This window comes from Silene latifolia, chromosome Y, assembly GCF_048544455.1.
Source record: "Silene latifolia isolate original U9 population chromosome Y, ASM4854445v1, whole genome shotgun sequence".
Classification (NCBI taxonomy): Eukaryota; Viridiplantae; Streptophyta; class Magnoliopsida; order Caryophyllales; family Caryophyllaceae; genus Silene; species Silene latifolia.
This window is the reverse complement of record NC_133538.1, coordinates 86154547-86226635: the sequence shown is the minus strand read 5'-3', so window position 1 is coordinate 86226635 and position 72089 is coordinate 86154547. Positions and strand designations below refer to the sequence as shown.

Below are 72089 nucleotides of genomic sequence, written 5' to 3'. Positions count from 1 at the left end.
ATTTTTGGTGACAACGTAATGGAGTCCTAAATGTTTAAAACATTCGGTGCCAGGTCGTGGATAGGACATCCAGTGTGTTCCTAGAGTCGATTCTTTTGATTAGCGAATGTCTCTTGAGATTAAGGCAGTTTTTGGGTGACTTTGGTTTCTTTCTCATAGTCTGCAGTAACTGGAGACTAAGTAGATTTTTTCTGGGTCATTTCAGGCTGTACTTACATCTGCAGGATTCGAGTTGAGGAAAATATCCAACCCTTATCAGGTTTAGTTATTTCTCAGGGCCACTCGAGGAGTTGTAACTGAAATGCATGGCCATGCTCGAATGATGATTCGTTTATCAGTTAAGTTACTCTCTAGTCGGGGAAACCACTCTTGATATTGATCACTTCTAAAATGCGACCTTTGTGAATACGGATTTTGCAAATTGTTTTACATTGAGTGGGAGGAATTTTAGGCTATGAGAATCGGTTATCGTACATACACTTGTGAGGACAAGTGGGAGTTTGTTGGAGCTTGTGTCCTCCACAAATTAGTGTGATAACATTAATAAATCTCTTATAGGTTCACAAGGGTATACTACGTATTTTATCATACAGATGGTGGTGATCAACTGGTCCCTAAAAGTCACACCTAAAGGATGTGTTTGAGAGATGTGATTATGGAAATGTAATCACATTGATGCCTTATATGACTAAACGGTTAGTTCATATAATTGACTAAACAGTTAGTCAACGTGTTGATCAGACGATTATTTAATGTCGATTAAATAATATTAGCTGAGACAAATTAACTGTCAATTCGTAAATTGAATATAATAAGTTATATTTAATTAATGTATATAATGTTAGCTTGGATGAATTAATATGTTAATTCGTAATTAAATGTAATCGGTTATATTTAATTAGCAAGTTAAAGTATATATTATACGATATTGTCACAGACCGGCATTAATAAATCCACTGCAAGCTGTTGTGTATAGACTTATTAATACAGAATGATATAAATGACAATTTATAAATAATACATTTTATACATTTTGTATACTACCAAAATAAGAAGATTTAATCTCCTTATTTTTAATAAGTAGAAAAACGAAAAAAAAGAGAAAATGATCTCTCTTATTTTCGGTTATATGGGCCGAAATTAGGGAGAAAATATCTCTCCTTGACCTCTCTCTTTTTCGGTTTCAATAAGAGTAGAAGGGAGATCATTTTTCTCTACCCTAATTCTCTTTTGACCTAGCCTCCTCTCATCAAAGAAAAACACAAAAATCTAAAAATTAATTAGTTAATTAGGGATCGATTCTAGCAAGAAGCAAAGGGCATATCTCATATCATCTTGGGTACAACTGATAGGCGAATATCATTGCGATATTGTTCTTAGGCCGATTTTGCTAGGACCGAAGGTTGATTTCATATTCTCTCTATTTTGTTTATGTAATTTATTTTATGACTAGTTATCATCACAATAAATTCGTTATAATCCTTATAATCAAAGGGAAGCATACAGATAATTCCCACAATCCAACATATATTACAGAACATTCAGATAACAACTTTACGACTATCACACCATACAACTTGTCGTGAGGTTAGAACCTCACACAAACGTTTATACACATCATAGACCCATAATCACATCCAACTAGTCAAGCCTGATCACGTAAGTTACCACCTGGTAAAGGTTACCTCTCGTCCGAGCTTAACTCGTATGCCCTTCATAACACATTTTCCCATTCGCATACCATCACCTCCTGCCAAGTATAACCATACCATTAATATTCAGATACTAGCACCCACCTCATATAACCACATCTTATACTCCCTCCTAAACGTACATATCAATCCGGCCTCTATAAATCAACCTCTTTTGAGTTGTCATCTTTCTTATCTATCATCACTCTTAATCACTAGCAACAACACCTCAACACTACCACCGTTCAGACATCAAACCTCCTACACCCATCTCTACACATTATGATTTCTTTCCTATCTTTGGCTAACATCCTAAATCACGACATCAAATCCACCATCAAAATTACCTCAACATTGTTCCCAATACTATCTTACTTGTATTGTTATCCAACTCTCCACCAATTATCTCTTTATCGCGCAAATACTCCACCAACTTCTTACTCCCTTAATTCCTCGAAACTCATGATTATCATGTTGTCCTGAAACTCCTATATAATCATTAACTAGCATCCTCATGATAGTGTCACACATCTCGACGATTCCTTACTTTTATATCACATAACCTCGGTGAACATTTTCCTAGTTTTACTCCCCTCATTCTTTTCTTTTACACTCGACAAAATCAATTAACCATCCAACTCCTTATTACTTCTACCTAACTCTTTAGTACTCCGGTTACCTTCTCATTGCTCCAAACTCAAATCCCATTATTTCTTATCGATATCATCTCACTATTTCCGATCCTGGATCCTCTCTTATCATGCTATCACTCACAGTTATCACCAATCAGTCCAGACCATCTCATGTTATCACTCACACTGATCACCCATCACCATTTTTTTTTGAATTCCTAAAACTCTTTTCATACCGTTAATCGCACAATAATTTCACCTCTTGATAATACAAATTCCCAAACTCACTCACTATTTGCAAATCCACGTCGCGACAAGTCTCCATAAAGTTCACTATATACCACTCTTCTCAACCCCTTTAAAACGAACTTTCACTACAAATATTCTTAACCCACACGACTCCTAACCATCTCCCTCCATAATTCTTTACAAATCTCAAGTTGCCACTATCCACACCCTTACTTTCAATCTTTTCATTCTCACGTTCCTTAGACTCACATCATCCCTTGCCCATATCCACTTACCTTTACATTACTCAACACACAACCATATCGCTCACCTTATCCCACAACGCATGCTCCATGCCTCAATAAGCCATACCGATCTTCCCTTTTCTTTTTCCACTATCTATCGCAACCACATATAACTCATGTCCTCCCACCGAACTCACACTCACCACAGGTGCTACTTTTTACATCATAAGATTGGGTAACTTACGTATCAGGACCAATACATACGTAAAACAATGCATAAAGAAACAATATAACACCTTTGAATTAAACATAATATGCAACGAAGTCAAAAGGTAAGCATATGACTCAAAATAGGGGTCACTAGATCGAGTACAAGCCACTCGATCGAGTGAATAGCCTACTCGATCGAGTAGGTGAAAATCAGAGACACTTATAACAAATTACCGGGGCTACTAGATCGAGTAAGGGTTACTCGATCGAGTAACAAGAGGTGCACTCGATCGAGTAAGGGTCACTCGATCGAGTACCCTACGCATTTCTCAGCACTGTCCAATTTTCGTAAAACGGTCATAACTCACTCGTTTCTTGGTCGTTTTGGGCGTGTGACCTATCGTTAGAATCGTAAAATAACAAGCTATCACCTCCAATTGGAATCACATCAAAATAATTTATGCATATCAAGTTATAACAGTTTAAAAACAACTTTTCTATAATTAGACGACATAACTATTTGATTTTCTCTTTCAAACAACTTAAACATCAATGAGGTGAACAAAAGCGACTCGATGCTTGTAAACCCACTATACCTAACCACATGTTACTGCTTACCAAAAGCCAAACAATAACATCTATCATGCTCATATAACATTCAGCTTATCAATCATGTATTACCCACATGCTTTTATTCTATAACTTTTCGTACAACAATGACATAATATATAACATCAAACTCCCATTCATGTGTTACTAACATATCAACATTACAACAACAAAAAATCCACTTCAGTCATATAAACATAACAACAACAAAAAATCCACTTCAGTTTCCTCGACCATGATGACACCTACGAGGTGCAAGATTCGGGTCAATAGATCGCACCAATGCCAGTTCGCTGGCGGTTCTAATTTCTTCACCAGTGAATTGGCCTTCAACCTCTTCCTTCTCTCTCTCCACCTATCTCAGATTAGCTTAAAGGTCACTAATAATGGCGACAAAACAGGAAGAGAACCACCACATACCACCAAAGTTGGAGAAATGTGGTCGATATTCACTTTCGAAAATTGCGATTATGTAACACCCGCGAATTTTCCATTTTGACATTTATAATTTAATTAACCATTCTATTGTCTTATTTATATTTTAAATTATTTAATTTAATTAATTTCATTATTAAACATAATTTTTATAAATATTATATTTTTAAAGCTTAGCTTATACAAAAATAAATATTTTGGTCGGATAATAATAATAATAATAATAATAATAATAGTAATAATAATAGTAATAATAATTATAATAATAATAATAATAATAATAATAATAATAATAATAATAATAATAATAATAATAATAATAATAATAATAATAATATTTTCCGTCTTGAGTTGTAGTGGGCTTGAGACGTAAATTTTAGTGTATATCGACTCAATCTCACATGTTGGGCCTAGTATGACTATTGGGCTCACATACCACTCTTTCCTCCTCATCAAACTCATGAAGTAAACCCTAACTACATCTTCCTCCTCAAAATTTCAGCACACCATATTCAACAAACACCATTTTTACACCTCTCTCTTACAAATCTTCAAAACACCATAACTTGCTCAATTCTTATCCGAATCAAGTGATTTTCGCGTCTATCTCTTTCTCTCATCGTCCTCCATCTTTCTAGGTAATAAAGATAACGACTTTCCACCATTAATGGGGCTGTCGACCCATTTTACACTTGGTAACCTTTTTCTAGTTTCGATTCTTAGTCTTAATTTGTGTTTTCTTATGTTTAGGGGAAAGATTAGTTGACCCGGAAGTGGATTCTTTAAAGGTAGACGATTCTATAGTGGATTAAAGAGCTAGAAAGGTAACAGTGATGGGTTACTCGACATTATGTCAAATTTGTGTGTTTATATGTTGTAGTTTGTTCATATGTATGTTAAAGTTTGAATCTTTTCTTGTTTCACATGTTTGTTGTTGAATGAGTTTGTATGAGAAACCATCTCATGGTTGGTTGAAGAAATTTCCAATCTTTTGGCTTACTTGAATGTTTACATAGATGAATTAGTAAAGAAACCGTCTTATTTATGCTTAATAATTGTGTATAATTATGTCATGAAGTTGTTAGTTTGGAATTGTTTGAATTTGAATCGAATCTTGTGTTTTAATCCCTCTTTTATGCTTTGATTTCACCCTTAATACTTGCATGAAGTTACTTGGGTAATATATGGTGTAATTGGGATGGTAATGTCATGATAAAAAAATTGATTTGGGGATAAAGATGAATTTGTTGTGTCGTGCAAAACAGTGATTTGCGCAGGCTGCGCACCTCGGCGCAGGCTGCGCCACAGCCTGGACCAGTTTTCGTAAAATGGCCATAACTTTTTCGTTACTTGTTGGTTTGAGGCTTATGACCAACCGTTAGAACCGTAAGAGGATAAGATATCACCTCAAGCTAGTTTCACCTCATTATCACGTCCAGAACTCAAGTTATGACCATTTAAAGTTGACCTTTGTTGTAGTCGAGTACTAAACTTGTTGTTATGGATTGGGTTTTATGTTTCTTATTGGGTATGCATCTTAAACTTGTTTCTAATGCTTGTGTATGGTGTATTGACACTCTTTTATCATGGGAGCATCTGATATTTGTTATACTCTCGTACTTATACATGCTCCAAATGAATTGTTTACGTTATGTTTATATAATCAAATTTACTCGTATTTGTGACCCAAGTGTGACGATTTACATTGTGTGACTACTTGACATTCCTTATTTACCCCTTTTGAACCTTTGGTCATGAGTGTGAGCCATGTTTGTTGATTGGGTTATGTTTTCCCTTTCGGACCTTTGGTCACGAGTGTGAGCCATGTTTTCGGATTGGGTTATCCTTCCGCCTTTCTTTGGACCTTTGGACACGAGTGTGAGCCATGTTTCCGGATTGGGTTATGTTTTCCCTTTCGGACCTTTGGTCACGAGTGTGAGTCATGTTTCCGATTAGAGGTTACTCGACCTTTGGATACGAGTGCGTGCCATGTTTCGAGTCTTGGATACGATTGGTATATCGTTTGTCGAATCGGGTGTCTTCCATCCCGAGAGTCTGGATCCAGGTTTAGACTAAGATCGTATTATGATTGTCGTCCTACCAAGAGGTTGGAGTCTGGGTTGGTTGTCTTGTTTGAGTCTATACTTTGTATATGTCTTTCAAGGTAAGATTTGTGCCTTGTATTCTTTGGTTGTGAGAGTCTTGGTCCTATCGGATACTAGAGGTGAGATGCAAGCTTCTAGTAGCGATATGATCGCCGGGATCGATGTTCCCATCCGTTCTTATGGTGAGATGCAAGCCATAAGTATGAATGGGACATTAGTAGCCACATGCCGTGCAATGTTTGTTATGAGATTTTTAAAGTAATGGCTATGGTTCCATCCATGTATTTTCTATTTAATTGATCCGTTATTTACCTTCTTCATATGATTCGATAACTAATTCATATCTATGTTATATTTCCTTGAAATGCGTGTTTTTGTCTAAACGACCGTATTCGTGTCTTCCATATTATTTTAATTATCTCACATGAATAGTTGAGTCGAGTTAATATGAAATTGGTTGACTTAGTTATTCTACTCCCTTGAATGCATATTTAATATAATGTAATATGCCTATCTCATTATGAATGTAATATGCCTATCTCATTATGATTATCGTTTATATCCCCTTATTCATTATTATTCAAGTATGATGTATGATCAATATGTTTAATTAAGTTCTTGCTTACTTGTATTTTGACATATTGTGGCTGAGAGAACCCTGAGTTATTGTATTGTGTTGTTGTAGTTATTTCAATGTATTAGTTGGATTATTGTATTTCATTTTGCTTAGTAACTTCATCCTGACAAAATATGCTTCTATTTATCTAATATTTCCAATTATTTTATAGTGTTTTTATGATTATTTCAATACTTATGGGTGATTAGTGTATTTGAGTTGCATAGTTATTTTCAACTTACGTCTTCTTTGTTTTTATTTCTTTCAGTGAGCATCGCTTTATCCTGGTTCAACCCTCATCAATAGGCTAGACATGGTTCTCATTGGGAAGAAAGGTGAAAACACGAGCAAGACAACTTCTTCTTAATGATTAACTCCAAGGATAAAGTCTGAGACAAAGTACACAGTAGTTCAATCACGGTTATTGTAAATTTCAATCACGGTTATTGTAAAGTTCAATCACGGTTATTGTAAAGTTCAATCATGATTATTGTAATAATCATTGTAGTATTTCAATAGTTCAATCATGGTTATTGTAAAGTTCAATCACGGTTATTATAATAATTTAAGGCAATTATTATATGACTCTAATGTATTTTGACATATTATGGCTGGGAGAACCCTGAGTTACTCCCCACTGACTGTGGCGTTCATGTTTACATGAATTACAGGTTTGTGATGCATATTATATGGGGGAGACGTGTGAGCTAGCGAGAACGGTGACCCTTGAACTTTAGTTATCGTTTTCTTAGACTCATCTATCTTTAGACTTGTGTTTATTCGTGGGATATCTTTTCCCCAACGCACTCTGTTTTTAATTGTAAAACTTAGTTATCTTACTTTTCTTTTTCGTTTGATCACTTATGGTGGTTTCCGCACTTTAAACTTTTAAAGGTTTTAAAAATATCGTATTTTCCGCTTAAATTTAATAGTTCTTTTGATGCCTCATCGAGGGGTGTCTCAGATTAGATTCCACACATCTACTTGTCGGTTTTCTAGTATTCATATGAATTTCTCCTCTCTTTGATAGAAGCCCACTTTTTACTTAATTTCCTACTAGTGCCACGTTTCTAGCCCATTACATTTATTTTGTATTGGTCATTCCTTATTTTTTAGATTCATCTACTTTAGACTTAATAGCATGTACGTATTAATCGCTGCTTCTGCTCCAATTTCTGCCTAGTGCCTAGTTTCTTAATGAATTTGCTATTGCGCGCATATCCAAAGTTGTTCATCTTGCTTTAGCAACGCATATCAAAGTGTGCTCAATTTCGGCATCGTACGAGTGAAATATGGTCATTTTACATCTACGCAAAACATATAGAGTATAATTTGGGGTTGTCTTTTGTGTATATGAGTCATGTTATATACGGGTATCTAAATCACATATTTGTGTATTTAGTATAATATTTTGTGCGTTTAGGTAGTTCGTATTTTTTGTATCCTATGTTAGGAAAAAATGTACCAGGATGGAAAAAAAACGTATCTGCGTTGTCATAAAATGTATCAAAACACTTTAGAATGATAGGTACGGTTTTTACCTAAATTCTATATACATTATTTAAGTATGTAGATACATTTTTTTCTATCCTAGGTACATTTTTTACCGAAATTTTATACACACTTTTTAAGTACGTATATACCCTTTTTTCTATAGGGGATACACTTTTAGTCTCTTACACTGTTCTGACTAGAAAATTACGCATGAAATCCCATAAATTCTAGTGGTATGTACAACACTCCCACACATACATTCATTATGAAGTTGAGTAGCCGCGAAAAATTTTGTTATTTTCTTATTAGAAACTTTCAAAAATCTACCTCAAAATCAAATCAATATAAAAACACCCATTTAATTTGCAAGTAACTCATACCAATTTCTCACGCAATTGAGCCCCAATTCGGTTGAATTTCGAACCTCCATTAGCTATGTCAAATATTGTAAATGACGGCCGGAGCTCCGGCGCTACACAAGGTGAGCCACAAAGAGAAAGAAAGAAGAAGGGACGAGAAGAGAAGAAACATGGTTTCTGGTGAGGTGTGTGGTCGATTTATTTACCGGTGGTGTGTGGTGATCTTTGTCGATGAATGGGTTTGTTTTCATTGGAAGCCAAATCAGATCCGTCGCCGCGGGAAGCATCACGTCGGCGAGCGTCGACAATGGTAGTTGAGGGACCACTGTCATTGTCGGAAAATTCAGAGTTGAACGTTGGTTTGAGTTGACGTCGCCGGAGAACATTTGATTTCAGCGCCAGCGAAGGGGAGAACGAACGAGGAATAGTTGGTCGGTGGGTGGCGTCGGCGCAGTGTGAGTCTTTGGTGGCGACGGTGGGGATGACGGTGATGGTGTTTGGTGCCGGTAGGGACTGTCGGAGTTGCACTAATGGTTAAGGTCATGTGGAGCATTGATGAGAGAGACTTCACTCTTGAGTGTATTACAGTAGTATAAGTGTTAGTGTGGTTTTTTTTTTGTAAATGTTTATAACATGCCGTTCTCACTAAATGCTCGTTCTCAGGATCTTGACTATATATATATATATATATATATATATATATATATATATATATATATATATATATATATATATATATATATAGTTACCCCTCGAAACTGGACCATTGATATAATTTAAGATGGATGACTGAGATTAAATCTTACATCTTGTATATAAAGATGAAATATAGGTGTTTCACTTCTTTTTTTCCTTTTTTTTCAACCACTCTTTCTCTCTCTCTCTCTCTCTCTCTCTCTCTCTCTCTCTCTCTCTCTCTCTCTCTTCACGATCTCCTTCTATTATTCATCTTTTACTGCATATGTTCGTGCGTGCTCTACTTCGTGCTCCTTCTTCATTCTCAGTAACTCTACTTCATCTTGAATTTCGCTTAATCCTTCTTCATCTTCTTGTTTTTTTTTTCAGATTCGTTCTCAGTAATCCTCCTTCATCTTCTTTTTTTTCTTTTTTTTCGTTGAATGTCTTTAATTTCGCTTTCATCTTCTTGTTCTTTGTTTGAATTTAATGATTTTTATGGGTGTAATCTTCAATTTATTCCGTTATGTTCATTATGTTGTTCAATTTCTTGTGTTGTGTTGTTAATTGACATTTTCTATCGTTTTCGCATAATTTTAGGGTTTTGTAATTGTATTTTGTTTTTTTGTGGATTTTTGATTTTGATGTTGTTCTTTTCTTGTTTCTCGGGTGATGTCGTTGTGCTTCACTAGTGAAGATGATTTGTTTTTTTTTTTGTTTGTGGTATCTACGTTGCTAACAAAGCCGCGTCTTAATGTAGTTGCATTTTTTTTGTATATTATTATTTCTCTGAAATATTCAGTTATTGTATTGTGTTGTTGCAGTTATTTCAATGTATTAGTTGGTTTATTGTATTTCATTTTGCTTAGTAACTTCATCCTGACAAAATATGCTTCTATTTATCTAATATATCCAATATTTTATAGTGTTTTTATGATTATTTCAATACTTATGGGTGATTAGTGTATTTGAGTTGCATAGTTATTTTCAACTTACGTATTCTTTGTTTTTATTTCTTTCAGCGAGCATCGCTTTATCCTGGTTCAACCCTCATCAATAGGCTAGACATGGTTCTCATTGGGAAGAAAGGTGAAAACACGAGCAAGACAAATTCTTCTTAATGATTAACTCCAAGGATAAAGTCTGAGACAAAGTACACAGTAGTTCAATCACGGTTATTGTAAATTTCAATCACGGTTATTGTAAAGTTCAATCACGGTTATTGTAAAGTTCAATCATGATTATTGTAATAATCATTGTAGTATTTCAATAGTTCAATCATGGTTATTGTAAAGTTCAATCACGGTTATTGTAATAATTTAAGGCAATTATTATATGACTCTAATGTAATTACTCTATTTTTATGTTGTAACAAGTGTTGCTTCTGTCAAATTAAGATTTGAATTCATCTTCATCCTCTTTTTAACTTCCAACTCCTTAGCTTATTCATCTTTCTCGCCTTTTTCTTCTAAAGCACGCTCAACAAATCGGAAAAGAGTTATCTTAGCTTGGTTATTATATGAACCAATCTCAATCATTTCACTGAAGAAAAGCAATTATTCTATTGAAATGGCCTGTTATTCAATTAAATAAGATGGAAACTAACAAAAGATAGGAAGTACACAATAGTTCACTCATGACTATTATAAAGTTGAATCACGGCTATTGTAATAATTTAAAACAATTATTATACAACTCTAATGCAATTACTTTATTTTTATGTTGTAAATCTGTATTGCTTCTGTCAAATTCAGATTCTACTTCATCTTCATCCTCTTTTTATCATCCATATTCTTATTCATCTTCCTCGCCTTCTTCTAAAGCACGCTCAATAAATCGAGAAGGGGGTTTATTAGCTTGGTTATTGTATTAACCAATCTTAATCTTTTCATTGAAGAAAATCAATTATTCTATTGAAAATGGCCAGTTACTCAATTAAACAAGATGAAAACAAACAAAAGATAGAAAGTTGGCTATATTTGAGTTTCAGCTCAATACAATAACATGAGTTCTTCATTACCATAATTGGCTTTCTACATTACAATAACTATCAATACCAGAGAACATTGTTCTCAGTAAACAACTGACTTAACTATAAAATAACTATGCTTCTATATTACAATAACTAAGTTTCTACATTAAAATAATTATATGTACCAGAGAACATCATTTACACTAAACATGTTATTTTATTACAATAACGTAATTATTCTATCCTACAACACCAGTTATTCTATTACACGTCTTCAATTATTCCATTAAGCATCAACTATCCCTGTTCAACGTCATTCCACCTGCAAATCACCAAAAAATATACAATTAATCGAAATACTAATGTTATTAATCACGGAAAAACACACATAAATCATAAGAATTTTTTATTTGATTCAAATACTGCAGTTATTCGAGTATTAAATATGAAATCGTAAGAAATATTCATTCCTTCGTTTTGATTTGAAGAGTTAGGGTTTTCAGAAATTTGAGTATTAAGAAAAAATTGATAGTTTCAATTGAATTAATCGAAATTGTGAATGAATTTTATGTAAACTTCTGGAATTTTCAAAAAAAAAAAGTGAAGAATCGATGAATTCATCGATCAATTTTGAAGAAATTTTGTGCAATTTTTTTGACGTAATAGAGTAGCAGCAGTGAGAGGAGAGAGAGAGAGATGGGGAGAGCAGTTTAGTTTGTTTGTCGTATGATTGTGAGCAATTGGTTTTATTAGGTCAATTGTATATATATGTAGGGGTTGTTTTATAAGAAGGATCCGGTGAGTTTGTCACTTTTCGTGAGTTACCCCTACATATATATACAATTGACCTACATATAAGAAGGATTAGCAATTCTCCTTATATAATTTTGTGCTCACAATCATATGACCTATATAATGTCATACTTGATGTCATACTTGATACAGAGTAATACGCAAGTGATATTTCGAGCAATTCTATTTATTTTAGATTTGTGAGTAATGTACAGTTAGTACATTCGCCTACCACCATCTTTTATATTATTGTCAACTTTGTATTTCATATTTTTACTTTCAAGGATTTGTTTTCCATATAAATTAACGTCATAATATGGTTTGTAAATATAAATAGTTTTCATTTTTGTATGCAGGAACTTCCGAACAATATTTATTCAAGGTTATTACACTATGATGTGAAGATATTTCTTTTGATTTATCTGCCTTTTAATTTATAAATACATAGGCAATTGGTTGTAATCAATATCAATATCTATCGCGAAAGTGACGATTAAAACCCTTAAGTTTAATTAAGGGTGGAACTAAATCCCTTAACTTTCATCCGTAACAATTCACCCCCATAAGTCTTATTAAATGTGAAATTCAATCCCATACCAATTTCTCCTCAAAATCTCATGAGATATTCATATACTACTCCATACATTTCTAATTTTATACGTATAATCTACGTATAAAAATAATTCATACATATAACATACTGATATACATACTAATAAAATAAGAAACCTAAATTTCATACTTATAAGATATTGGGATACTATTTCACTGTAGGTCTAAACATTTTTCTTCATCTCCTTCTCAAACCAATTCCTCGAGCAACTCTTTTTGCGATTCAAATGTCGACTTCTTCTTGTCAAGGTAATTCAATTCATTACTCGCTAACTATGAATTCTGATGTCCAATCACTTGCTTTTGTCTAGTTTATGCCTGTGAATATAATTAGGGTTAAGACATGCTAGACAAAATTCATAAGAAGTATAATTATTACTCATAGATAATTTACATGTGAATTATGTGTAGCAAAATTAATCACCACATAGACGAAACAAGAGAAAGACAATTCAGAAAAGTTGCTAAAATATGCACACACCCATAAGAAAAAACTAATTTACACGTTCACTGTAAACTAATCTTTGAGATAGTGTTAATTTTTGAGATAATGTTTTCTGATTGCTTATAGATGTTAGCTGTACAAATACCATTACTTGCAAGTGTTTTTATGGGGGGAAATTTGCGCCAAAAGACGACACCGTTGAGTATGTTGGTGGATCATCTGTTCAGTACACTTTGAATATATTTGAGCTAACTTTGAAAAGAGTAGAAGACATGGCTGAGATGTTATATGGTCACCGAGATTCGATATCTTTTTATCTCATTAAAGGAGTGGGTATGCAATTATTATGCGATTTAGAAACAATAGAGGAGTTGTAAGTGGAAGGGGCTACACACGGGGCTATTGAGTTTTATTTTGATGGGGAGCCTCTCGAAGACATGAATGTGAGGGCTGATTTCTCGAAGGAGACTAATCCACAAAGTAATTCTCAAGTGCAAGTAAGGGTCTCTAATATAGAAAAAATTGGAAATACAAATGCAGATTCTGATGAAGAACTATGTTGGAGTGAGCCCGAAGAAATTATTCAGTACCAAGAAGTGGGCAGTAGCGATGAAGAATTTATCGATGCACAAGAGAAGAAAAAACAGTGGATTTATATGAGAAATAACTCAGGGAAGAATCACACCATGCAACAGAATGAAGTATGTCAGAGGATGAAAGGGGTCAAGGATGATTATTGGGGTAAAGATGAAGATGATTACAAGATGATTTGCCAGCAACAATTATACGAAAGAGATTCGGATGACGAAGGCCCTCTTAGCATAAGTGATGACGATGAGAATATTTAAATTCATGAGAAAGCTAAGTGGTCGATGTATGATCATCATAATACACCATTTGGTTCCGTAAACTTTGAACTGGGTCAATTATTTGACAAAGTTTAGGTGCTTAAAAAAGCACTAATTTACTATAGTTGTCAGACAAATAAAGTATGGAACTATTGTCATAATGAACCAGCAAGGGTGCTCATGAAGTGTAAATTTTATCCCAAGTGCAAATGGAAAGTAAGCGCAAGATATACAAAGGAGTATGAGTGCTTGCATATACAGTTTATGAAGGATGTTCATACTTGTGCGCCGACTAAGATTAATAAAAGGGCCAATGCTAATTTTTTTGCTGAAGAGTACCAAGAAAAACTACTCAAACATCTTACATGGAAACTGTATATGTTCAGGAAAGATGTTGAAGACACATATGGTATAAGGATTAGTAGATGGCAAGCTTCTCGTGCTAAGAAAAATGCATTGTCAGCATGTGCAAAGGTAGTAGAAAAATAATATTGTTCCCTTAGAAATTATATGTATGAATTAACGAGATCCAATAAGGGTACTAGTGTTTTCTTAGCTCTGAAACCTCATATATCACGATCAATTCCACAGTTTCATATGTTCTATATTAGCTTTCTCGTTGTAAGGAAAGAATTCATGGATGGTTGTAGAAGAGTACTTGATTTGGATGGTGCTTTTCTCAAAGGTTATTGTAAAGGGGAGTTGTTATGTGCCACTGCTAGGGATGCTAACAAGCAAATGTTCCTGGTCGCTTGGGCCGTAGTAGAATCAAAATCGAAAGAGAGTTGGTCTTGATTTCTTGGACATCTTATTGAAGATCTACAAATTCAAACCGGTGAAAATTGGACTTTATTATCTGATCAACAAAAGGTACGCTATTTGTTGTAATTTTTTTTTCATTTTAACTGATATTTTTGATTGTTAATATCTAAAAATTTTATGCACAAATGTAATCAGGGTTTGTTGCCTACCATCGCTAACTTGTTACCTTACGCCGAGCATAGATTATGCGCGCGACGCATCTTTACTAATTGGATTAAAGTTGTTAAAGGTGCGCCTTTACATAAATTCTTTTGGAAAGCAGTGAAATCATAAACATAGGAAGGGTTTAATTACAACAAAGTCCAAAAGCTCATCTAGAAATGTGTTCAAGAGATGTGAAAAGATTTTGTAAAAGCTTTTATAAAAAATGGGCATGTAGAGGTGTTACTTGCAATAATATGGCAGAGACATTTAACTCATGGATCCTTGAAGCCAGAGAAAAACCTATTTTAACCATGATAGAAGAAATAAGAAGAAAGGTTATGTGTAGGATGGTTGAGAAAAAAACACAAGCTGCTAAATGTAAGAGCATTATCACTCCGAGAGTTCAAGCAACAATAAATGACCATATGCAAGCTACAAGGAACTGGAAGGCTATAGAAGCGAGTGAAAATGTGTATGAAGTAGAACATGTTCACAATAGTAAGCTCACATTTGCAGTTAAGCTACACGAAAACTCTTGTACTTGTAGATACTGTGATATAAATGGGATTCCTTGTGAACATGCAACTACAGCAATATGCTCAACGAATGAAAATCCTGAGATTTATGTTGCATCTTGGTACAGTAAGGAAGCTTATGAGACATCATATGCATTATCCTTGGAGCCATTAAATGGCCAAAGCATGTGGCAACAAGTTGATGGAGGAGAAATTTTACCAAGTGATCCTAGAGTTAAGTACGGAAGACCTCCAAATAAAAGGAAAAGAACATACGGGGAATGCAAAAGCAACACAAATACATACAGAATTCCGAAAGGTGGAAAACAATTTTGCTCTAACCGCAAGGAACTGGGCCATAAAATTCGTACATGCAAGTATAAGGTACCTGTGACACAGTCAGGGAGCAATCAAAGCTGAATTCCGATTTGACTTGGATGCTGCTTTTGACACCTTTTTTTTCTGAGATTGTTGAAAATTTGATGGACCATTTATGTATTCAGACAAATTATAAGACGTGTATGAGAAATGGAACAATATGCATTTGGGATTTCGTCAATTATCTTATCAATTTCTATATTGTTTTCTTCAATAAACTCCATCTTTTCTTTAATAAAAATTTGATGAGATGAAAATTTGATGGACCATTTCAGTAAAATTTGATGTGAAATGAAAATTTGATGGACTATTTCAGTAAAATATGATGAGAAATGAAAATTTGATGGACCACAACAACAACAACGACAACAACATCAGAGCCTTAATCCCAAAATGATTTGGGGTCGGTTGACATGAATCATCCTTTCGAACCGTCCATGGGTGAATGCACGCCTCAAAATGCGAATAAAAAGGGAAAATGAAAAACAAAAAGGAAGAACAAAAAAGTAATGGAAAGCCAAGGTAAACTTAGGGGTTTTAAAATCGAATTCCGGATTTCTTTTATAAAAAACTTAAAATTTAAATTGAGAGAAAAGATTAAAACGATTTTAAAAACTGAAATAGAATTAAGGATCCGGAATGCCTTAAAAGTAAACCAAGTAAAATCTATAAGAAAGTGGTTGGTAAAAAAGTGTAATAAAGGGGAGAAAAATAAATAATTTAATTTCTTTAAATTAAATAAAAACACTAAATATGTCAAAAAAAATACTCCCTCTTATTCGCTATAATGTTCCCTCTTTCCCGAAACGGATTATTCAAGTAATGTTCCCCTTTCCTTTTTTGGTAAATTTTACTCTTATTTTATTCATCCCTCTCTCCTATCATCAAACCCCACACAACTCTTTTACTCCTATTTTATTAATTTTCTTAATGTTTTGGCCCCACAACTCCTTATTTAACTCCTAATAATTTATCTCTCTCTCCTATCACTAACCCCATCAATGTCCTTTATTCATTTTTAATAGTATTCCTTAAGTATCGTGCCAAAGACAAAGGGGAACATTATAACGAATTGGAGGGAATATCAAATACTAAAAATCCACATTTATCCTTTCCCTCCATTGTGCTCTCTCCGTCACTATACTCTCCTCAAGCCCTAGAAATCTCATATCGTGCTCTATCACTCTCAACCATATTTGTCTCGGTCTTCCTCTACCTCTAGGGACCTTTTCTGTTCTCCAAGTCTCTAGCCTCCTAACTGGTGCGTCCATAGGTCTCCTTCTCACATGGCCAAACCATCTTAGTCGGTTTTCCATCATCTTGTCCTCTACTGGCGCCACTTTTACCTTTTCCCTAATCACCTCATTCCTTAAGCGATCTTTCCTTGTATGTCCGCACATCCACCTCAACATGCGCATCTCCGCCACACTCATCTTTTGAATGTGACAATGCTTCACGGCCCAACACTCGGAACCGTAAAGTAAGGCATGCCTAATTGTCGTACGATAAAATTTTCCCTTTAATCTTTGGGGCATATCTTTATCGCAAAGAAACCCTGAAGCACTCTTCCATTTCAACCATCCCGCTTTAATTCTGTGAGCCACATCTCCGTCTAACTCCCCATCTTTTTGAATAATAGATCCTAGATATCTAAAGAAATCCGACCCCTCAACAACATTCCCATTGAAAATAATACTCCCTGCCTCTGTCGATCTCAACCTCGCCACTTTAGTGAACTCACATCTCAAATACTCAGTCTTACTCCTGCTCAGCCTAAACCCGCGAGTCTCTAAAGTCTGCCTCCACAATTCCAACTTTCTCTCCACCCCCTCTTTCGTCTCATCAATCAACACAATATCATCAGCAAACATCATACACCAAGGGATGTCGTCCTGAATATCCCTTGTCAACTCATCCATAACTATAGCAAAGAGAAAATGACTAAGTGCGGAACCTTGATGCACCCCGATAGTAATGGGAAATTCTTCCGTTCTCCCAATATTAGTGCGAACACTTGCAGTAGCCCCCTCATACATGTCCTTTATGAGGTCAATATAGTTTTGAGACACACCCTTTCTCGCCAAAGCCCACCAAAGTACTTCTCTTGGTACCTTATTATATGCCTTTTCCAAGTCAATAAAAACCATATACAAGTCCTTCTTGCCCCGATGGTGTTTCATCAACTGTCTCATGATAAAAATCGCATCCATAGTCGATCTCCCGGGTATAAATCCAAATTGGTTATCTGAGATATCTACACATCTCCTAAGCCTTTGCTCGATTATCCGCTCCCATAACTTCATCGTATGACTCATAAGTTTAATTCCCCGATAATTGGAACACTCTTGAACATCACCTTTGTTCTTGTACAAAAGGACAAGAGTGCTTCTCCTCCAAGCTGATGGCATCTTGTTGCTCCTCCAAATCTTGTTGAAGAGCGTGGTTGCCCATATGATCCCTTTCTCCCCAAAGCACCTCCAAACTTCTATGGGTATACCATCTGGTCCCTCAGCTTTCTTTGACCCCATCTTCCTTAACGCCTTTCTAACATCACTCTTTTGTATTCTACGTACAAATTCCCGATTAACCATATTTGGTGTTACCTCTACATCCCCAAAACCTTGTTCCTGATGTCCATTGAATAAAGTATCAAAGTAAGAACTCCATCTAGCCTTTATTTCGTTATCCTGAACCAGAACCTTGTCGTCCATATCTTTCACACACCTAACTTTCCCAATATCTCTCGTCTTTCGGTCTCTTATGCGAGCCAGTTTATAGATATCCTTCTCTCGTGTCCAACCTGGCATACACTTCTTGTTTAACTTTTGCCCTCGCATCCCATACGGTCTTTTTAGCGGCTCGTCTAGCCTCCTTGTACTTTTCAAAGTTCTCATCACTCATGCATTTCCCCAAAACCTTATAGCATTTACGTTTAGTCTATCGCTGGTCTCACCTCATCGTTCCACCAAGATGTGTCCTTACTTAATGGTCTATTCCCTTTAGATTCCCCTAACACTTCCCTCGCCAAATCCTTTACAACATGCTCCAATTTATCCCACGTTGCATCAATATCTTTCTCCTCGCAATCTGACCAAATATCGCTACTTCCAACCTTATCCAAAAACGCTTGTTGATTTCCCCCTTGTAGCTTCCACCACTTGATACGTGCCTCACCAATTATATTTCTCTTCCTCAAGTCTCTCTTACCCCGAAAATCAAGCACCACTAGTCTATGTTGTGTTGCGGCACTTTCCCCGGGTACGACCTTGTAATCAGTGTACTCTTTCCTCCACACATTCCTTACCAAAAGGAAGTCAATTTGACTAGCATTTCCTCCTCTTCTATAAGTCACCAGATGAGAATGTCTTTTCTCGAACCAAGTGTTCATTACACCCAAGTCATATGCCAAAGCAAAATCTAATATGTCACTTCCTGCTTCATTTCTCTCCCTGAACCCAAAACCCCCATGAATGTTCTCGAAGCCAACTCGACTAGTACCCACATACCCATTGAGGTCACCACCAATGATCAATTTCTCTCCAATAGGGACTCGTTCTACAACCTCTTCCAAATCTTCCCAGAAGGCTCGTCGAAAAGAAGCATCCAAACCTACTTGAGGTGCGTAAGCACTTATAATAGTCACCACCTCATCCCCAACTACAAGCTTAATGCTCATAATCCTATCACTCCTTCTTGATACTTCTACCACATCATCGATGTAATCTTTATCAATGACAATACCCACTCCATTACGACTTTTGTCTTTACCCGTATACCAAAGCTTATAACCCCAAGGCACTATCACCCTTACCTTATCTCCGACCCACTTTGTCTCTTGTAGACACATTATATGCACTCTCCTCCTTTTCATAACCTCCCCTACCTCAGCTAATCTCCCTGTCAAAGAGCCAACATTCCAACTACCAAAACGTAACCACCCTTCCTAAAGTCATGTCCTGATTTCTTTACCTGCTCTTGACCATGCTTCCTAGATCCAAACCTATTTGACACCACACCCATACTTCGAGGTGGCACGCCGCTTTTGGGCGACGACCTAACAACCCTTGCATATTTTTTACTACACCCGGGTCTAGAAGATGTAGCGCACCCTTGCCTATTTGACACCACCCCCATATGTAAAGATAGCGCGTCGCTTCCGGGCGACGACCTAGCAACCCTCACATACTTATCACTACACCCGGGTCTAAGAAGTGCAGCGCGTCGCTTCTGAGGAGACGCCCAACGATGTTCAAATTCCGATTCATGTCCATAAAATGTGACTAAGTTTTTATGATGACTGCCACAGACCTACCGCAACCCTCCTCCTTTATCCGGGCTTGGGACCGACAGTGAATGCCCGAAAACACTCACAGGCGGAGTTGAAAATTTGATGGAGCATTTCAGTAAAAAATTGATGAGAAATTTCTATGAGAAATGAAAATTTGATGGACCATTGCAGTAAAATATTATGCATAAATAAAACCCACTCCTTCTTCAATAAAGTCCAGAAATTAGCAAATTGGAAATCATCATCGCTAAAACTAAACTACTAAAGTGATAATGTAATTATCTGGTATAAAGCAAAAGCCTTTCATCTTCATCTTAATCATCTCATTAAACGACATCTACAAACTCGATTACAGAGAATTTGGGTAGGGGACAACAATCATTGTTGCATATGTGAATCTGATGAAGAAAAGAGTGCTAATAAGAGCAACTATTAATGCAAGCATTTATCAAATTTAGAACCAAAGTAACAAGAGCAGGCTGGAATTTACGACTGAACATTCACATAGTGTTTTCGAACGGATCAAGAGTACTATTTCAATCAGATGCAAGCAACTTGTTCATAAGCCATTACGAGAAAGGGATGGTGAATGGTTTATCTCTTTGGAGATGAGCTAATTTGATTGAGAATCTTGATTTGCCTCTCGAATATGACTAGCTGAAATTAAGAATTATCTTTTCTCCATTTCTTCTTGTTTTAAGCTCTTTACTCCCATAACAATTACTTCATACCAAGCTAGCCCACAAGTGATAACAACTGGAACAATGTACTTGTAAGGAAACTGAATAACATAGGTTTATCACTGTAGTCATAAGCCATGTTCCGATTTTGTTAGTGCTGGATTTTGAGCAAAGGTCGTCATATGGGATATAGTGATACGTTAGATACAACAAGAAGGGCAAAAAATTCTTTTAAGTTATACAAGCTTTCGATAAAATATCGCCTCGACAAACGCTTATCAGTTCTGCGACTATTAGAAATATGCGTACCTTAATAGCGGAATAGGTAAGATGATCGACGTGCCGCTTTCTGCCCACGAACTGAAACCGAGACCGATACCGGTGGCTACTAGAGTCACCGTATGTGTTCACACCTCAAGTTCCAAAGCTCCAATTTGATGGAGAGCTTAACTGTAGCGATAGTATATCTTTATATTTGTTGTGTATTGTCATTGTATATCGATTCACATAGAATCAATCCAATTTATAATGCTCTAAAAGAGCAGTTACAAGAGGATGAATTAAGAGAAATAATGACCATTAATATCTGATTTAATGGCTCATTACTCACCTCTTAATCTCACCTTATTATCACAAAGATAATGTAGTAACAACCACAACTAATGTGGCCGTTTATTACTTGAATTTCAATACTCCCACTCGGCCACACATCCAAGTAAGAACCTCCCACTTGGCCACCCAACCAAGCACATAAAAAAAAAACACAACTCAATAAGAACTATCAACCACGTCTCATACAGGAAAATGGGGCGTGCGACCAATATGTAACAAGTAGTGTTATATTAAGCCCCCATCAAACTAACATAACACTTTCACAATAACGATTCCCCAGATCATTCAAACAACACCGCAACATACACTGTCCCTTTATGCTATGACATGTCACGTAGTTATATACACAATATAACCTCCGGCCGGGCTTAACATGGTGTAGTTGAATTGATCATTCCTTAGACACTAATGAATATCCATCTCAACTAGACTGCTTTCCTAACATGACCCGTTGAACCAACAACTTTATAATTCTCCGAAATCATGCTAAAGTAGCAACATCAAATCTCAATTTCATCTCACAGCTCTAAGTCAAAGGGATTCGTACCAAAATAGGACACACAAGTCCAAAAGGGCTCACACAGCAACGGATTAGGGAATCATCTGTCACTCCTTACGGTTGACAAAACACACATAGTATGATATATGTGTCACAACATAGCTCCCACTATGATGGGCATATCACGCTTCTATGTCGTGCGAATCATAAGTCTAGATACTACTCAAGTATCTAACCCAAGCCACTAGATTGATATACTCAATATTCAATCTGAAACTTGTGATTCGGTTCAAAACTTTAGTATGAAAATAGGGTGTCTTCTCATACTTCGACTACAAAAGTCTCATCTTAGACTTACTAAGGCGACTCTATAACGAGTCAATATCTTTTCCATAAAACTTATGTACAAAGATAATCTCAACACTTACTAAGTGTTAAGTGACCCAGTCTCATCTTGCCCACTACATAAGTGTCAAGGCGATTACCTGTGTGACTAGGCAATCTAAAAGCTTGGTGATATCTTATATGTGCCTTATCATGCAACGAATGCATATGAACATTTTTCAAAAGATACAAAATCTTAATCCAAAAATGTCCATTATCAAACACGTCCACAACTCAACAAGATTAAAACTTAAGTTGACTATTTCACATAATTAGCTCAACAAATGAACTAATTAAGAACACATCTTATAAAATAATGCGCCAACCATCTTGTTAGTTAATCTTACTTGATGACAACACTTAGTCCTACACAAGAACTAATTTACTCTTACCACAAAGGTAAAAGTTAAAATCACTTGATTACATATCATTGTAGTGTATAGGATCGATTTCGTAACAAAATACTTATCAATCATAAAAGTTTACGTTCAACCATGTACTAAACAAGGTACACATCAAAATAACAATTGCACTAGAACAAGAAATAATACTCTAATTATTTCTTGCGCTTAATCGTAGGTTTAGACATAACCAAAATATTATTTTCTTCTAAATATATACCAATATGTCACCAATTTACAAAGAGAACTTATTCTCCTTTATAATTTTGACATAACCATATTAATTCCACTACCATCCAATTAAATCATCACACAAATGATTTATGAAATTTGAAATATATATGGATGATCATTCAACTTTGACAAACACAAAGATTTGTAGTCTTAACCATTTGAGACAAACTCAATTGATTGATCCACGCATATAAGTTTCTCGAGTACCTTGATTCGAGAAAAATAACCTTTACATCTATTATTTGAAAACAAAATCCAAATAGATGACTTAAACTTACAAGAAAATCGGAACACATCCGAACATTTGAGAACATATCTCATAATAGTCTTAAACCTTACTGTCATAAAGACACATTGTCACAATGTCCATATACTCTCATAATAACGATCCATTTTTATTACTTGGTGAAAACTTGCACTTACTAAAAGTGATAACTCCCACTTACTGAATAGTTAGGACAACTCCCACTATCATAATGAGCAAAACATCTTAAGGATCGACCTTATGTTAATCCTTATAACTTGACATACAAGTTAATGTTTACTCTTTAGTAGACAAACTCTCATCTTTACCTTGGATCATGGGACTACTCCCACTATCCAAAGCTGAAGAGAAGTTAAACTATCCTTGGTGTCTCAGTTAGATCACAAATTCTCCCACTCACCAAAAGATAGTTTTTGCATTGTAACGAACACAAGATAAAAGTCTACTAATCTTCACCGAACACTTAGGAACACATCCAAGTGAATATATATTGTGAGTCACTTAAACACAAAGTTTAACAAATGTTAAGACATGAATGACCAACCTCTATATCATCCAAAACTTATTTTGGAGCGAATAAAATTTCCTCAAAACACATTTAAGGAATCCTCCTATAAACCAAAAGAAGGAAAACCTGATCAATGTCATACTTCACTTAATTAACCATGTCAAGTGATGTACAATTCCTCAATTAAAACAACCTCTTGTCATAGCGATTAGGAATTGTAAGATCAAAGCACATATTTTTTCCTCAGTTACACTTTGAACATATCAAAGAGTTATTCACAACCAACATATTTACTAAGAGTTCTAACTCTAAATTCAAAGTCGGTTTTTCACTATTATTATAAAATGTTTGAACATATCAAACACGTTATAAAATGATAGAACAATGAAAACACGCCCATATGGCATGAATCATCTCAAATGAAGAGGTAAAAAAAAAACGGTCTCATGATGCTCCTTAACATTTAATTACCCACAAATAAAATAAAAATAGATTGAAATATAAAGTTAAAGACAATAAACGTATATTAACATATAATCAAAACAGATAAACAAAGTAAAGCGGTGAACATATACATTATGACCAAACACATAGCCATAATGAACTATTAACAAGAGGTTAAATAAAAAACCGGTGATTTCCAATAAACTAATTATTGAAAAATAATCATGCACTCCAAGTGCATAGAGAATTAACATATCAAAGTAGCACAAAGCCTCTTTGAAACACAGTTTAGCATAACTAAAACTGAATAATCCATCGACAAATAATAGATTAAATAACTACGAGTTATAAATATTCCCGCTGTGTTTCTAAATCCACAAAGGACAAGAATTAGCAGTAGATGCAAGAAATAAACATATAACTCGAATTGATGGAAATGATGTCATTTAGCTAAAATCTATCATGAACCAAATTAATATTATATCCACATTATTCTCTTGTCGACACTAAGTCAAACATATTTAACAATACCGCATATTTGTCCTCAATAGTAAGAAAAAAATATAGACCATTAATAATAATTTTGGGAGTCATTAACGCCAAGACAAATTCTTCTCCCATTTTAATAAGTTTGAGACTTTATTAAGAATTGAGTATACTGACAACGAAACATCAAGAGTTTTCCATTTTTCCTTATCCCATAATCAAATGGCAAACGAATCGCCATGAGAAAATAACTCCTTATGTCAGTCAATCCCGTGTTTAAAAGGTTCATCGTCATCTCACGTAAGAAAAAAAAAACGACGACAATCCTTAAAACACTTTTGGGTCAAGACACACAGTCTTGTTATACCCCACGTCAAAACGAAATTGACTTAGACCTAATCTTATGCTACATAAGCTGTAAGACACATCTCAAAACTAATTTAATTGGTCTACATGCAAAATACACAATTTTGCATGGATCAAGCTTACTATATTTGAATAAATACGAAAAAAAAAACCCGGATTTTCATAATCCTACTTATTAGTAAGATACTTAACCTCGATCATATAATAGCGATCACAATTTCTCCAAATCGTGATTATTAATAAGATACAAAATCTTATCACTCTATTTATCAAAGTTCAAACCACATCACTATGGTGAACAAATCACCAAAAACACTTGTTGTCAAACACAAGTATACGGATTAAGGCACAAATCCAAATTAAATTATTAAAACCCCATCATTTATATTGTTCGTTCGAAAATTTCGCTAAGCTCATAATCATCACAAACGCCATAAACGAGAAATTTCAATAATTTAATTAACAGCTTAAGATTATATGAAACTAAATCACTTAATCCTTAAAAAAAAACAGCTAAATAAAATTAGCTATTCACCCTTATAATATCGGCTAAACACATTAGCACGAATAATAATATCGCTTAGATATTGGACAAACGCTGTGCAAAGCAAATTTGCGTGTTGTTAAAAAAACTTGATCATAACAAATACGATAGTTTTAATGAATTATTGATACACAACTAATATGTTTCAATTCCTTCTATCTCACATGTAAAACCTAATTTTACACGTTACTATATATCACTAAGATATATTGGGTTCTCTTATGTAAAACGAATTTACATGTACAGGTACATCACAAAGATATACATCATTTATGTAAAACAAAATTACATAAACTAATAATCTAATATATCACAAAGATATAAGTTATTTCGTAAAATAAATTTACAAGAACCCTATATCACAAAGATATAAGTCATTTTGTAAAACAAATATACAATAATTATCATATCACTAAGATATGAGCCTTGTATGTAAGTTATAAAATATCACCAACAACAAATGTCAATAAGATATTTATTTTTCTATATAATAAAAAATTACACAATTTCACTAGATAAATAAACGAAACGGATTCGCAAGTTCTAACTTTATCTTGCAAAACACAATATAGAGATAGTAATGAGTAGCATATACTAAATTGAACACGAAGTCGAATAATCGTATTTCTCATACCCATAAATCTGATAGCCAAAATGCTTAAAATAAAAAAATGTCACTAGGACAACTAAAATTTACAAACAAGGACAAATTTACGTGACTTGTAAAATATCACTTACATATTTACCATTTACACGTAAAATAAGTTTTATGAAACATATTCATAAAATATAATTAATATCACGAAAGATATCATTATCCACGTAAAACAAATTTACATGGTCCTAACATAGATATACACGTGGAGTATGAAACACATTCATAAAATGTCGGGTATAACTAAAATCACTAAGATATTTTTTTTTATACATATCAAACAAATTTATATGACTCACATTAATCTTTATATGAAACACATTCATACATGTATAAATTTAGCTAAACAAATTAGCAATATATGTGTAAAACAAATTTACTCCATAAAATAAATAAAGTATATAAAAATAAGCCAACATATTAGCATTATATACTCCGTATTTAATAGAGAGTGTCACTAAGACACAATATCAATGGTTTTAACATAAAAGCAATTGAACGAAAATACTGGAACATCAGTACTAACTTGGTAAAAAGAAGTGGTATACAGCACATAACCACTACAATGATCATTGTGTAAAATGAAAACCAAGATAGAGAAAAATATTCAGGGGGCGTTTGGTACGGGAAAGGGAAAGAGAATGGAAAAAAGAAAGAGAAATGAGGGGAAAGGTATGGGTTACCCTTAGATTATATTAGTTGTTTGGAAACAAGAAAGGGAAATTCAGTTCCACCGTATCCACCACCAACACCACAAACCACCTTATCCTACGCCACCACCACCATTAGGCAATTCACCGTCGCCGCCTAGTAGCCACCTCACCATCGTATTGCCGGCCCCAACCTACCACACCGCCATACACCCCTTAACCCAAACCCGAAACCAACCTAAAAACAACCTCCACCACCCACGAAACTCCCTCCCTCACCGTAGTAAACACCAGATCTGGTGTTTTATTGTGGTTGGCGGAGGCTTCAACAGTGTTGGGGCTGTCGGAAAGAGAGGTTACCGGTGGGGGAGGGAGTTTCGGTAGGGTGGGAGAGTTATTGAAGGTGTTGGTGTGGTGTTTAGTGGTTGGGGATGTGGGGTCCGAATGAGTACGCCGGTGAGTGGGCCGGAATGATCAAGGACCGCCGACGTCGCTGGTGGTGGTTGTGTCGGTGTGGGAGGGTGTGGTGGGTGTTGGTGATAGTGGTTGACGGTGGGTGTACGGATGTAGGTGGAAATAAAGAGTACGAGGGAAAGGGTATGGGCTTACCCTAGGGGTGGTGGGGGTATGGATGTGGATGGTTTTGGGGGTAAGAGAGGGTATGGGTTACCCTTTGTTTGTGTCAAACAAACAACAACAATAAAAGGAATCACCCATTTTAATTCCCTTTTCCTTTCCTAAAGCCCCTGAACCAAACGCCCCCTCAATCTAAAGCATCAATCTTTCCTCTGTACAAAACAAAAGAAAAAAGAAACACACCCCTCTTCTTCCCTGTAGACTCCCAAAACCATTCCATGGCTTCATATTAAAAATGACGGATAAAGAACTCATCTTTGTCTATTCATTATGCGCCCAATTTTTCGATTAAATTAGACCTGTTGCCGCCGTCACACAGTCGGCGTCAGCATCATTCCTAGACATCCGTTGCCACCCCTTTGATAGACGCCGGATGAGACATTTGAGGCGACTTACGCACTCAGTGCGTCAGGCGTCGGCGCGTAACACACACGCGTCGTCGAAACAAAAAAGGTTTGACACACGCGCTTAAATACGGAAATTTCCGACGCTATCTTCAACGAAATTATCACCACGGTCACACGGATCAGAGATGGATATTTGGATTAATCCGAACCTCACTCTCGGACGCGGGGAACGGTGACGGTGACTGCAACACACACAGCCGCGATTTGTTTAAATCAGATCGGCGACTAACGCCGGAACTGACGCGAGACTCACATGCATCGGGGGAAAAAAAAAGGCCCAAAAAAAAGGGAGTACAAACACGACGACGACAAACGCCAGAAAGGGGTCAGACAACAGATATTATCATTTTAATATTGAGTAACAATATTCTCTATTTGTCTGAGACCAAATTTTGTTTTACACAAAAACAAACATTCTCAGATTATCATTATCATTATCAAAACAACATATGCTATGATATACACAAAATACAATCAGTCCGGGACAGAAGCCGGAGCACGCTCGGCTATGATACCACTGTTAGCAATATGCGTACCTTAATAGCGGAATAGGTACGATGATCGAAGTGCCGCTTTCTGCCCACGAACTGAAACCGAGACCGATACCGGTGGCTACTAGAGTCACCGTATGTGTTCACACCCCAAGTTCCAAAGGTCCAATTTGATGGAGAGCTTAACTGTAGCGATAGTATATCTTTCTATTTGTTGTGTATTGTCATTGTATATCGATTCACATAGAATCAATCCAATTTATAATGCTCTAAAAGAGCAGTTACAAGAGGATGAATTAAGAGAAATAATGACCATTAATATCTGATTTAATGGCTCATTACTCACCTCTTAATCTCACCTTATTATCACATAGATAATGTAGTAACAACCACAACTAATGTGGCCGTTTATTACTTGAATTTCAATAGCGACAACCATATATAGTATGACTCAGTTACTCAACGGCATAGTTACCAAGACGTGATCGTTACCACTAGCGCTATTTCAAACCGTAAGTTTACTAGTAAACTAAAGATTACAAATCACTTCCCTTCATATTAAACTTGCCTAAGGCTCGTAGATGAGTCTCCGATGCCTTTTTTCACTATATACCACACTAGCCAAAATGCCAAATGCCCTTTTTCAACCCATATTCCACAGTGTCAACATATTCAACCTACCATATCACACAAAGGTCGGATATGATAAAGATTAGTTTGTACAGTCATTTAAAATTTATAGTGGAGAAGGATCATGGAGTAATTTGTGAGGCAAAACAGGTGTTTGGCTAAATGTACTCATTGTCCACCCTAGCATCTTTGTACATTAACATGAAAGTGATCTTGCCATTTTGCCAATTATATACTTGACAAAAAGTGCCGTGACGCCCCTGTGTCTCTCTCAAGTCAATTAATATTAAGCTGTTCTGAAAGGCGGCTACTCATGAGTAAACTTAAATACTCTGCAGGGTCTACACTTGATGGTGTCAGAAAACTCTCAGCATTTATCTCATATATTGGGCAGCAGAGGCAGAATAGCCAATCATCTTTCCTTTCTTAAGAGAGTATGGAGGTTTTTCTCGGGGTACATGCTTTAGAAGAAACTTGGGTGTTCAGTCAAGGTTCTATGGTTCTGAAGCGAAATCTGTTGAGAGGAGACCTTCCTTCTCTGAAGTAAATTTTAAGGACGTTAGTTACTTCCAGAGTATACTTGGGGAAAACAATGTAATACTGGATGCGGATAGGCTTCAGTCAGCAAACACTGATTGGATGCACAAATACAAAGGCTTCAGCAAGATTATGCTTCTACCACGGAGCACTGAGGAGGTATAATTACACTTTAAAAGCAATAGCTTTCTTCTTTTGGCTCTAAGTTGGAGCTTTTTCTTCTGTACAACTAGATTATTCGTTACTTTTGTTGCTCGTGGTAAAGGACCAATATAGGAAACTTTTCTTAGCTTTTTTTTTTTTTTAATGTTTCTTTGTGATAAAGAGCATTACTTTTACATATAGCTCACTAGTTTTGGAATTTGAAAAATCCTTTGCCCTTGTCTGTATGAAACAAACCAGTGTAATCCCTGCGGTTTAGAAATACTTTCCATTTTCACTTTTGTACAAAATTTCAAAACTTGGAATACATAGCTTGGAATAGCGATTCTTCTAATTCAAGTGGTCCACTAGAAACTTATCCCACAAATTATATGGATGGTATTTGTAATTCTGGCTTTAAATTTTCTAAACTAGAAACTTATCCCACAAAGTATATGGATGGTAATTCTGATATCTACCAAATAGTTAAAATAGAAGGTATTATTTAATTAGAGGAGTCAATCCTAGGAGCTCTAATGAGATTTTTGAAGAGAATGCTCTTCCCCATGTAGCAGAAACTCGAGCTGTATGTGATGGGGTTTCATATGATTTTAAACACATAACTTCCATCTGTTGTTGAACACATAACTTATCACGTCTCAGGAAATTTGCTCGTTATATTTGTTTATTCACGTTAAATGTCTTTTTTGGCATCTGACAGAGAAACTTTGTCGCAGATGCTCATTGACTCACATATTGAATAGTCAGAAAGTTTTTTTCCCCAATATTATGTAAACTCTAAAAAGCTTTATGCGTTAAACCTATGTTAATCCAACTTGGCTTCCAGTGTCGGACAGGTGCGTGTCGGATTATGAGATTTGTGAAATTTTGCATCTTTTGCCTATATTGAAGTGCTGAAGTGCCGTCATGTCGCGTCGAATGAGCATCATGTCAGCATGTGACATCACTGACATGCAACCAAAAGTGAAGTGTCGAACTAACATAGCAATTATGTTTTGATGTTTGAGTGTTCTGTATGACTTTACTTGCTTGCATATAGCTTAGAATCCATATTAGATTCAACTCTCTGTCTCTAGCTTGCGATATATATATGCCCAGGGTACTATGAATGTGAACATGACTCTTCTATTTCTAAAGTTTTCTGTAATTGTGAAAGTGGGCAACTCTGATTTAATTTGAGTTAAATGTGTTCACATTCCAGGTTTCTCAGATTATGAGATACTGCAGTTCAAGGCATTTGGCTGTTGTTCCACAAGGTGGTAACACAGGTCTTGTTGGGGGAAGTGTGCCTGTTTTTGATGAGGTAATATAACACTTTTAAATGATGGAACAAAATTGCTGTGTGGTTATGGTTTGTGCGCATCTGATTGGCTAAAGTATTACATGTATGATAATGGCACACTTAAGATTCTCAACTTTTGAGTACAATTGTTTATGTGAGAGCTGTGTTTCATGTCAATATGTGTCCTACTGATAGATGGTGGAAGATTGCTGTAGAAATGATACTTGTGTGTACTGTCATCACTCATCAGTGTGTGAGGTTTGAGCAGTTGATTTTAGCTTGCCAAAAAACCTAGACAAGCATAATACCTAAAATCCTCCGCCTTTTTATTTTTTCCCCTTAAAGTAGTAGATGGTAAGGGAATGTTTGCCCCTATTACACCCTTGTGGTGGGACCCTTCCCCGGACCCTCGCCTAGCGGGGACGTCATCGTACGCCGAGCTGCCCTTTTTAAAGTAGTAGATGGTTGTCTCGTTTTTTTTATGAGTCAGTTTAAGCACGTTTATGTTTATTGCAGTGAAAACGATACTTAAATTCTCCTCTCATTACCTCACTGCAACCAAAAGTTGTTTAATAAATTGAGACAAGTAAAATGCTTGACACGTTTAAATTTAACTTCTAAAGAAACATAGTCAATAGCTATCCTCTTAGTCGACGTGTTTCAAAGCATGATGAACTCTGTTGTTTTTAATACAAGGATAAGGCATACATCCAACCTCCTTATCCCGCCATAGGCAGAGCCTTTGATGAACTGTAATAATGTTGCTGTAAAGCATTGATGTGTCATTTTTGGATGTCAATACTGACAATTTTTTTTTCTTAATTCGTAGGTTATTGTCATCTTGAGCGCAATGAACAAGATATTATCTTTTGACAAGGTATGCCGATTCCCAAGTGTTCCTTTTTGTTCTATTATACATTTGTGGAGCAGCAGTTAGGAGTGTTAACCGGGAAGAGCAGTAACAATGTAAAAGAGATTAGAAATACCGAACGAGATTAGTAGTGACGTGGACGAGAACCACTGCCTTGAAAACTATTTCCGGTACGACCGTGGTGGCGATCAGCAGATGACCGGTAGTTCCCAAGGATTACACTCTGCGCCTTCGTAAACGCCCACTCGAAACTGGAGAAGCCTGGAACGATTTTATCTTTACCCAGAAGTATTTAGAGAAGAAGAGAGAAGAGAACGGAGAAGAGTGTATGATTGTTGTGTTTTTAGAAGCTGCTGAACACTCGAATTTATAGCAAAAGAGGAGCGATTCGGGAGCCCAAAACCGACTCCTGAAACTGTGCCTCAATCCGAGTTAGTGGGAGTAAGACTCTCCCCACTAACAGTCAGTTTGACTGACTCATTCAATACAGCTAACAACATAAAACACAGCCCAATACATAACTCGGTACCGGCCCAAAAAGATAGACACAGCCCGCCGCAGGCGATTCCCAAATCCCGAATCCGGGCCGGGCCGGGCTCGGGCACGCGCGCGCGCGTGTGCGAGCTGAATTAAGCACCCCGCAAAGCTTCCACAAAAGCCTCCCATGACCCACTAGTGATATGTTAAGGAGTGTGTACATATATAAACATATGAAACACTCTTTTCCTCACCAATGTGGGACAATAAGAAAAAAGAGCTTCCCAAACAAAGCCCCTATTTCCAACAATCCCCCACTAGGGGCGCCAGAGACAAAGAAAAAGAATTCCTGGGTAAAGGAAGGATTGGATACTTAGGTATCAATATCTTTTGATTTGAATTGACACTTTAGTGAAGTGAGGAAACAACTTACTTACAGCGAGAGAATATCTTGCGATTTGAATTCCTAGCTGAGCTTCGGTCGATACCCCCCACAACACATATCATACCTTCAAAATAAGATCGTTCCGCGATATCAAAGTGCAACGAGCTCCTTTAGAGTTATGTGTTTACCTTGGTACTAATAGATGTGTTCACAAGACTTCTCATAGTCTTAGGATCATCACACCTATGTAGGTGGCTCAAGTGCTTCTCAATAGCACTTCTAGCATGAGCCATTAAGGACATATGTCCAACCTTGTGTCTGATTCATCAAGTGCGTTTCAAAAGCACCACCATTTAAGGCTATGAATCAAATAATGCCATAGGAATGGAAACTTTAGGCCTAATCACTCTTGACTTAAGGACTTAAGCCCCATTCCCCTCGACGTTTCAACGACTAGTCTCCTAGTCAATCCTTTAGTAAAGGGATTAGCCAGATTACTTTCGGACTTCACATAGTCCAAAGTGATCACTCCATTATCAAGGAGTTGTCTAACTGCAGCGTGCCTGATTCGAATGTGCCGTTTTTTCGCATTATAGACACTATTCTTAGCAGCACCAATAGCTGCCTGTGAGTCACAATGTAAGGAGACCGGTGTTTGCCGACCTCCCCACACTGGTACATCTGCTAATAGGTTTTTCAACCAATCAGCCTCTTGTCCTGCCAACTCAAGAGCTATGAACTCCGACTCCATGGTAGAGCGTGCAATACAAGTCTGTTTAGTAGACTTCCACGATATAGCATCTCCACCCATGGTGAAGACATAACCACTAGTAGAATAGATCTCATCGTTACCTGAAACCCAATTTGCATCACAATATCCTTCTAACACAGCAGGAAATTTACTATAATGCAAGCAAAGGTCAACTGTTCCTTTTAGGTATTTTAGTAAACGACGAAGAGCATTCCAATGTTCACTGCTAGGGTTATGGGTATAACGACTCATTCTACTAACTGCATATGCAATATCTGGTCGAGTACAGTTCATAAGAAACATCACACTACCTAAGATTTTAGCATACTCTTCTTGGGATACACTCTTACCCAAGTTTTTACATAAATGTATACTAGCATCGTAGGGTGTCCTAGCAGGCATATCATCAAAGCAGTTAAACTTTTTCAACACTTTTTCCACATAGTGAGATTGACTTAGAGAAATACCATTAGAGTTTCGAATAACCTTAACTCCTAGGATTACATCAGCTTCTCCTAAGTCCTTCATCTCAAATTGTGATGACAAAAATTCTTTGGTTTTAATTATTACCTCCAAATTATTACCAAGTATTAACATGTCATCAACATAAAGGCATATAAGCACACAATCAGATTCTATTACTTTTGAATAAACACATGAATCAGAATTGTTAACCATATAGCCATTACTTATCAAAGTGTTGTTAAATTTCTCATACCACTGTTTAGGTGCTTGTTTCAGACCATATAGTGATTTATTCAGTTTACACATCTTATTCTCTTGACCCTTTACCACAAACCCTTTAGGTTGCGACATATAGATCTCTTCCCTTAGCTCACCATTCAAAAAGGCAGTTTTGACATCCATCTGATGTATAAAAAGGTTATGAATAGCAGCTAAAGCGACAAGAGTTCTAATAGTCGATATTTTGGTCACAGGTGAATAAGTATCAAAATAATCAATATCTTTCTTTTGTATAAACCCTCTAACCACAAGTCTAGCTTTGAACCTTTCTATTGTACCGTCAGGTCTCAGTTTCTTTTTAAAGATCCATTTACTCGTAATGGGTTTATTACCTTTAGGTAAATCAGTCAACTCCCAAGTCTGATTAGACACAATAGAATCAAGTTCACTTTTAATAGCATCTTTCCAAAAGTTAGCATCAATGGATTTCATTGCCTCACTATACGTTTTTGGGTCATCTTCTATTAAAAAAGCTGAAACAAATTCATCACTAGCACAAACAGTGTATCCATGTTCGAATGACAAAGTTGAAACAAAATCAGCTCCAAAGTTCTTTGGACATCTAGGTCTCTTAGTCCTTCTAGGTTCAACAACATGATCAATAGAAGTGCTACTACTAGCATGTGGAGAGATATCAATAGATGTATGTAACAGGTAAACTAGGAGGTGAATCAACATTCTTCTGTAATGGAAAAACATGCTCAAAAAACACAGCGTCTCTAGCCTCAGATATAGAACGATCACTCAAAGACATGAATCTATAAGCAGAACTGTTTTGAGCATAACCTATAAAAACACAATCATAGGTATTTGGTCCAACGGTAGGTCTCCTAAAGTCTGGTAAACCCACTTTAGCCAAACATCCCCATACCTTAAGGTAACTCAGGTTAGGAGGATAGCCCTTCCAAATCTCGTAGGGTGTCTTGTCAAGTTTCTTATGAGGTACACGGTTAAGAATGTGACAAGCAGAAAGAATTGCTTCCCCCCACATATCGTCAGATAGGCCAGAACTTAAAAGCATATCATTCATCATTTCTTTTAAGGTTCTATTTTTACGTTCAGCTACACCATTAGACTGGGGTAAGTAAGGTGGACAGGTCTCATGTATTAAACCGTTAGCAGCACAAAAGTTGGCTAGATAACTAGATTTATACTCACCACCTCTATCAGACCTTACCCTTTTAATTTTCCTGTCGAGTTGATTTTCGACTTCATTTTTAAAGTTTATAAACGATTGTTCTGCTTCATCTTTAGTCTTAAGCAAATATACTCGGGTGTACCTCGAACAATCGTCTATAAAGGTGACATAATAATTCTTTCCACCTCTACTTGCAACATTTTTGAAGTTAGCTAGGTCGGTGTGAATTAACTCAAGAAGACTCGTATTCCTAGTTGTGACAGGTTTACTAGGTTTCTTTGTGAATTTAGCCTCAACACAGCTAGCACATTTAGAGAATTCTTGACTCGTCAAACTTGGAATTAAACTCATAGTTCTAAGTTTTTTAATATAGTCAACATTCACATGACCTAATCTACCATGCCAAACATCAATAGACTCAGCGATATAAGCAGAAGTAGAAGCAATATTATTAAAAGCGAATCGGTGTTCAATACAAAAAGACCCCAGGAAAGATAACCCTTGCCCACAAATTCCCCATTACGCGACATTACAACCTTGTCAGCCTCAAAAACAAGTTTCAAACCAGCTTTGTTCAATAAGGCACCAGACACGAGGTTTCGACGCAGTGAGGGTACAAATAAAACATTAGTGAGAGCAAGTGTTTTCCCCGAGGTGAGTTTGAGAAAGATCTTGCCTTTGCCTGTGATCATTGCAGATGAAGAATTACCCATGTAGACACATTACCCATCGACTACTTCCTCGAACTCAAAGCAAATTAACCCTTGTCAAGACACGAGATGTCCTGGAAGCGCCGATATCAAGACCCATTCAAAGAACATTACCAGGCCACAGATTAGCTTCCACAACCACAAAGAACAATGACATCATCGATCACAAAGCAACATTAGCTTCAACAGTTTTCTTTTCGATTACCTTTGGTAGGCTTTATGACCGAGTTTTCCCACAGACGTAGCAAACAATGGGACCCTTTGGTTTCTGAATCTTAGCAACTGGTTTGGTATGCTTCCCTGGACCATTCTTCTTAGCCTGACCCTGGTTATTACCCTGACCAACCTTGGCCTTACCCTTACCCTTGAACTTCTCAATATAAGACGGACCACCAGACTCAACCAGATTAGCATCAACAGCAGCAACAGAAGTTTTAACAGATTGACTAACAGGTTTGTCTTTAAGGCGATTTGCCTCTTCGGTCCTCATGTGTCCTACTAGTTCTTGGAGAGACAGGTCCTTTTTCTTATGCTTAAGGTGGTTCCTATAGTCAGACCAGGAGGAAGGGAACTTTTCTAACAGAACATTAGCCACGAAAATGTCATCTAATTTCATACCCTCATTAACAACATCAAAGACAAAGGTTCTCATAGATATGAACTTGTTCCATGATGGGTTTCCGTCGACCATACGAAATGCAGCCACTTTTCCACAACATATTTCTTTTTCCCCGCATCATCAGCCCCATACTTAGCCTCTAAGGATTCCCATATCGATTTAGAAGACTTATGGACCATAAACAGTCAAACAGGTGTCGGTCATGTTGTTTAGGAGCGGCATCTAATGATCTTATTGTCCTTATCAAATTTTTTGATATCCTCTTCATTTGACTTAACTACCGACATAGCGGGGGGGTGTTCTCTATAGTCTCGATGTGCAATGACCTCTTTAACGGGAGCGGGCGGGTCACTAAACAACACATAATCAATTTCCGGTTGTTCGAAAAACATCGGCGGTTTACGTGACCAACGTCTATAGTTATGACCGTCTAATTTTTCCAGTTTAGTCAAATCAGGAAGAGTTTTGGACATAAAGAGACGACATTGTTACAAAGAAGACAAATATTTTTCAAATTGTTAACCGGGAAGAGCAGTAACAATGTAAAAGAGATTAGAAATACCGAACGAGATTAGTAGTGACGTGGACGAGAACCACTGCCTTGAAAACTATTTCCGAAGACGACCGTGGTGGTGACAATCGTGAGATGACCGGTAGTTCCCAAGGATTACACTCTGCTGCCTTTAAACGCCCACTCGAGATCGGAGAAGCCTGGAACGATTTTATCTTTACCGAAGTATTTAGAGAAGAAGAGAGGAGAGAACGGAGAAGAGTGTATGATTGTTGTGTTTTTAGAAGCTATTTTGAAGACTCGAATTTATAGCAAAAGAGGAAGCGATTCGGGAGCCCAAAATCGACTCTGAAATCGTGCCTCAATCCGAGTTAGTGGGAGTAAGACTCTCCCCACTAACGATCGATTTGTGACACATTCAATACTGACTAACAACAAAAACACACCATTGATACATAACTCGGTTCCGGCCCAAAAAGATAGGCACAGCCCGCCATTCCCAATTCCCAAATCCCGAATCCCGAATCCCGAATCCCGAATCCTGAATCCCGAATCCCGAATCCCGAATCCCGAATCCCGAATCACGAATCCGGATCCGGGCCGGGCCAGGCTCGGGCACGCGCGCGCGTGTGCGAGCTGAATTAAGCACCTCGCAAAGCTTCCACAAAAGCCTTCCATGACCCACTAGTGATATGGTAAGGAGTGTGTACATATATAAACATATGAAACACTCTTTTCCTCACCAATGTGGGACAATAAGAAAAAAGAGCTTCCCAAACAAAGCCCCTATTTCCAACAAGCAGGATATCTTGAATTTTGGCAATTGATACTCAGCATTCAAATTGAAGATCCTTAAGGTAGAAGGGTTAGGTTGGCACAGACCATAGGGAGGTTTTTGCTTTTGCATTTTTCACACTCTTCATGAACTAGAATTTTTTGTTATGGGCCTATCTTTGCTCAATATTCATCGATAGACAATACCTCCAGTCCTATATTGTTGCTAGATGCAAAGGGATGTACCGATTTATTGAACACAGAATGCGGTGAATGATCAAATGATATGTTGGTTCTATTTCATGTCTTGTATTATGCTTGAGTGAGTTGATATAGTGACGAGAACTATGGAGTAAACTTTATGTATTGAGACAATCTCTTCTTGGTCCTTCATATACATTTTGTATTTTAGAAAATGATTTGATTTCAAAATATGTAGGTCAGCGGAATCCTAGTCTGTGAAGCAGGATGCATATTGGAGAATTTGGAATCTTTTGTTGACAATGAAGGGTAATCCTCTATGTATACCCTTAAAGTTCTGTGTAGTCTATGTTACGTCCCAACATTTAGATTACGACATAATATCAAGTTAATTTGAATGAGAGCTATATGAGGGTGCTTCCTTAACTTTAGATATTTTCTACATTGAGAACAAGAGTTAGCTCAATTGGTAAGAGCTCTTTTATCCCAACCATGAAGTTGGGGGTTCGATTCTCACCCGCGACATAATGTGCTCAATTGAACCAAAACAAATATTTACCACATTTTTTTCTTTTTCAAAAAAAAAAAAACTAAGATAAAGGCTTTAAGATAGTGATAAATGTTTGTGATAATGTTGTATTCACTCTGTTCAGAATTTGGTAGAAATTTGCTCAGCTTTGAATGCTGGATGACTGTAACTATTTTTTTTTTGCACTTTTCATATCTACCTACCTTATTCTAAAAGTCCCCAAGGGGTTACACTGTTCATATGAACAGTTTAAAACGACACAAACTCTGTCGTTTTGGCGTGTTTGTTTTCCTTAAACTGGCTAACTTCTCTGGGCTTTGTTTGCGCTCTTTGGGTTTGTACAGTGGGCCTTTATACAAATGGATCCAGTTTGGCCTTCTCATTACAATCATTCCCACTTGCATTACAAATACTCTTCTCACTTGTCAGCTTCTTTTATCACTCCATTTTCCACTCTTCCCGTTCTGTCCCCTCTATTCTCTCTGCTCCCTTTTCTCTTCCCGTTCATCCATTACCCCTTCTTTCATCATATATAGCAGAAATCCTTATTCTCCTTAGCAATTAATCAAGGTAGGCTAACTGATCTTCCCACTCTTTTTCCTTTTCTGTTTGTTTCTTAAATTATATTTCCTTTTTACCATGGTAATTAGGGTTTTCGAGACGCTATTGATTCATGCTCTCCAAATTGAATTAATGATTACTTGGGTATCTATGATGTTACTATGGTTCGTATTGCTGGATTAAGAAACTTGCAGCTTTGTTGCTTGTTAATTTATTTATAAATAATAAGGTTTAAATTGATGTGTAAATGAGAATTGATTGAAAAGTTTTGAATGTTAATTAGAAGAAATCATCAAAAGAAGTTAGTAAAGAATCCTGATTATCGTTAGAGTTAATAGGAATTATGGGATGGAAGTCACATGATAACTTAGCGGCATGAGATTGGTAACTAAATTCAAAGCTAAGCTTCCTTTTAGTCTTAATTTAATTTACTGCTATGTTGTTTGTTGATGTTATAGTACTTGTGATCTACAACTTTAATGTGTACTTACTGACGCCATGTTCATTTCTTATTGTTCAAGGTGGGTACATACGAACTTGTGCAGAAGATTGAAAGGGGGGAAACATAATCGATCAGGTATTCATCTAAGTTCTATTGGTTTATGATAGAGGAAAAGACTAGGTCGTTAAATGCTAGAATTAACCTACCAAATTAACAATTTATAAGCCAAACTCGACTCTACACTATGCAATTAAGAATAGTAGTAAAGGGAAGTAAGGGTCGAACCCAAGAGAAGGACTTTTAAGCTAAAAACTTGAATTGTAAACTATTGACTACTAATTACAAGTTTATAAACAAACAATGGTTATCAACAATGACAAACAATCGATAAACATAGATGAAGAGGGGGTTTTGAGTTGATTGGTAACATGGAACAAGGTAAAATTGCAAACTTAGTCTAACAAGCAATATGACAAATACTTGGTGAGTAAGATGCTTCAATAATTAAGGGGACTTGGTGCAATTCTTCCTTTGTAACCAACAATGGTAAAGTTAAACTCTTTTATAACTCTCCTCTTATTTTCAACCCAATACTTTCAAGTCAAGATATTAACATACACAAATTAAACCATCCATGCATGTCCTCCAAGTTTAATCAACAATTCATTAAACCATGAGTGCAAATCAAACATGAGCATTAAGAGTTGCGATCAATTCTCACAAGATTAAACAATACAAATGAGAAAAGACATGAAATTTCCTACTTATTGCATGATTCCTTTAAACCAAATCAACATACAACAAGCTTGCTCCAAATAATCCTAGATAGATTAAACCATTTCTCTAGAATTTGCAATAGTTGGGTAAACAAGATGCAAGAGTGATCAATTCTAACATTCATCTACTCAACATGAAGATTAAGCATAAGGAAAGATCATTAGATAAATAAGAAGAGATTAAAAGAGTCTTACGATACCAAAGTTGGAGACTTTGGATGAATTACACCAAGAAGGGAAGGATTTAGCCTTCCATAGTCTTCATAAACCCAAACAATAAGGAAAGATTACAACTTTGAATGGAAATTGTCCTCTAAATTATTACAAGCTTAAACCCTAAATATGAGATTAGATGAGATGATAGGACGGTAGGTAGATGATTTAGGTCTTCAAACTCTTGGGTATTTATAGGGCTTCACGAAAACCTAGAAAGATTTCCAATTAAGAAGCCCAAAAAAAAGATTAGAAGCCCCGTATACAGAGCTGCGCAGGCTGCGCAGCATGCGCTGAAACTGTTCTTGCCTGCGCAATCGTGCGCATCTGCGCACCCTGTTTGCGCAGCCTGCGCACAAGCTCGCATTTTTGGACTCCTAATTTCCAAGAGCTAGACCTCTTCAAATGCCTTCATTTCTTCTAATCTTCACTCCTATTTCTCCCAGCTGGTTTCTAGGTTACATGCGAGCCTCTTGTGCTTTGTCTTGACCTTTAAAAGGTGCTCTATGCCTCCCGGGTTCCGTGCATTAAGATCAAGTGTCCAACCGAGGTAAAATACACAAGTTACCACATCATACCCAATTGCCAAATGCTAGGAAAAGCATACTAAAAGACCCATATTAAAAGACACGAGGGTGATAAAATCACCCTCTTAGACCGACACAAAACACTACTATCAAACTCCCCCACACTTAGACTTTTGCTAATCCTGAGCAAAACCCAAAATAAGCAAGCATGAAGTCTACAAGAGAGTGTAGGAGCGAATGATCACTCTTCCCTTTCCTCTTCCTTCTTATATCTCCCTCAAAACACAACCACCAATTAAAAAGAAAAGAACTTGACTCAAATTTGACACAACTCTTCACTCGCTCCCCTGCCTTATGTCTCCCTCAAAACAAGGACACAACACATCTCCAACTCCGACTTATTCACATCACAACCACCCTTCTTATAGCACCAAAGTAGTAATGGTCACTCTTGCCTTATCCCAAGGCAATAGCAAAGTGACCTACACAATCCTCCAAATCATTCATTAGTCATGCTACTAAGTTGGCCAAACACCAATAAAGATCAACAACCTAGTAGCCAACATGAAAAACCACCAATTTGAAGCAATTTTCTTTGACTCAAAAAGAAATTAAATCCTAAAACTAGCCTCCTTCCAAGACCCTCCTTATCACTCCCTTCTTGTCCCTCCATATTTTTGGTGTTGCTTTTTCAATTTTTCAATTTTTTTTGTTTGAAAATCCCTCATTTTGCCAAAGGTGCCCTTTCGGGTTTTCACCTTAGCTTTTCCTTTCCTCTCATCGGTGGCTCGCAACTCGATTCTTCATTTTTCCCGGAATGCCCTTTTCGGGTTTTCACTCCGTCCTCGGTCACCTTTTCCAATCTTGCCTAGGTGCCCACCCTTGTGAGTTTTCACCTAGCCGGAATTTTCAATTTTTTTTTTTTTTTTTTTTTTTGAACTTGCAATGACAAAAAGGGCAATTTACATATGTTACAATTACTCACTCCCCCACACTTAAATCTCACATTGTCCTCAATGTGGAGGAGTGCCAAATTCTTCACGGGTTTTGGTTGGAGGGGCCCGAGCCTTCACCTCGTTCATATGCCCCCCGGTTATTTCTTCTTCTTTCTCTTCTTTCTTTTTCCTTCTTGGCCCTCATGTAGGCCTCATTAACTTGAGTTTAATCAATGGTGGGTTGGTAATTTGGTTCATGTTGGTGGAGAGTCATGCCAAAAAGGCCTTGAATGAGGCCAAAGGAGTCTTCATGGGCTTGAGCATCATAGTAGGAATCTTCAAGATATTGGTGGTGCCTTTCGTTTTGTACCCCAAATTGGTGGCTCACTTGCTCACGCCACTCGTTTTGGCTTTGCCATATTGCTTGATTCTCCGCCCAAGCCTTGGCGCTATGTTGTTGCCACGCATAAGACTCCTCTTGCCTTTTAGCAATCCCTTCAAGCATTCTTCTTTGAGCCAATTCGGCCTCATCTCCCAACCTTTTGTGCTCTTCAAACGCATTACGGAATTGTTCCAAACTCTCCAATCTTGGCCCTTATTGTTGTTGCCAAGAATGGGAGCTCTCAACCCTCCCATTAATCTCTTGCAAAGTCCCCCGGGTATCCTCAAAGTATTTGAACATTTGATGTTGCCATGGCTCCAAAGTTGGAGTAGAGGAACCCCCGACCTCATACATAGGGGTGTCTTGAGGCGGTTGGTAGGACGAAGTAATATGTGGGGTATCACGAAATCCCCCCTCAATGATCTCAGCCTCTCTCTCTTCCATTTGTTGGGGGCCATGGGATAGTTCAACCGCCCTTCTCTTACGCATTCTTTGTGGGGGTGGGTTGGGGAGGTTGCCCTCGGTGGGGCAAAAAAAATCCTGGGCTCTTGGTCCACTTGGAAGGGGGCCATTCATTGGTAGCCTCATATATTGGACACCCCCTTCCCCCAACCAATAGCAACTCCATGGGACCGTGTCCAAGGCATGGATCATATAGGTCTCCACCAACCCCGCTTCATTGTAAAGATTATTTCCCCACACCCTAGGTTGTTCATCCGGAATAGCACCAACCAAGCTAGCCACAAAAAGAGTGACCAAACCTCCACAATTTATGCTCCCCTTCTTTTCCCTTTGCTTTGATGCACCAACCACAAAAATCTTAGCCCAATCCGGGACCCCCTCCCCCTCGGAGAACATCGCCCAAATGCACTCACGAACCCCCTCATTTATCTTTGTGGGTTCCCCCATCGTAATGAAGAAACAATATATCATTCGTGTGAGAATTAGGATGGGGTGGTTTGTGATGGAGGAGATCTTGTCATTATTGGTCATGTGAGTTTTTCCCGTGAGTGCACACCAAGTATCATTCAAGGCCGTTCCCGGTGGGTTAATGGAGGAGGGTGGATTAGTAATTCTCAAAATCTCCCTCACCCTCTCGAAGGTTAGAGTGTGCCACATTTTGTTCAACCGAAAACTCACCCTAGAACTCTCTCTTTCCCCCGTGATTTGGATGGTAGAAAGGAACTCTAAGGTATAGGCGGGGTACGTATGTGGTTGGAGGTTCATGTACCTCTCTAGTCCTACCTTGGTGAGGAAGGCAAGGGTTTGGTCATAGATACCCATGTCCCTCAAGGTCCCCGGGTGAAGGAATTTTGATACCGGCAAGGGTTTACTCTCAAGGAACTTGAAGAAAGTCTTGGCTTGTGAGGTTAACCCTTCATCCCCTCTAAAAGGCTTAGGTGGTGCATCGGGTTGAGGTTGGGTTGGGGACTCACCCTTTTTCTTTGACTTTCCCTCTCCAAGTCCAAAAACCATTTTTCTTACAAAAAATTTCAAAAACAGCCACTTAAAACAACCAAAAACTGAAAAATTTTCTAATGGGCAATTCAACAAACACCTTGTGTGCACTATCACAAACTTGATTGTTTAAGGTAATTTTGTTGAATTGTGCCTTCCCTAACAGAAAATAATTGCCAACAATCCCCAATAGTCAATCACAAGCAAGGATTTAACTCAATTACACAATGTAAATTGAATTAAACAAATTGAAAACAAAGAGAGTGTAGGAAAGTTGTTATACCTTCCCGAAAATTCTCAAACTTGCTTGAATAAAGAAGAATGTTGCATAAAAATCCCTTTGTAACCCCGAAATCCACTTAAGAAAGCTTCAATTTAACCCGGAAAATTTAGGGTTCTTGGGAGATTGGGGGATTTTTGTCAGAAATTGGGAGGTTTAAAGGTGTTTTTAATAGCAAAGGTGAACTTGGTGAAGAATTTGGTGAAGAAGGTTGAGCTTTATTGAGGATAAAAGATGATTTGATGAATGTTGGAGAGAATGAGAGGAAATATTTGGGGGTTTTTGTCGATGAAGAACTTTTGAAGAATGAGGGATAAGTCGGGATTTAGAAGAATAAAGAACCGAGCATACAGTCCTGCGCAGGTTGCGCAAAATCTTGGTTTGCCTGCGCAATCGTGCGCAGCTGCGCAGGATGCGCTGGGGCTCGCAGTTTGCTCCTTGTTTCTTTTAATTACATTTTCAATACTTAGCCAAAATTTTTTTGCTCTTATTCCCCTTGATCCCTCTTCAAAGCTTCTTCCAATGAACTTGCCTATTAAACCCGACTCTCATCTCCTCTTGGGCACGCCTTCCAAGAGGGTTCTTGCAAATCACTATATCATTTAACAAACCTGAAGTGCTTTTTACATTTCAATGCAAATTAAATTAATTAAACGAAATTAACATGCAAGTAAATAAATTGCGGAAATAAACTACGCTAGGATAACAAGTAAATTGGGATAGAATATTTACAAATTTGCCGTTATTTAATGTCGATGGCTCGACGTAGTCATTGTTAAAGATTTAATCTCTGTAAATTGGATCTTCTAAAAGAAGATCCTCTTCACCTTGTAACTCAATTCCTTTGAAGTAATACTTCAACCGTTGCCCATTAACCTTTATCACTTTTCCCGAGGTCAGGTCTTCTACCTCCACCGCTCCATGTGGAAAGACTTTCTTGACTTTGTAAGGCCCATACCACTTCGACCTTAACTTGCCGGGAAAATTCTTGAGACGACTTTGAAAAACCAATACATCTTGTCCCTCTTTAAAAACCCTTCTTGTTACCATCTTGTCATGCCAAGACCGAGCCTTTTCCTTGTAAATGCTAGCATTGTCATAGGCATTGTGCCTAAGCTCTTCCAATTCTTAAATTTGAAGCTTTCGGTGCAATCCCGCCTCATCGACATTTTGATTGAAAGCTTTGATGGCCCAATAGGCTTTGTGTTCAACTTCTACGGGAAGGTGGCATCCCTTCCCATAAATTAGCCTATATAGAGACATGTCGATTGGGGTCTTATATGCCGTTCTATAAGCCCATAGAGCATCTTCAAGCCTCTTGCTCCAATCTTTTCGGTCGGGATTGACCGTTATTTCCAAGATATGCTTAATCTCCCGGTTAGAGACTTCCGCTTGGCCGTTTGTTTGGGGGTGATAGGCCGTAGAAACCTTGTGAAGCACACCATATTTTTGAAGCAAGGTTGAGATCACCTTGTTGCAAAATTGAGTTCCCCTATCACTAACAATGGCTTTTGGGAAGCCGAACCTTGAGAATATATTGCTCTTGACAAATGCCTTCACCGTCTTTGCATCATCACATTTCGTGGGAATGGCTTCCACCAACTTAGACACGTAATCAACCGCCAAGAGGACGTAGAGGTATTCATAAGAATTAGGGAATGGTCCCATGAAGTCTATCCCCCAAACATCGAAAATTTCCAAATAAAGCATCGGTTGTTGGGGCATTTCGTTTCTACGTGAGATGTTGCTAAAACGTTGGCATCTATCGCAAGTATCACTACTACAGATACAACTAATAACAACAGGTAAAAACCGTTGTAAAAACAAAAAGCAGACGTTGTTAAAGCGGCCGTTGTAGAAGGTATTTACAACGGTTTGGTTATTTAATGAAACCGTTGTCTAAAGTATTCACCACGGTTAAAAGCCGTTGTTGTTGGGTGTTCTCCGTTGTGGAAAGTGTTTCAAAAATTTGGAGGGAATAATATAACAACGGTTGTCGTATGTATAACCGTTGTTGTAACTTTCCCTCCAAAATTGTGAAGTCTTTTGACAACGGGTTTATGCTACATACCCGTTGTTGAAATTGTTAGTAACAACGGTTCTTAGTTTAAAACCCGTTGTTGTAACTTTACCTCCAAAATTGTGAAGACTTTTAACAACGGTTCTTCGATTAAAACCTGTTGTTGAATATTATGCGCGGGTATTTGTGAATGTCATTCACAACGGTGTTATTTTTATTAACCGTTGTGAAAGGTATTCACAACGGTTTTTTTTAGTAACCGTTTTTATTACGAACTCCTAATGTTTTGAAAAATTAAATTTGTTTCATGCCATTCAAAAACCGCATATGTCACAAAGACACCATATACCAAAGACAAAGATAAATCACAAATTTGGGTTCATCGAACTCAATAGATTCAATTCAACCACAACAGCAGTTTGCATCATATATATATACTTACAAGGAGTTGAATTTACATGAACTAATCATTCCCTAACTTCAACAAAAAATTTACTAATAAGTTGATCTAAACTCTGAGTATCATGCATTTCTATATTCTAAGACGTAGTTGCCCCACATGTCTCTTACCTCGTCTATATCTATACTTGAGTACTGCTAAATCTGTTGTGACGGGTTGATTGCATACTGCGGAAAAAACAAAGAGAAGACATTATGGTATATATAGCAGCAAGCAAGACAACATTAGCAACATCATGGTATATATAGCAGCAAGCAAGACAACATTAGCTCTAATTTAAAAAAAAAAGTAATAAATACATGTTTAAATTATTACTAACCTTTTCTGGAATAATGAGATATCTTTGCCTAATAATCTCCAACATGAACCGACAAGCGTAGTATCCACATTGTATGCTATCTGGCTGGCGAGGGGCCTATTATTACATAAAAACAGAGACGAGAGAAGGCTCACATCGAATCTTGAACTTTAGGTATTGTATTAGTATTAAACACAGATTTTGCACTTAATGTTATTGTATTTGAGCACGTACCCCTGTTATCGTAATAAAATCAGGGCCAACATCAGAATCTTTCGTGGGTTGATCCTGCTCGTTTGCTCTTTTCTTCTCAAAGGCCCTTTTTTTAAAAAAATAAAAAAGGAGGCAGAAACTAATTTTTTTAGGGGCAAAAATATGAAAGAGCTTTTTTCTATAAATAAAAATTGAAAATGTTATTATAAATAAATCAGTATTATAAACTTACATATTAATCAAGTGCTTAAAAGTCTCGCTTGGTTGATAATGTAAAGAGTCCAACCAGAAAACTTTATTCCTTGTCGGCATGATGGCTGCTAGCACCCAATGAGTCCTACATCAAGAGATATCATCATTATTAACAAGTACATATATTAGTTATGAAAATGCAATTGTAGGGGAAAACGTAATATTAATTTGTTTATTACCCTTTTTCATTATAAGCGCAAAAAATCAGCTTCTTGGTTGTCGCCAATTGCTGAGCAATATAATCTACCCGTTGTTCGAACGAGAAATCCGCAATAAATAAAGATAAAACATAGGGGCACAGGAATCCATATTGATCAGATGGAATATTCTTCTCGGGCATTACTCTCAATTTCAATATCCTACATTATTACGGTATTAATTCCGGTATTTAAAACACTATCTAGTAGTCAGAATATTAGACTATGAAATTATTTATTAAGAAACTTATTTCATCCAAACAAATACGTGTGCTATATCAATCTGGTCTAGGCCAGCCCATACGGCTAGCATATCCCAGGATAGAAGTGCTTGGCGCTCAACCCCTAGAATATCCTCCTCGAGCGGAATAACTATTAATTGCTCGGTTGCTATGCGATGGGCAGCCTCCTCATGCAGTTTCATCATCGTCACCGTTCTTACATATCCCATGTACTCCTTCCCTTTATATTGTGTGTCGTTTAAACTCCTAACTTTCAATGATGAGGTAGTAGCAAAGAGGTAAGACGGGGACTTAGGCTTATCGGTCTTTTTGTCCCCTACACAAAATTACCATGCTTTTTATAAATACAGAAAAAATATAAATAAAGGGAGCGAGGTTTTTAAAAAAATGGAGAAGTTAATTAAATACCTCATCAAGTTGTTGTCTCGACGATGTCGTTGGCATGTCTGTGGACTTAGGCTTATCCGCCAAAGCCGACTTTTTTGTTCCCTACAAAAAAAAAAATAACATATAAATTTAACATATAAAAACATTCAACAATTAAAAATTTAACATATATATAAAGGTATTTCTTCTAACCCCAATGCTTTCATTTCTTTGAGGCGGAGATATCTTCGCCAAGTAGATGTGAGTTTCGGGCCATTGGATGAAACTTCCAAGCGCATCTCCCGAATGGTAATGTCGTCACGAATCGGGACAGGCGATTTGCAAGTTTTCATGGCCTGGTAAGACTGTAGTTATCTCTACTTTGGTATGATTCGGCAAAAGTTTTCGCCATGAACTACGGATTTTCGCGCTGCAGATTTGGTGTGCATTTCTACGAGACCCGGCCAACACGCACATGTGGCTTTTTGGTTCTATTAGGGTCAGCAAGAATAACTGGCCTCTTGTTTACGGCTTGAAGAATATACACATACATTATTATATCTTTGCAAAAACGCTTCAAAGACATTCAAAGATTTTGCAAAAACGCTTTGTCTCGGCCGATTTTTGCACAAACTTCAAAGCATTCATATAAATTTAACTAATTAAACACTTCATGCATACCTTCGAAAAACAGGGAACCGACTTGAAGGGGATGTATCTTGTTTTCCATCAGTAGTCTTCTCAAGTTGCATCTCCTTTTCGGACCCATTATTTACCTAATAAAATTAACCAATGGCACCATGTCAGAAGTTATAGCATTAGAGTGGCGGTGAACACACCCCCGATCTTACCAAAAAAAAAAAAAAAAAAAAATAAGGAAGTATTAGGTACCTGATCGGCTTTAGTTGTTACAACTTGAAGCATTATTAGGTACTTGATCTTTTTGAATCTCGTTGACCGATACTTCCTTCTCATGTATTGCCAAGGTAGTAGCGGCCTCTTGACCAATCTGTTGAACCTTATTATTACCCCCTTTAGAAATGACATCCTCCATCATCTTCACTTCTTCTTCGGAAAGCTTACCTCCAAAGCATTCGGCTTTAGTAGTACGGATGCCATTAATCAAGTCGCTTGCCAAGAATGTAATGTGTCGGCAATTTTTATCCCAACAATAACATGTGAATTGAACTTAAATGAAAATAATAGAATAAATGTTACCATGTCACCTTCTCGGACTTAGTCTTCCTTTTCTTCTTTATCCGGGCGGTTTTCCCATAATATTTCGTTACTCCAACTCGTAACGGGATGCCCCTCAAACGACCGGATGTTCGGGTCGGCCGATCGCTCTAGCAAGAACGTCATTACGACCACCGGGAGTGAATTTCCCTTCTTCTACCTCTTTCAATACGTTGTCCTATAATATATTAAATAAACTTCAAATTATATTTGTGACTAAAATAATAAAGTTAGTAATGAACTCGTCTTAATAAAATAATGCTTACTATGTTGGCCAAAACTTTCTCATCATATTTGGCACGCGACGACCGGGATCCTTTAGGCGTGTGCCCTTCTTTATAAGTTACATGCCGATCCACCTCTTTCACTCCCTTTGCCACCTACACATTAACATGGTAACATTTATACACGCAAATGTGTATCAATGCAAGTCCAAGTGTGATTAAAAAAATAAAGTCTCACAGGGGAATAATGCATGCTACTTACGAGGTTCTCTTCTATCTTTTCAGAATCGCCTCGAGAACCATACCATTTTCCCTTCTTGCATGAAATGTTAGCACGATTTCTTCTGCTAACGGCCTTCAAATAATTATATAAAAGCGCAAGTAGATGAGATAATAAAAAGATTATATAAAGGACTCATTAATTAAAAAAATGATAGGTAAATCGTTAAAAGGCGAGGGTATTTAACCCGAAACTTCTCGTAGTTCTCATCTTTTGAAAAGATCCCATTGTTCTGCTTGATGGTGGGACACTTGTTTTCGGTTGGCTCTTACGCATCTCCCCGTTGCCTTGTCCACATACAACCAATCCCTAGCAACGTCACACCTCCACCGCTTTGTGGACATCTCACGCCTTATGCATTAAATACTCATCATGGCTTTCATTGGGTATAATAAAGCCTTCCTTTACACGAGCCAAGTATAACTCCGCCAATTTTGGATTCAAATTTCTAAAATCATCTAAATGGATAGGCACAAACTGTCTTGTGCAAGTACCAATCCAACTGGAGAAAAGACCCGCATTTGGACCAAAGAGGGAAACCCATCTCACTCCATGTTATTTTGAACTACTGTTTAGCGGCTATAGTCGCAAGGACTCTCCGGCACTTCGTAGCACCCCTCTCACCAGGCTTATTATCACCAGGCTTATTATTCTTTTGACTTCTTTTACGTTTTTCACCCATGATAATCCTAAAACCCAAATATGAACAGGAAATGAACAACTTAACAACGTACATGCAGAGTATTATCTAAAACCCTAAACCCTAATAGGAATGAAAATTTAAAACAACAGATTGAGCTTCTAAAATCCTAAACCCTAATAAGAGGAGTGAAGTAGATGATGCGGGATGATAAAGATAACAAAGAAGACGAAAAACAAACAGAATTAAAGTGAACAAGATGATCGTCTTAAAACCCTAATGACGAAACACAAAATTAAAGTGAACATACCTATTGATGATGATGATAAAGAGAACGAGCAGGATGATAAGGGAAGGCAACGGAATCAAGGCGTCGGAAATTGGGCGACAGTAAACGAACGAGAATGTAGAAAGCGAGGAAGAGAGAAAAATTAACTCAGGATACCAACGGTTGAACTAATGTTGTGTGTGTTTGTGTATGGCATGCTGTATGGGTTTCTAAATTAGTTTTTTATTAAGACAAACTATTGACAACGGGTGCTCAGAGAAGAACCGTTGTTATATGTTAATAACAACGGGTCAATAAAAGCCAACCGTTGTCAAAAGTTTATTACAACGGTTAAAATATACCCGTTGTAATATATTTTCACCAAATTTGCGCCAAAATGAAATATGTCAAAAAAATCATTGACAACGGGTAGAGGTACTACACCCGTTGTTGAAAGTATTAACAACGGGTAATTTAAATATAACCGTTGTTATTGTTGAACCTTTTTTTAAAAAAAAAATTATCAGTAATTCCAATACGGTCCAAACTGTAACATATCTTTGCAACATTATTCAAAGAATTTCAACACCAAAGCATCCACATCTAATAATAAGATCAAGAAAATAAGACAAAACCAGCATGCATGCATACTGCATATCTAAGCTACGGGATTTACCATGCCATGCAAATTTGGGAATTTTTATTTAACAATATAATGACCATTATTGATTTACCAATAAATTAAACCATCAAATTATTGGTCTGAAAATGACTCAAAATGTTGGTCGTCCATATCACTGTGTCCTGATGAACTATCTCGGGATCGGGGACGTTTCTTGGATGTCATAGTTTCTTCGTTAACCCAAATACCTTCACCATGGTCATCACGCATATAGATGCTTTCAGTGTCCTCATGATCAGTGTCAACATCGTCGAAATAAGATACAGTGGTAGACTGATCCATTCCCTCAAAAACGACATCCTGATCATCATCACCATTATCGGATGGATTACTCCTTCTACTTCTTATAGACAGTACAACACACCACTTCTTATCCATAGGATCGGTGACATAGAACACTTGTTTAGTTTGGGATGCCATTATGAAAGGATCATCCTTATTATTGCCAACCTTACCCAGATTGACCAACGTAAATCCCATCTTATCCTTTCGGACACAATGGATGTTGTTATCAACCCAGTTACATCGAAACAAAGGCATTGTGAAATCAATGTAATCTAGTACCAATATTTCTTGAATAACACCAAAATAAAGGCATTTTCCCCAAATAGGCTTTTTATCTTTTGAAGTAGCAAAGTGCATTGCCTCAAATTCAGAACTCACACCACTATTTTGCATTGTGCTCACCTCATCTTGCTCGCGGGTGTAAAAAGTATATCCATTAATGGCAAAACTGTTGTAAAAGGTGACCCTGGCATTTGGACCTAAACCAAGACGTAGTAACCTAGGAGAGATGTCATCACCAGTATATCCATTAATGGATCTTTTCTTATACCCACGAGTAGACAATTTAGAGCCGCTCTTCTTCCCATAATCTATCTCAATATGCTTTACTTTCTGATAAACTTCATGCCCACTCAAAATTCTAGGAGGTTGACGAAGTTCTTGTCTTCCATTGAATGCTTTCTGCATCTTGCGATAACAATGGTCATGAGACAAGAACCTCCTATTTCCCATATACACATACTTACGAGAAGACTTCAAGTATTCAGACTCGATATCCTCCCCACACAATGGACAAGCCTCTTTCCCATGAACTGTGTGCCCGGAAAGGTCGCCATAAGTAGGATAGTCGGTTATTGTACACAATAACATCGCTCTCAAATTGAAAGTTTCGTTCTTATATGCATCAAATACTTCTATCCCACTATCCCACAACAATCGCAAATCATCTAGAAGAGGTTCCAAATATACATCTATATCATTTCCAGGTTGTTTAGGTAGAAATTAACAACGACAACATCAAATACTTTCTTTTCATGCACACATATGGAGGTAAGTTATAAATAGCCAACACTACTGGCCAAGTACTATGTTGGCTACTCATTTTTCCGTGTGGGTTCATTCCATCGGTGGACGAGCGCTAGACGTAAGTTTCTAGGTTCATTGCCGAACTCGGGATACTTAGCGTCGAACGATTTCCATTGCTTACCATCTGCCGGGTGTCTTAGCTTTCCATCATTTATTCTTCCTGTTTCATGCCAAGTTAACATTTTTGCATCATCGGGATTCGCATAAATCCTTATGACTCTTGGTATCAATGGAAAATACCACAACACCTTAGCCGGGATCCCTTCCTTATCCTTATAACACCACTCCAAACATTTAGGGCAATTGGTTAAGTTTTGATATAATTTCCGATACAATATGCAATCATTTGGACATGCATGTATTTTCTCATATTTCATACCCACTCCTCTTATTAGTTTTTCGCCTCATATGTCTTAACAGGTAGAACATTACCATCAGGAAGCAACTCCTTTATCAAGGTTAAAAAACTAGTGAAACACGTGTCACTCACCCCATTTGCCCCCTTGATATTATACAACTTCACCACAGCCGACATTTTTGTGAACTTACAACCAGGATACAGAGGTGCTTCAGACTCACACAACTTCTCATACATGTTGTTAAGGTCATCCCAATTACTAGTGTCATCACCCACATCTTCAAAAGTAATCGACTCATCATCATTCTCTTTATTATCTATAGACCCAACATTCAACTTCTCTACTTCCAACTCAAAAAACTCGGCAAACTCAGGATCATCAGTTAGCCTTTCGTGTACCTCAACATCATCTTCTTCAGAGTTATTCTCTTCCTCTAATGATTCCCCATGAAAAATCCAACGTGTATAGGATCGACTAAATCTCCACTTTTCTAGGTGTATTTTAACGTCCGGAAAAGCCATATAGCTAATATTACCACATCTTTCACAAGGACATGCAATACTAGAAGAACCTTTCAAATTGTTCGAAACGAATTCATAAAATTCACCTAAACCATCCTTGTAGGTGCGGTCACTCATATTTGCATCAATCATCCAAGTTTGAGTCATTATTCTACATTCGTAATAATAGGCAACTAATTCAGAAAATACAATAATAGGCAAACAAATAAACGAAATTCAGGAAAGCAATTAAGCTAAATTATCAACAAATTAGATAATAACCCAAAAAATCCTATATCTATAAGCGTTGCTAAGAAACATATATATACCGGATTGATAAACACGATGAGGGAGAGAAGACGTGACAACGTGTGACGGAGATGAAGACAGAGAGACGAACGAGGGAGGAATGGAGGATGATATAGTAGCGTGATTAGCTAGCTTGTGTTTGTGTTTTGTAGCGTATAGCAGAATAAAGCAATATGTTGTTCTTAAGATTTTCATAACATTAATAACAACGGTTATTGAGTCTACAACCCTTGTTAAAAAGTATTAAAAACGGGTTCTAATATAACCGTTGTGATTACTTTTCACTAATTTGGCGCCAAATCATTAACAACGGTTAAAATTTAACCGTTGTTATTAGTTTTTTCATTAACAATGGTTGTTTAAGTATGACCCGTTGTTAAAACCAATAACAACGGTTAACAACACAGAACCGTTGTAATTAAGTTTGGTAAAATTCGCGGAATCAATTCTACAACGTGTTTTGATGATTTTCGTGAATAAGCGTTGTTAAAGGGCCGTTGTGGTTGCCTGTATTTGTAGTAGTGGCGAGTCAGACGACAACCCAAGGGGTGTCTCCTGGTTGTTACAAAGGTTTCAACGCAATGAGGGTACCAATAAAACATTAGTGAGAGCAAGTGTTTTCCCCGAGGTGAGTTTGAGAAAGATCTTGCCTTTGCCTGTGATCATTGCAGATGAAGAATTACCCATGTAGACACATTACCCATCAGCTACTTCCTCGAACTCAGCAAATTAACCCTTGTCAGCACAGAGATGTCTGGAAGCGCCAGTATCCAAGACCCATTCATCAACATTACCCACCAGATTAGCTTCCACAACCACAGCAGCAATGACATCATCAGTCACAGCAACATTAGCTTCAATAGATTTTCTTTTCGGTAATTGGTAGGCTTTATGACCGTTTTCCCACAAATCGTAGCAAACAATGGGACCCTTTGGTTTCGAATCTTAGCAATGGTTTGGTATGCTTCCCTGGACCATTCTTCTTAGCGACCCTGGTTATTACCCCGACCAACCTTGGCCTTACCCTTACCCTTGAACTTCTCAGTATAAGACGGACCACCGGACTCAACCAGCATTAGCATCAACAAGAAAGAAACGAAGTTTTAACGGATTGACTAACAGGTTTGTCTTTAAGGCGATTTGCCTCTTCGGTCCTCATGTGTCCTACTAGTTCTTGGAGAGACGGGTCCTTTTTCTTATGCTTAAGGTGGTTCCTATAGTCAGACCAGGAGGGAGGGAACTTTTCTAACAGAACATTAGCCACGAAAATGTCATCTAATTTCATACCCTCATTAACAACATCAGCACAAAGGTTCTCATAGATATCAACTTGTTCCATGATGGGTTTCCCGTCAGCCATCTGAAATTGCAGCCGCTTTCCCACAACATATTTCTTTTTCCCCGCATCATCAGCCCCATACTTAGCCTCTAAGGATTCCCATATCAGTTTAGAAGACTTATGGACCATAAACAGGTCAAACAGAGTGTCAGTCATGTTGTTTAGGAGCTGGCATCTAACAGTCTTATTGTCCTTATCAAATTTTTTGATATCCTCTTCATTTGACTTAACTACTAACTTAGCAGGGGGGGTGTTCTCTATAGTCTCAGTAACAGCAGCCTCTTTAACAGGAGCAAGCGGGTCACTAAACAACACATAATCAATTTCCAGTTGTTCGAAAAACATCAGCAGTTTCTGTGACCAACGTCTATAGTTATGACCGTCTAATTTTTCCAGTTTAGTCAAATCAGGAAGAGTTTTGGACATAACAGACGACATTGTTACAGCAAGACAAATATTTTTCAAATTGTTAACCGGGAAGAGCAGTAACAATGTAAAAGAGATTAGAAATACCGAACGAGATTAGTAGTGACGTGGACGAGAACCACTGCCTTGAAAACTATTTCCGGTACGACCGTGGTGGCGATCAGCAGATGACCGGTAGTTCCCCAAGGATTACACTACTGCTGCCTTCCAGAAACGTCCACTCAAGACTGGAGAAGCCTGGAACGATTTTATCTTTACCCTGGAAGTATTTAGAGAAGAAGAGAGACGAGAACGGAGAAGAGTGTATGATTGTTGTGTTTTTAGAAGCTGCTGAAGATTCGAATTTATAGCAAAAGAGGAGCGATTCAGAGCCCAAAATCGACTCAAATCGTGCCTCAATCCGAGTTAGTGGGAGTAAGACTCTCCCCACTAACAGTCAGTTTGACTGACACATTCAATACAGCTAACAACAAAAAACACAGCCCAATACATAACTCGGTTCCGGCCCAAAAAGATAGGCACAGCCCGCCATTCCCAATTCCCAAATCCCGAATCCCGAATCCCGAATCCCGAATCCCGAATCACGAATCCGGATCCGAGCCGGGCCGGGCTCGGGCACGCGCGCGTGTGCGAGCTGAATTAAGCACCTCGCAAAGCTTCCACAAAAGCCTCCCATGACCCACTAGTGATATGGTAAGGAGTGTGTACATATATAAACATATGAAACACTCTTTTCCTCACCAATATGGGACAATAAGAAAAAAGAGCTTCCCAAACAAAGCCCCTATTTCCAACAAGGAGGATATCTTGAATTTTGGCAATTGATACTCAGCATTCAAATTGAAGATCCTTAAGGTAGAAGGGTTAGGTTGGCACAGACCATAGGGAGGTTTTTGCTTTTGCATTTTTCACACTCTTCATGAACTAGAATTTTTTGTTATGGGCCTATCTTTGCTCAATATGCATCGATAGACAATACCTCCAGTCCTATATTGTTGCTAGATGCAAAGGGATGTACCGATTTATTGAACACAGAATGCGGTGAATGATCAAATGATAAGTTGGTTCTATTTCATGTCTTGTATTATGCTTGAGTGAGTTGATATAGTGACGAGAACTATGGAGTAAACTTTATGTATTGAGACAATCTCTTCTTGGTCCTTCATATACATTTTGTATTTTAGAAAATGATTTGATTTCAAAATATGTAGGTCAGTGGAATCCTAGTCTGTGAAGCAGGATGCATATTGGAGAATTTGGAATCTTTTGTTGACAATGAAGGGTAATCCTCTATGTATACCCTTAAAGTTCTGTGTAGTCTATGTTACGTCCCAACATTTAGATTATGACATAATATCAAGTTAATTTGAATGAGAGCTATATGAGGGTGCTTCCTTAACTTTAGATATTTTCTACATTGAGAACAAGAGTTAGCTCAATTGGTAAGAGCTCTTTTATCCCAACCATGAAGTTGGGGGTTCGATTCTCACCCGCGACATAATGCGCTCAATTGAACCAAAACAAATATTTACCACATTTTTTTCTTTTTCAAAAAAAAAAAAACTAAGATAAAGGCTTTAAGATAGTGATAAATGTTTGTGATAATGTTGTATTCACTCTGTTCAGAATTTGGTAGAAATTTGCTCAGCTTTGAATGCTGGATTACTGTAACTATTTTTTTTTTTTGCACTTTTCATATCTACCTACCTTATTCTAAAAGTCCCCAAGGGGTTACACTGTTCATATGAATAGTTTAAAACGACACAAACTCTGTCGTTTTGGCGTGTTTGTTTTCCTTAAACTGGCTAACTTCTCTCGGGCTTTGTTTTGCTCTTTGGGTTGTACAGGCTGGGCCTTTATACAAATGGATCCAGTTTGGCCTTCTCATTACAATCATTCCCACTTGCATTACAAACACTCTTCTCACTTGTCAGCTTCTTTTATCACTCCATTTTCCACTCTTCCCGTTCTGTCCCCTCTATTCTCTCTGCTCCCTTTTCTCTTCCCGTTCATCAATTACCCCTTCTTTCATCATATATAGCAGAAATCCTTATTCTCCTTAGCAATTAATCAAGGTAGGCTAACTGATCTTCCCACTCTTTTTCCTTTTCTGTTTGTTTCTTAAATTATATTTCCTTTTTACCATGGTATTTAGGGTTTTCGAGACGCTATTGATTCATGCTCTCCAAATTGAATTAATGATTACTTGGGTATCCTTAGTATGATGTTACTATGGTTCGTATTGCTGGATTAAGAAACTTGCAGCTTTGTTGCTTGTTAATTTATTTATAAATAATAAGGTTTAAATTGATGTGTAAATGAGAATTGATTGAAAAGTTTTGAATGTTAATTAGAAGAAATCATCAAAAGAAGTTAGTAAAGAATCCTGATTATCGTTAGAGTTAATAGGAATTATGGGATGGAAGTCACATGATAACTTAGCGGCATGAGATTGGTAACTAAATTCAAAGCTAAGCTTCCTTTTAGTCTTAATTTAATTTACTGCTATGTTGTTTGTCGATGTTATAGTACTTGTGATCTACAACTTTAATGTGTACTTACTGACGCCATGTTCATTTCTTATTGTTCAAGGTGGGTACATACGAACTTGTGCAGAAGATTGAAAGGGGGGAAACATAATCGATCAGGTATTCATCTAAGTTCTATTGGTTTATGATAGAGGAAAAGACTAGGTCGTTAAATGCTAGAATTAACCTACCAAATTAACAATTTATAAGCCAAACTCGACTCAACACTATGCAATTAAGAATAGTAGTAAAGGGAAGTAAGGGTCGAACCTAAGAGAAGGACTTTTAAGCTAAAAACTTGAATTGTAAACTATTGAATACTAATCACAAGTTTATAAACAAACAATGGTTATCAACAATGACAAACAATCGATAAACATAGATGAAGGGGGGTTTTGAGTTGATTGGTAACATGGAACAAGGTAAAATTGCAAACTTAGTCTAACAAGCAATATGACAAACACTTGGTGAGTAAGATGCTTCAATAATTAAGTGGACTTGGTGCAATTCTTCCTTTGTAACCAACAATGGTAAAGTTAAACTCTTTTATAACTCTCCTCTTATTTTCAACCCAATACTTTCAAGTCAAGATATTAACATACACAAATTAAACCATCCATGCATGTCCTCCAAGTTTAATCAACAATTCATTAAACCATGAGTGCAAATCAAACATGAGCATTAAGAGTTGCGATCAATTCTCACAAGATTAAACAATACAAATGAGAAAAGACATGAAATTTCCTACTTATTGCATGATTCCTTTAAACCAAATCAACATACAACAAGCTTGCTCCAAATAATCCTAGATAGATTAAACCATTTCTCTAGAATTTGCAATAGTTGGGTAAACAAGATGCAAGAGTGATCAATTCTAACATTCATCTACTCAACATGAAGATTAAGCATAAGGAAAGATCATTAGATAAATAAGAAGAGATTAAAAGAGTCTTACGATACCAAAGTTGGAGACTTTGGATGAATTACACCAAGAAGGGAAGGATTTAGCCTTCCATAGTCTTCATAAACCCAAACAATAAGGAAAGATTACAACTTTGAATGGAAATTGTCCTCTAAATTATTACAAGCTTAAACCCTAAATATGAGATTAGATGAGATGATAGGACGGTAGGTAGATGATTTAGATCTTCAAACTCTTGGGTATATATAGGGCTTCACGAAAACCTAGAAATATTTCCAATTAAGAAGCCCAAAAAAAAGATTAGAAGCCCCGTATACAGAGCTGCGCAGGCTGCGCAGCATGCGCTGAAACTGTTCTTGCCTGCGCAATCGTGCGCATCTGCGCACCCTGTTTGCGCAGCCTGCGCACAAGCTCGCATTTTTGGACTCCTAATTTCCAAGAGCTAGACCTCTTCAAATGCCTTCATTTCTTCTAATCTTCACTCCTATTTCTCCCAGCTGGTTTCTAGGTTACATGCGAGCCTCTTGTGCTTTGTCTTGACCTTTAAAAGGTGCTCTATGCCTCCCGGGTTCCGTGCATTAAGATCAAGTGTCCAACCGAGGTAAAATACACAAGTTACCACATCATACCCAATTGCCAAATGCTAGGAAAAGCATACTAAAAGACCCATATTAAAAGACACGAGGGTGATAAAATCACCCTCTTAGACCGACACAAAACACTACTATCAAACTCCCCCACACTTAGACTTTTGCTAGTCCTGAGCAAAACCCAAAATAAGCAAGCATGAAGTCTACAAGAGAGTGTAGGAGCGAATGATCACTCTTCTCTTTCCTCTTCCTTCTTATATCTCCCTCAAAACACAACCACCAATTAAAAAGAAAAGAACTTGACTCAAATTTGACACAACTCTTCACTCGCTCCCCTGCCTTATGTCTCCCTCAAAACAAGGACACAACACATCTCCAACTCCGACTTATTCACATCACAACCACCCTTCTTATAGCACCAAAGTAGTAATGGTCACTCTTGCCTTATCCCAAGGCAATAGCAAAGTGACCTACACAATCCTCCAAATCATTCATCTTCCCCTTATATCACCCCCTTATCACTCCAAGCAATGCAAGTCATGCTACTAAGTTGGCCAAACACCAATAAAGATCAATAACCTAGTAGCCAACATGAAAAACCACCAATTTAAAGCAATTTTCTTTGACTCAAAAAGAAATTAAATCCTAAAACTAGCCTCCTTCCAAGACCCTCCTTATCACTCCCTTCTTGTCCCTCCATATTTTTGGTGTTGCTTTTTCAATTTTTCAATTTTTTTTGTTTGAAAATCAATCATTTTGCCTAAGGTGCCCTTTCGGGTTTTCACCTTAGCTTTTCCTTTCCTCTCATCGGTGGCTCGCAACTCGATTCTTCATTTTTCCCGGAATGCCCTTTTCGGGTTTTCACTCCGTCCTCGGTCACCTTTTCCAATCTTGCCTAGGTGCCCACCCTTGTGAGTTTTCACCTAGCCGGAATTTTCAATTTTTTTTTTTTTTTTTTTTTTGAACTTGCAATGACAAAAAGGGCAATTTACATATGTTACAATTACTCACTCCCCCACACTTAAATCTCACATTGTCCTCAATGTGGAGGAGTGCCAAATTCTTCACGGGTTTTGGTTGGAGGGGCCCGAGCCTTCACCTCGTTCATATGCCCCCCGGTTATTTCTTCTTCTTTCTCTTCTTTCTTTTTCCTTCTTGGCCCTCATGTAGGCCTCATTAACTTGAGTTTAATCAATGGTGGGTTGGTAATTTGGTTCATGTTGGTGGAGAGTTATGCCAAAAAGGCCTTGAATGAGGCCAAAGGAGTCTTCATGGGCTTGAGCATCATAGTAGGAATCTTCAAGATATTGGTGGTGCCTTTCGTTTTGCACCCCAAATTGGTGGCTCACTTGCTCACGCCACTCGTTTTGGCTTTGCCATATTGCTTGATTCTCCACCCAAGCCTTGGCGCTATGTTGTTGCCACGCATAAGACTCCTCTTGCCTTTTAGCAATCCCTTCAAGCATTCTTCTTTGAGCCAATTCGGCCTCATCTCCCAACCTTTTGTGCTCTTCAAACGCATTACAGAATTGTTCCAAACTCTCCAATCTTGGCCCTTATTGTTGTTGCCAAGAATGGGAGCTCTCAACCCTCCCATTAATCTCTTGCAAAGTCCCCCGGGTATCCTCAAAGTATTTGAACATTTGATGTTGCCATGGCTCCAAAGTTGGAGTAGAGGAACCCCCGGCCTCATACATAGGGGTGTCTTGAGGCGGTTGGTAGGACGAAGGAATATGTGGGGTATCACGAAATCCCCCCTCAATGATCTCAACCTCTCTCTCTTCCATTTGTTGGGGGCCATGGGATAGTTCAACCGCCCTTCTCTTACGCATTCTTTGTGGGGGTGGGTTGGGGAGGTTGCCCTCAGTGGGGCAAAAAAAATCCTGGGCTCTTGGTCCACTTGGAAGGGGGCCATTCATTGGTAGCCTCATATATTGGACACCCCTTCCCCCAACCAATAGCAACTCCATGGGACCGTGTCCAAGGCATGGATCATATAGGTCTCCACCAACCCCGCTTCATTGTAAAGATTATTTCCCCACACCCTAGGTTGTTCATCCGGAATAGCACCAACCAAGCTAGCCACAAAAAGAGTGACCAAACCTCCACAATTTATGCTCCCCTTCTTTTCCCTTTGCTTTGATGCACCAACCACAAAAAGCTTAGCCCAATCCGGGACCCCCTCCCCCTCGGAGAACATCGCCCAAATGCACTCACGAACCCCCTCATTTATCTTTGTGGGTTCCCCCATCGTAATGAAGAAACAATATATCATTCGTGTGAGAATTCGGATGGGGTGGTTTGTGATGGAGGAGATCTTGTCATTATTGGTCATGTGAGTTTTTCCCGTGAGTGCACACCAAGTATCATTCAAGGCCGTTCCCGGTGGGTTAATGGAGGAGGGTGGCTTAGTAATTCTCAAAATCTCCCTCACCCTCTCGAAGGTTAGAGTGTGCCACATTTTGTTCAACCGAAAACTCACCCTAGAACTCTCTCTTTCCCCCGTGATTTGGATGGTAGAAAGGAACTCTAAGGTATAGGCGGGGTACGTATGTGGTTGGAGTTTCATGTAACTCTCTAGTCCTACCTTGGTGAGGAAGGCAAGGGTTTGGTCATAGATACCCATGTCCCTCAAGGTCCCCGGGTGAAGGAATTTTGATACCGGCAAGGGTTTACTCTCAAAGAACTTGAAGAAAGTCTTGGCTTGTGAGGTTAACCCTTCATCCCCTCTAAAAGGCTTAGGTGGTGCATCGGGTTGAGGTTGGGTTGAGGACTCACCCTTTTTCTTTGACTTTCCCTTTCCAAGTCCAAAAACCATTTTTCTTACAAAAAATTTCAAAAACAGCCACTTAAAACAACCAAAAACTGAAAAATTTTCTAATTGGCAATTCAACAAACACCTTGTGTGCACTAGCACAAACTTGATTGTTTAAGGTAATTTTGTTGAATTGTGCCTTCCCTAACAGAAAATAATTGCCAACAATCCCCAATAGTCAATCACAAGCAAGGATTTAACTCAACTACACAATGTAAATTGAATTAAACAAATTGAAAACAAAGAGAGTGTAGGAAAGTTGTTATACCTTCCCGAAAATTCTCAAACTTGCTTGAATGAAGAAGAATGTTGCATAAAAATCCCTTTGTAACCCAGAAATCCACTTGAGAAAGCTTCAATTTAACCCGGAAAATTTAGGGTTCTTGGGAGATTGGGGGATTTTTGTCAGAAATTGGGAGGTTTGAAGGTGTTTTTAATAGCAAAGGTGAACTTGGTGAAGAATTTGGTGAAGAAGGTTGAGGTTTATTGAGGATAAAAGATGATTTGATGAATGTTGGAGAGAATGAGAGGACAAATTTGGGGGTTTTTGTCGATGAAGAACTTTTGAAGAATGAGGGATAAGTCGGGATTTAGAAGAATAAAGAACCGAGCATACAGTCCTGCGCAGGTTGCGCAAAATCTTGGTTTGCCTGCGCAATCGTGCGCAGCTGCGCAAGCCTTATGCGCAGGATGCGCTGAGGCTCGCAGTTTGCTCCTTGTTTCTTTTAATTACATTTTCAATACTTAGCCAAATTTTTTTTGCTCTTATTCCCCTTGATCCCTCTTCAAAGCTTCTTCCAATGAACTTGCCTATTAAACCCGACTCTCATCTCTTCTTGGGCACGCCTTCCAAGAGGGTTCTTGCAAATCACTATATCATTTAACAAACCTGAAGTGCTTTTTACATGTCAATGCAAATTAAATTAATTAAACGAAATTAACATGCAAGTAAATAAATTGCGGAAATAAACTACGCTAGGAAAGCAAGGAAATTGGGATAGAATATTTACAAATTTGCCGTTATTTAATGTCGATGGCTCGACGTAGTCATTGTTAAAGATTTAATCTTTGTAAATTGGATCTTCTAAAAGAAGATCCTCTTCACCTTGTAACTCAATTCCTTTGAAGTAATACTTCAACCGTTGCCCATTGACCTTTATCACTTTTCCCGAGGTCAGGTCTTCTACCTCCACCGCTCCATGTGGAAAGACTTTCTTGACTTTGTAAGGCCCATACCACTTCGACCTTAACTTGCCGGGAAAATTCTTGAGACGACTTTGAAAAACCAATACATCTTGTCCCTCTTTAAAAACCCTTCTTGTTACCATCTTGTCATGCCAAGACCGAGCCTTTTCATTGTAAATGCTAGCATTGTCATAGGCATTGTGCCTAAGCTCTTCCAATTCTTGAATTTGAAGCTTTCGGTGCAATCCCGCCTCATCGACATTTTGATTGAAAGCTTTGATGGCCCAATAGGCTTTGTGTTCAACTTCTACGGGAAGGTGGCATCCCTTCCCATAAATTAGCCTATATAGAGACATGTCGATTGGGGTCTTATATGCCGTTCTATAAGCCCATAGAGCATCTTCAAGCCTCTTGCTCCAATCTTTTCGGTCGGGATTGACCGTTCTTTCCAAGATATGCTTAATCTCCCGGTTAGAGACTTCCGCTTGGCCGTTTGTTTGGGGGTGATAGGCCGTAGAAACCTTGTGAAGCACACCATATTTTTGAAGCAAGTTTGAGATCACCTTGTTGCAAAATTGAGTTCCCCTATCACTAACAATGGCTTTTGGGAAGCCGAACCTTGAGAATATATTGCTCTTGACAAATGCCTTCACCGTCTTTGCATCATCACATTTCGTGGGAATGGCTTCCACCCACTTAGACACGTAATCAACCGCCAAGAGGACGTAGAGGTATCCATAAGAATTAGGGAATGGTCCCATGAAGTCTATCCCCCAAACATCGAAAATTTCCAAATAAAGCATCGGTTGTTGGGGCATTTCGTTTCTACGTGAGATGTTGCTAAAACGTTGGCATCTATCGCAAGTATTGACGAAAGTATGAGCATCTTTGAACAACTTGGGCCAATAGAACCCGCACTCTAGGATCTTCCGTGCCGTTCTATGAGGCCCAAAGTGAACCCCACAAGCGTACTAATGGCAATGTTTGAGGATATATGGAATCTCTACATCCGACACACAATGCCAAATGACTTGATCTTGGCATATCTTCCATAGGTATGCTTTATCCCATATGTAGAATCTAGAATCGGCTTTTATCCTATTCCTTTGACTTGATGAGAGTGAGGGTGGAAATTTCTTTGTTACCATATAGTTGACAAGGTTAGCATACCAAGGCTCAACGGCCTTCATAGAATATAGAGATTCAAGTGGTAAGCTCCCGTCCACTACTCCCATGGTCTTCACTAGATTCTCATTGATGTGAATCCGACTCAAATGGTCGGCCACCACATTAGCACTCCCTTGCTTGTCCTTGATCTCGATATAAAACTCACTCAACAAAAGAACCCATCTCATTAGCCTTGCTTTGGTGTCCTTCTTGTCTACAAGTTGTCTTATAGACTTGTGGTCGGTATAAATGATGACCTTGTCACCCAAGAGATAAGCCCGGAACTTTTCAATAGCATACACCACCGCCAAGAATTCCTTCTCCGTGGTGGTGTAGTTCCGTTGAGCATCATTCAAAAGTGAAGAAGCATATTGTATCACATGAGCAACCTTCCCGTCCCTTTGGCCTAAAACCGCGCCAAGGGCATAATCACTAGCATCGGTCATGATTTCAAAAGGGAGGTCCCATCTTGGAGCTTGAATTATCGGGGCCGTCACAAGCTTTTCCTTCAAAGAATCGAATGCCAACCTACACACATCATCAAAAACAAACTCCACATCCTTGTGCAAAAGCTTGCACAAGGGGTAAGCAATCTTGGAGAAATCCTTAATAAATCGACGGTAGAAGCCCGCGTGTCCTAGGAACGACCTTATCTCCCGAGTATTAGTAAGATATGGCAAGGTTTTTATCACTTCAACCTTAGCCACATCCACCTCAATCCCTCTCTTTGAGACTATGTGACCTAACACGATGCCGCTTTTAACCATAAAGTGACATTTTTCGGAATTCAACACAAGGTGTGACTCCGTGCATCATGATAGGACCATAGTTAGGTGGTCCAAGCAAGCTTCAAAATTGTGTCCATGGACGGTGAAGTCGTCCATGAAGACCTCTAAGACTCTTTCTACAAGATCCGAGAAAAGACTCACCATGCAACGTTGAAATGTACCCGGAGCATTACACAAACCGAAGGGCATCCTTCGGTATGCATATGTTCCGAAAGGGCATGTGAATGTTTTCTTGGATTGATCCTCCAGACGTATGGGAATTTGAAAGTATCCGGAATATCCGTCCAAGAAACAATAGAATTCCTTCCCCCCTAGCCTCTCTAGCATTTGGTCTAAAAAGGGTAGAGGAAAATGATCTTTGAAAGTCACGGCATTTAGGTGGCGATAATCGATGCAAACTCTCCACCCGGTTTGAATCCGGGTGGGAATTAAAGATCCTTCTTTACCCTCGATTACCGTCACGCCACCCTTTTTAGGTACACATTGAGTGGGACTTACCCATTGAGAATCGCTAATGGGGTAGATGATTCCCATTTGGAGTAGTTTGATGATCTCTTCCTTCACCACCTACATCATTGGTAGGTTTAATCTTCTTTGTGGTTGCCGAACCGGCTTTGCTTCCCCTTCCAAACGGATCTTGTGCATGCAAACGCTTGGGCTTATCCCTTTTAGATCCGTAATGCTCCACCCAAAAGCTTCCTTGTACTTGTGCAATACATCCACCAATCTCCTTTCTTGATCACCCTCAAGTTGGTTTGAAATTATGAGGGGTAGAGTGTTGTTTTCCCCAAGAAAAACGTACTTCAAGTGGTCGGGGAGTGGTTTTAGATTTGGAGTGGGTGGTTTTATGATGGAGGGAAGTGGTCTTTCAAGGGAGGCCTCTAGGAATTTGGATTGGTAGTCATAAGAAGAGGAAGAAAAACAAGACTTCGGGGAGCTGAGAATTGCGCAGGCTGCGCCTGAGCTCGACATTTCCTCCTCAATTTCTTTCATTTCTTTTTCTTCCTTTGATTCTTCTATTGGTTCTTCCTTCTCCAATGCCTCTATATTTTCCTGCACATCATGAGACAACAAAAACCGCAACCCTTCCTTCTCGACATCGTTAGTGAGGGCCACCTCAAGTGGGTCCCTATGACTCAATTGGTACAGTTGCTTTGCCAAAGGTTCAATTTTATCAAGAAAGTAACAAAAACTCAAATCATCGGTATTTTTCATCGTCTCATACACATTATACTTCAAAACTTTCCCTTCAAATTCCATGGTCAAATTTCCATCATACATGTCAAGTTTGGTTTTTGAGGTTCTCATGAAAGGCCTCCCTAACAAAAGGGGTGTAGCCTTGGAATCCGGTTCTATGTCCAAAACATAAAAATCGGCCGGAAACATGAATTTATCAACCTCTACCAACACATCTTCTACAAGAACCTTGGGGTGAATTGTGGAACGGTCCGCCAATTGTATCACAACATTGGTCTTAGACAAGGGAGGCAATTCTAAGGTCTCATAAATGGAATAAGGCATAACATTAATAGAGGACCCCGAGTCTAGCATAGCTCTAGCAAAAGCTTTGCCTCCAATTGAGCACGGTATAGTTAGCATGCCCGAATCATCGCACTTTTTGGGAAGATTTTGTTTGAAAATTGTCGAGACATGCCTACTAACCGTGACTCTTTCAACTCCTTTCCTTGGCTTCCGTTTAGGGGTGCAAAGTTCTTTGAGAAACTTTGCATACCTAGGAACGGTTTTGATGATAGTAAAAAGAGGGATGTTGACCTCACATTTCCTAAAAGTTTCATAAAGATCGGAGTCTTTATCAAACTTCTTGGGATTTGTGAGGGCACTTGGAAATGGTACCTCCAGTTCATATTCCTTTTCAATCTCTTCAAGTTGATCCTTTGTATTGGTGCTTCCTTTCTTTCCTTTGTCAATGCTCAAAGGACTCTTCTCTTCTTCCACATTAGCTTTTGAAGATGTCCCTTTCTCTTGTTCAACCACAAGCTCTTCTTCAATTTGCTCCTCAATTTCAATAATCTTTTTTTGTGACTTGCCCCTTCTCTTCTTCTTGGGAGGGGATTCTAAAGTTCTTCCCTTCCTCAATGTCATAGCACTAGCATTCTCTCTAGGAGGGAATGTAGTGGAGGGGATAGAAGTGGAATTCCTTTGGTTTTGCTTGGCAAGTTCTTGGGCAATTTGTCCAAGTTGGACCTCAAGGTTGGCAACCTTGGCATCACTAACACCCTTGTCGGCTTCAATCTTGTCAAACCGCTTGTTTGTTTTAACTTGCTCTTACAAAATGTTCTTAATCAAGTCTTGAACACTTGGTTCCTTTTGAGAATTGGTGTTGTTACCTTGATTGCCAAATTGGGATGATTGACCTTGGTTTTGGTTTCGACCTTGGTTGTTGAAATTTCCATTCCTATTTCCTTGAGAATTTGAGCCTTGACCTTGTCGGGAATTTTGGTCCCGCAAGTGGTTGAATTGGCCATTCACAAAGCTCTTTGAGGTGTCACCACCCCAACCAAGTCGAGGGTTGTCTCTACTCCCAACATTGTAAGTGTTGCCACTAGGATCATAGTTGTAATATCCTCCCCCGGAAGGATTCCTAGCATTGTAATTCTCATAACCCATTGCACTTACATTTTCCACTCCAATTCCTTCTTCAATCATAATGGGGCAAGCTTTCTCCAAATGAGGACCTTGGCAATAGTTGCATTCCACTTGATTCATTTGACCCCCATCTTTGTTTGAATTGTTCACCATTATGTTCTTCACTAGGTGAGTTAGGTCATTCACACTTTGCTCAAGATTTTGAGTAGAGGAGGAAGAGGTTCCCATTGAAGATGCATTTCTTGATCCCCTTTGACTTCTACCATAATTTCTTGTGGTTGAGGCAAGTCTATCAATGATTTCCTTAGCATCCGCTATGGAATAATTCTCCAAACCTCCTCCGGTAGTGGAATTGACCATCCTTTGATCTTCTTGGCCTAAACCTTCATAAAAGTTAACAAGAAGGTCATCCTCACTCAACCCATGGTATGGGCATTGAGCCACCAACCTCTTAAATCTTTCCCAATATTCATACATGGTTTCCCCATTGTCTTTCTCTATTGTGGTAATTGCTTTCTTTGCACGGTTGTGGCGTGAGTCGGGATAGAACTTCTCAAGGAAGGCCGCCTTCATTTCCTTCCAAATACTTATGGACCCCGGAGTAAGATAGAAAAGCCAATCCTTGGCCGCATCCAACAAGGAAAACGGAAAGGCACGAAGCTTGAATTGATCTTCCGTCATCCCATTTGGAATGGCTCCTTCACACATCATGCGAAACTCCGATAAGTGCCGGTTAGGATCATTCCCCGCTTGCCCAAGTATCAAAGTAATCAATACCCTTCTTTTGTGTAAAGCCTCTAACTACAAGTCTAGCTTTGAACCTCTCTATTGTACCGTCAGGTCTCACTTTCTTTTTAAAGATCCATTTACTTGTAATGAGTTTGCTACCTTTAGGTAAATCAGTCAACTCCCAAGTCGGATTTGACACAATAGAGTCAAGTTCACTTTTAAAAGCATCTTTCCAAAAATTAGCATCAATGGATTTCATTTCCTCACTATATGTTTTTGGGTCATCTTCTATTAAAAAGGCTGAAACAAACTCATCACTAGCACAAACAGTGTATCCAAGTTCAGACAACATAGTTGTATCATAATCATCACCAAAGTTCTTTGGGCATCTAGGTCTTTTACTTCTTCTACGTTCAACAGAAACATCAATAGAAGTGCTAGCACTAGCATGTGAAAACAAATCAGGAGATGCAACAGATAAACTAGGAGATGGTACAACGGTTTTCTGAAAAGGAAAAACATGCTCAAAAAATTCGGCATCTCTAGCCTCAGATATAGAACGGTCACTCAAAGACATAAATCTATAAGCGGATCTATTTTGAGCATAACCTATAAACACACAATCATAGGTCTTAGGTCCAACGGTAGGTCTCCTAAAATCAGGTAAACCCACTTTAGCTAAACACCCCCTTACCCTAAGGAAGCTCAGGTTAGGAGGATAGCCCTTCCAAATCTCGTAGGGTGTCTTGTCAATTTTCTTATGAGGTACACGATTAAGAATGTGACAAGCAGAAAGAATTGCTTCCCCCCACATATCGTCAGATAGGCCAGAACTTAAAAGCATAGCATTTATCATTTCTTTTAAGGTTCTATTTTTACGTTCAGCTACACCATTAGATTGGGGTAAGTAAGGTGGACTAGTCTCATTTATTAAACCGTTTGCAGCACAAAAGTCGGCTAGATAACTGGATTTATACTCACCACCTCTATCAGACCTTACCCTTTTAATTTTCCTATCAAGTTGGTTCTCAACTTCATTCTTAAAGTTTATAAAAGATTGTTCTGCTTCATCTTTAGTCTTAAGCAAATAGACACGGGTGTATCTAGAACAGTCATCTATAAACGTAACATAATAATTCTTGCCACCTCTACTTGCAACATTTTTGAAGTCAGCTAGGTCGGTGTGAATTAACTCAAGAAGACTCGTGTTCCTAGTAGTCACAGGTTTACTAGGTTTCTTTGTAAACTTAGCCTCAACACAGCTAGTACATTTAGAGAATTCTTGACTCGTCAAACTCGGAATTAAACTCATAGTTCTAAAGTTTTTTAATATAATCCACATTCACATGACCTAATCTACCATGCCAAACATCAATAGACTCGGCGATATAAGCAGAAGAAGATGCAATATTATTAATACCAGATTCAGTGTTCAATACAAAAAGACCCCCAGAAAGATAACCCTTACCCACAAATTCCCCATTACGCGACATTACCACCTTGTCAGCCTCAAAAACAAGTTTCAAACCAGCTTTATTTAACAAGGCACCAGACACAAGGTTTCGACGTAATGAGGGTACAAATAAACATTACTGAGAGCAAGTGTTTTCCCCGAGGTGAGTTTGAAAAAGATCTTGCCTTTGCCTGTGATCTTTGCAGATCAAGAGTTACCCATGTAGACGCATTCCCCATCAGCAACTTCCTCGAACTCAGCAAATAAACCCCTATCAGCACAGAGGTGTCTCGAAGCTCCGATATCAAGACCCATTCAAAGAACATTACCCACCGGATTAGCTTCCACAACCACAGTACCGCAATAACGTCATCGATCCACAAGCAACATTGGCCTCAAAGCAAATTTCTTCTCGAGAACATTGGTAGGCTTTGTGCCCAGGTTTTCCACAAACATAGCAGACAATAGGACCCTTAGCGACTTTCTCGAATCTTAGGAACCGGTTTGGTATGCTTCCCTGGACCATTTTTCTTTGCAGGACCCTGGTTCTTACCCTGACCAACCTTGGCCTTACCCTTACCCTTATATTTCTCAGCATAAGACGGACCACCAGACTCAACCAGATTAGCTTTTACAGCAGCAACAACAGGAACAGTCACAGATTGACTAGGAGGAAGGTCTTTAAGGCGATTAGCCTCCTCGATCCTCATATGTCCTATAAGTTCCTTAAGGGACAGGTCTTTCTTTTTGTGCTTAAGTTGGTTTCGGTAATCAGACCAGGAGGGAGAGAATTTCTCTAGCAGAACATTAGCTACAAAGATATCATCAAGTTTCATACCCTCATTCAGAACATCAGCACATTTGAAATCCCAACCATTTTCCCACAACATATTTCTTTTTCCCCGCATCATCAGCCCCATACTTAGTTTCTAAAGACTCCCAAATAAACTTAGCAGACTTATTCACAGAAAATAAGTCGAATAGGGTGTTTGTCATATTATTCAGAATATGCCACCTAGCAGTTTTGTTGTCTTTCACAAATTTTGCAATATCCTCTTCATTGGACTTAATATCTTTAGAGGGAGGAGGGTTTTCTCAAAGATCGATAGGGGTGATAGGCTTAGGCGGGTCATTAAATAAGACGTAATCAATTTCTAACTGCTCAAAATACATCAATAATTTCTGGGACCAGCGCTTATAATTGTGACCATCTAATGACTCCAATTTCGCCAATTCAGGAGCAATTTTCGAACTAACAGACATGGTTACAGCAACCAAAAAAAATAGTTTTCAAATTGTTGGTTTAATTGCGGTAACAGAGAAGAACTCGAATCGAAAATAAGCGAAATAG

The 72089-nt window shown here is 38.0% G+C and overlaps 2 protein-coding genes across 2 annotated transcripts; both read left to right on the top strand.

The window, feature by feature from the left end:
* Positions 1-15188: 15188 nt before the first annotated feature.
* Positions 15189-15869, top strand: LOC141628472 (uncharacterized). Its single transcript, XM_074441611.1, has one exon. The coding sequence runs from the start codon at positions 15189-15191 to the stop codon at positions 15867-15869; it is 681 nt and encodes a 226-aa protein (XP_074297712.1).
* Positions 15870-29079: 13210 nt separating this feature from the next.
* LOC141628471 (D-2-hydroxyglutarate dehydrogenase, mitochondrial-like) lies at positions 29080-57249 on the top strand. Its single transcript, XM_074441610.1, has 5 exons — positions 29080-29157; positions 29416-29703; positions 30908-31009; positions 31818-31865; positions 57166-57249. The coding sequence occupies exons 1-5, from the start codon at positions 29080-29082 to the stop codon at positions 57238-57240; spliced, it is 591 nt and encodes a 196-aa protein (XP_074297711.1). The 3' UTR covers positions 57241-57249.
* Positions 57250-72089: the final 14840 nt, after the last annotated feature.

What these genes read in the sequence shown, in the direction of transcription:
- LOC141628472 (XM_074441611.1), top strand. Translation starts at nt 15,189, where the DNA reads ATGGCAGAGACATTTAACTCATGGATCCTTGAAGCCAGAGAAAAACCT.
- LOC141628471 (XM_074441610.1), top strand. Translation starts at nt 29,080, where the DNA reads ATGATAAAGATTAGTTTGTACAGTCATTTAAAATTTATAGTGGAGAAG. An exon ending in TACCACGGAGCACTGAGGAG is followed by an intron (nt 29,704 to 30,907) that starts GTATAATTACAC and finishes TTCACATTCCAG; the next exon opens with GTTTCTCAGATTATGAGATA. An exon ending in AGATATTATCTTTTGACAAG is followed by an intron (nt 31,866 to 57,165) that starts GTATGCCGATTC and finishes CAAAATATGTAG; the next exon opens with GTCAGTGGAATCCTAGTCTG.